This window comes from Abrus precatorius, unplaced genomic scaffold (genome assembly GCF_003935025.1).
Source record: "Abrus precatorius isolate BTA unplaced genomic scaffold, Abrus_2018 Scaffold8, whole genome shotgun sequence".
In the NCBI taxonomy this organism is placed as follows: Eukaryota; Viridiplantae; Streptophyta; class Magnoliopsida; order Fabales; family Fabaceae; genus Abrus; species Abrus precatorius.
Window position 1 is genome coordinate 22286131 of NW_020874428.1, and position 71694 is coordinate 22357824.

At 32.2% G+C, this 71694-nt stretch overlaps 6 protein-coding genes and 5 non-coding genes across 15 annotated transcripts in view; 5 read left to right on the forward strand and 6 right to left on the reverse strand.

Annotated features, from left to right (window-relative positions):
- Positions 1–9022: 9022 nt before the first annotated feature.
- TRNAI-AAU lies at positions 9023–9096 on the reverse strand. Its single transcript has one exon. It is a non-coding gene; the product is annotated as a tRNA-Ile (tRNA).
- A 139-nt stretch (positions 9097–9235) lies between these two features.
- Positions 9236–14409, reverse strand: LOC113845809 (phytoene synthase 2, chloroplastic). Of its 4 annotated transcripts, none has more exons than XM_027473399.1 (7): positions 14128–14409; positions 13102–13780; positions 12940–12990; positions 11813–11985; positions 10977–11212; positions 10123–10315; positions 9236–9659 (listed from the first exon to the last, which is right to left on the reverse strand). In XM_027473399.1, the coding sequence occupies exons 2-7, from the start codon at positions 13571–13573 to the stop codon at positions 9483–9485; spliced, it is 1302 nt and encodes a 433-aa protein (XP_027329200.1). In that variant the 5' UTR covers positions 13574–13780; positions 14128–14409; the 3' UTR covers positions 9236–9482. The 4 variants fall into 4 exon arrangements, with proteins under 4 accessions (XP_027329200.1, XP_027329201.1, XP_027329202.1 ...); XM_027473400.1 differs by having other exon boundaries at positions 9259–9659; positions 13102–13831; positions 14128–14391; XM_027473401.1 differs by having other exon boundaries at positions 9294–9659; positions 14048–14130.
- A 3373-nt stretch (positions 14410–17782) lies between these two features.
- TRNAI-AAU lies at positions 17783–17856 on the forward strand. Its single transcript has one exon. It is a non-coding gene; the product is annotated as a tRNA-Ile (tRNA).
- A 100-nt stretch (positions 17857–17956) lies between these two features.
- Positions 17957–18030, forward strand: TRNAI-AAU. The gene has a single exon. It is a non-coding gene; the product is annotated as a tRNA-Ile (tRNA).
- Positions 18031–18276: 246 nt separating this feature from the next.
- TRNAI-AAU lies at positions 18277–18350 on the forward strand. Its single transcript has one exon. It is a non-coding gene; the product is annotated as a tRNA-Ile (tRNA).
- A 2672-nt stretch (positions 18351–21022) lies between these two features.
- LOC113847220 (protein SET DOMAIN GROUP 40) lies at positions 21023–24776 on the forward strand. Its single transcript, XM_027476183.1, has 6 exons — positions 21023–21222; positions 21465–21612; positions 21922–22053; positions 22180–22320; positions 22746–23039; positions 24042–24776. Exons 1-6 carry the CDS (start codon positions 21071–21073, stop codon positions 24654–24656), a joined length of 1482 nt encoding a protein of 493 aa, XP_027331984.1. The 5' UTR covers positions 21023–21070; the 3' UTR covers positions 24657–24776.
- Positions 24777–25818: 1042 nt separating this feature from the next.
- LOC113848663 lies at positions 25819–25911 on the reverse strand. The gene has a single exon (XR_003501927.1). It is a non-coding gene; the product is annotated as a small nucleolar RNA Z103 (small nucleolar RNA).
- Positions 25912–27445: 1534 nt separating this feature from the next.
- On the forward strand, positions 27446–33138 carry LOC113846477 (sucrose synthase 6-like). Of its 2 annotated transcripts, XM_027474810.1 has the most exons (15): positions 27446–27714; positions 28059–28213; positions 29244–29436; positions 29535–29653; positions 29730–29946; positions 30140–30235; positions 30327–30500; positions 30597–30713; positions 30834–31000; positions 31099–31323; positions 31679–32245; positions 32397–32535; positions 32629–32708; positions 32961–32984; positions 33074–33138. In XM_027474810.1, the coding sequence occupies exons 1-15, from the start codon at positions 27481–27483 to the stop codon at positions 33087–33089; spliced, it is 2523 nt and encodes an 840-aa protein (XP_027330611.1). In that variant the 5' UTR covers positions 27446–27480; the 3' UTR covers positions 33090–33138. The 2 variants fall into 2 exon arrangements, with proteins under 2 accessions (XP_027330611.1, XP_027330612.1); XM_027474811.1 differs by lacking the exon at positions 33074–33138 and having other exon boundaries at positions 32629–32707; positions 32954–32994.
- An 18839-nt stretch (positions 33139–51977) lies between these two features.
- Positions 51978–56376, reverse strand: LOC113874457 (NAC domain-containing protein 86-like). Its single transcript, XM_027512679.1, has 7 exons — positions 56307–56376; positions 55889–56173; positions 54808–55085; positions 54060–54407; positions 53287–53733; positions 52795–52870; positions 51978–52657 (listed from the first exon to the last, which is right to left on the reverse strand). The coding sequence occupies exons 2-7, from the start codon at positions 56043–56045 to the stop codon at positions 51978–51980; spliced, it is 1986 nt and encodes a 661-aa protein (XP_027368480.1). The 5' UTR covers positions 56046–56173; positions 56307–56376.
- A 5330-nt stretch (positions 56377–61706) lies between these two features.
- LOC113848182 (glutathione S-transferase U19-like) lies at positions 61707–63122 on the reverse strand. The gene is made up of 2 exons (XM_027477580.1): positions 62802–63122; positions 61707–62051 (listed from the first exon to the last, which is right to left on the reverse strand). The coding sequence occupies exons 1-2, from the start codon at positions 63120–63122 to the stop codon at positions 61707–61709; spliced, it is 666 nt and encodes a 221-aa protein (XP_027333381.1).
- A 1397-nt stretch (positions 63123–64519) lies between these two features.
- The window catches only part of LOC113847292 (autophagy protein 5), a 9053-nt gene continuing 1878 nt past the window's right edge, over positions 64520–71694 (reverse strand). Inside the window, exons 5-8 of the mRNA XM_027476295.1 lie at positions 70707–70794; positions 68766–68912; positions 68162–68293; positions 64520–64936 (exon numbers count right to left, since the gene is read on the reverse strand). Of these exons, the coding sequence (XP_027332096.1) occupies positions 64629–64936; positions 68162–68293; positions 68766–68912; positions 70707–70794 (675 nt within the window). The 3' untranslated portion in view covers positions 64520–64628. The remainder of the gene's footprint in view (positions 64937–68161; positions 68294–68765; positions 68913–70706; positions 70795–71694) is intronic.

Sequence of the window (71694 nt, forward strand, 5' to 3'; positions counted from 1 at the left end):
TCTTTCATCTTGAAACACTTTTAATGCCAACTCTTCTTGCACATATCCATTCAATCGCTGCTCATGGACAAGTAGGCTGCCATGTAATTCATCGATACTCATCGTGCTTAGATCATTCGATTCCTCAATCGAACACACCACATAGTTGAATCTCGAGGTTAGCGATCTGAGAATTTTGCTCACGATCATGCTCTGCTCCATTGATTCACCATTCACCTTCATCTTGTTCACCACCGTCAAGGTTCTTCCTAGGAAAATGTCGATCTTCTCTCCTTCTTTCATGGTCAGCAATTCGAACTCCCTTCTCAAAGCTTGCAATTGTGCCCTTTTCACCTTTGTAGAGCCTTGATACTTCTTTCTCATGGATTCCCAGATCGCCTTAGAGGTATCTTTGTCAAGAATAGTTTCCAGAATCTCTCTGTCAATGGACTGGAACAAGAAATTCTTGACCTTCAAATCCTTCAACTTCGCCTCTTCTACAGATTTGTTTTGCACCTCACTCGCCTGTGTTGTTCCGATCGCCGGAATCCCATCTTCCACCAGGCTCCACAATTATCTGCTTCTCAGAAAATTCTCCATCGTCATGGACCAGAAATCGTAATGGCCATCAAATTTTGGGATGGCTGGCTGCACGAACTTTTTAGATCTCTCAGACATCTCTCTCGATCACTTTCTCACACAGGTTCAATCTCTGATACCAAATGTGGAATATGAGGTTGAAAGTGATGTTTTATTAAAGAAAACAAAGGCATTATATAGCCTTACAAGAGAAACAAAAAAATAGCAGAAGTAAGCTAAAAACTAGGAAACAGACTCCACTATAGCTAAGAACTAGGAAACAGACTCCACTACGTAATCGTAGATGACTTATTCAACTAAGACAAGTTCAAACTCCAACATTCCCTGAACATGCTGTTCCCCTTCATCTTTCTGTGTTTCTATTTTGTTTTCAGGTATTTTAATTCTTATTCAAATTCGTTCTTTAGCTTTCAAGAAAAGTGTATGTAGTTAATATATTATGTGACTAATGAAATAAAGAAAAAAAATATTCAAATATGAAAATAAAAAAGACTTCACTAGTATGATAAGTCAAAATTAAAAAAAAAGTGTATAAATTTTTTTTCTGGTAATTAAAGAAAGTTAAATTCTACTTTAATTGAACTTTTTATTATATTATTTTTCTTAACAAAAAATATTTAATTGTTTTTATATTATATAAATTTTTTATTTAAAAAAGTGTCCTCCCCCACATTGTTCTGAATAAGTGGGGATTTTTTTTATAAATTTTACTTTCCATTTTTCTTCTTCCCTATTTTATTTTCTCAAATAAATAATGAAAATTTAATATTTCTTGTCTCATCTATTATTTTATTCTCTTTATTTTATTTTTCATTCCTACCAGTTCAAAGGTACAGACAAGAATGTCCTTTCTCTCTTTGATTATGTATGCCCTCTTAATTAGTGTATCCGTATGTTCTTAGAATACTAGTTAAATAATTAATGATAATTTTTTTTATTAAAAATTATAATGGAAGTACAATAAAAATTATGAGAAGAGTACATTAATTAATTTTTTTATTAAACTTTTTATATTTTAAATTATTGTCTTTAAAGGGTAAATTTATTTTAATATTGTAAATAAAAAACAATTGACCAATTTATAGTTTATGAGAAACTATTTCCTACTTTGGGGTTTTTCGGGCTATGTGGCAAGAAGTTTCGCCATATTATTTGGCGAAAATATTTTTTTATTATTATCTTCAATTAAATTTCGCGACTCTCTTGGCAAAATTCTTTTTTTATTATTATCCTTAATTAAATTTTGCGACTCTCCTAGCGAAATTCATAGAAATTTGACATGTGTCGCGAATAGAAGAATTTCACATATTTGATAGTGAAAATATTTTTCTGAATTTAATTTTAAATAAATTTAGCCACAGAATTGACGAAACAAATGAGAACCTGACATGTGTCAACATTTTGCTTAATTTCATGATTTTAGTGACAAAATTGGTACAAAATTTTTGCAAATTATATGGTAAAATTTAAACCTTATATATATTCCATCCCCCTCTCATTTCTTCACAGTTGGCGAGCAAATTAGAAGAAAATCAGGTATATTTATTTTAATAATTTTATTATTTAATTTTTATTATATGAATTTAGTTATTTTTAATTAAAAATTGTGAAATTAATTGATTAATGAGTAGTGTTTTTATTTATTTATGTTAATTATTGTAAAATTTAAATATTAAATAATTGTTGCCATTTATCAGATTTTTCAATTAACAAATCAAATTAACAATAATATATAAATATGCATATTACTATACCTCTTAAACTCATACAAATGCCCTTCACAATGCAAATCAAACTAGATTTTAGCCAAATTTGAGAAGGAAGAATCGTGAACGATCTGAAACACCAAAGAAGGAAAAATGAAAGTGCAAAACAAAAGAGAAGAGGAAGAAGACCGGACTGGTCACTGTTTGGCCGGCCACGTGTCATATTCTGATTGCTTTCGCCAAGAGCAGAGCGAAGCTGTTGGAATGTCGCCACGTGTATAAAATCACCTCAGCCATCCATTTAGATTTTATTTTTATCAATTATTTTTAATTTTACCAACTTTTGCTATTCTGGTGGCAAAACAATGGTCCTGTACAGCCACGTGTCAATATATAATTAGTTACGCTTTGGTTGTGGCAAAATTTGGTGGTTACTTCACCAATTATATTGTGAAACTAGCCTATATTTGACACGTGGTGCAATCTTATTTATTTCGTCTTTTTTTGTGGCAAAATAAATATAAAAAATTAAAAAATAAATTTATTTCGCTAGTCATTATAGTAAAAATTAGATCCACGTGACAAAAAAACCCTAGACAGGAAAATTATTTCAGATTACCTATAAATCAATAAATTATTTTTTATTTACAATATTAAAATAAATTTGCCTCTTTAAAGTATTAATTACCATTTTTCTTATGTCTTAGTGCACATACATAACTATCTTTTTCTCTGTAGTGAATATCATCGATTGACAATTATAGGCATGGGGCATTGTTGTCTCTTGCTTTAACTTGTTAATTATATTGAAAGATAGTATATATTAAACAGCATAAAGTAAGAAAAATATACATTTAAAGATTTTTTTGACAACCTTTTTCCTTATTTTCTTTATATTAAGAGATTTGAGAATGTGTAGGGTGGCATATTCAGGTGAGAAATAATATGAAATGAATTTGTTCGTAAAATATATTTAAAAAAAGTATATATTTATAATTAATTTTACTTAAGAAACATATTAAGTCACTAAAATTGGGCAATAAGTGTATCCTTACTTGTATACTACACAAAAGAATTGGTTTAGTAAATAAAATTTCTTTGGTTTCTAACTGCTTATTTTTCTTTATTATATTGGTCAGAATAATTTATCATGCAATGTTACTTTATCGATGGAAAAAGGTAATAGGAAAATGAGACATCGCTACAATTGTGTCTGTGGAAATTACTTTCTCCCTCGGCAATATCCCACCAAATCAGGAGCAATTAAAAAGCAGCTCAAGGAAAATTCGGAGAACATTTTTATTTTTGTTTGTTAAAATCTATTTTTTTGAATTTAGAGTCTTTTTTTTAATTAAAATGTGTGTTTAACAATTTATTATAATTTTTTTAAACAAGACTAAAAGAATTTCAGTTTTTAAATTAAAAAAAATTAAAATCTATCAATATCATAGGTTGAATTTAGACACTGACATTTTTTAATAATTTCATTTAAAATATAAGATTATTAATTTAATTTTTGAATTTTTTTTATATTATGTTGATAATTATGCATATTAAATTTTTTATAAGTTAAATATTTACAAGCTATTATATAAAATTTAATTTTTAATTATATTTTAAAAACATAAAATCTATTAAAATAAAACAATATAATGAATTATTTATTATTATTTTTACATAAAATTCTATAAAATTGATAAAAAAATTAAAATTAATAGTTATATTAATTAATTTCTTATTTTATTAAGTAGTTTAAGTTTAATATACGATGTCAACAAATTCTAACTCATTCTAAAAAGAGTAACTTTTTAAAAAGATTTATATCACAATTTTCTAAACCTGTCCAAAAACATCATAATCTTAAATTAGTTACACAATAATTTAAGTTTCGTTGACAAAACATGTCACGTGAAAAGACCATTTAAGCTTTGTTTGGTTTAACTTTCACATTGTGTGAAGTATAATGTTAGAAATGATGGAATTTTAATTATATTTAGTTTTTAGGATTAATGTTTTCATTTTGTTAATATATTTTAGATTAGTTATCATATTTTTATTTATTATAATTTATTTATTTTAATTAGATAAAACTATGATTAGTATAATAATGTGTTTATAAGAATTTATAGATATCCTATATAAATACTAAATAGTTTACAATTTTCAAAAACTCATTTCAATTTATGTCAATAAATTGTATAATCAAATTTACATAGTATATATTATTTATGCAATAAAAATTTATTGAATAAATACTTAATTAAATTCCTCTCCATAAACATCATGAATGTGAGTTAGTAGTGTAAGTTTTATAAACATACAGACCATTCCAATACATTATAATATATTTGAATAAAAGTCAATTTCTCTTATCTTTCTTGTTCTCTTTATTATCTAAAACACTTGAATTTTAACATATTATCAGAGTGATACCCTCCAGTGTGACTTATTTTGTCACTATATTGTCGTTAAGCTCCTAAAATATAGAATTTTACGTTATTTTCATTATTATTTTTTTCTTTAAGTCTATTGTTTCTGTTATTGTGTCAATTGTCTTCATCTTGTTATTCTTTTTAACAAGTTCAATCATGGTTTGGTCATGTTCTTCATTTTAGTTGAATATTTCTCTATCTTAGTAATCATTTTGCATTTCTCAATGTGTTTCAAATAGTTTCAACTATTGTCATTGTCGCCTCTCCCACACGATTGTCATCATTCTTGCTAATTTGTCCATCTCAAATTATGCACTGTGATATTAAAAAAACTAGTTTGATTCTATTATCAGTGTGTTAAGTGGCCCCTAATGGTTAAAATAAATTTGGGCTATTGTTCTAAGTTTTATGAATATCCAAGTAATCCTAGTATATTATATTTCAATAAATATCATTTTACTCTTGTTTTTATCCTTTATTGAATCTTTAGAATTCTAAAATTTTGATTCATGAGGATAATTAAATGCATTGTTTAAAACTTGGTCCAAAATTTTAAAGTAAAATGTGTAAATTTAAAATTTTGAAGTAAAATATTTATACTAAAATGGAATTAAAGTTTAATGATTTTAAAACGATCAACATAAAATAAAAATTTTATTTTATTATCGGCAATAAAACATATCATTGCACGAGACACCAAAGCCACTATTCTGTATTTGATGTTATTTTAACTTTGATAAATTATAAAGATTGATTCTAAATAAATTTTTATGTAAAGGTTAAAATAAAAAAAATAATGTTAAATGTTACTATCATATTAAAGCTAAACTTAAAATCAAAATATAAACATAAATATGAAAAAAAAATTACATAATAGAAATCATGTAAGCATAATGCGTGCAGGTTAGTCTAATTCAACACGAAAGTTCATTATTATTATTATTATTATTATTATTATTTTGTAATGTGCAAGTGATGCTGAAAAGTTGGAGATGGTATATATCTTTTTCCCGTACTTCTGCACATTTTCTATTTCGTGTGCCGAAGGAAAACTACTTTCGTAAGGCCATTGGGTACATCCAATCAACGACTCGGATTTATTTTAAAATAAAGGATTTATTTTTTATATAAAAATTATTATAATAAAAATATATATTTAAATCAAAGCGAACAAAATGAATTACCTGGTCCATTTACCGTTGCACGTTAGACAGCAAATTTTAGTGGATGAAACCAAAAAAAAAAAGTTAAATATAATTTAAATTCACAAACATAGTGTAAAAGATTAAGTAAAGTATAATTTGTTTTTTAATATTTTTATAAACTTATCCTGGATTAAGTAATTATCATTAAATTATCGTTATATATGATTTATGTAAATAATCATGTTGATTATTACACTTAACGAACGATAAATATTATATTGGTTTTATGATGTGAATATCCGGTAATAAATGGAGAGTTTACTAATGTTTTTTATAAACAAAGAAACATTATTTGAAGGAGTTTGTGATACTTTGACCGAATTAACCCCAAATATTATATTATTTTATAATATGAACTAATTATTCGATGCCCTGTTTAACAATATATTACGTGAGGGATGTTCTATTATTATAATATATGTTAATTTTAAAAAATAGTTAATATATTTAAACATAAACTAATTTTATCCCGTAGTTCTAATTGCAAAAGAACAACAAAGTCCGTGACACTAACATGCATGCTTCGAAACTTAATAAAATAGCATTAAATTATATTTTAAAATGAAAATAATATTAAAATAAATTCATGTTTGAGTGATTTTGAAATAAAATATAACACGCTTACATTCTTCTTTTGCCTGGTTACGTACTTCTCTTCCTTTGTTCTTCGTGTGCAAGAAAATACGTTAATTTTCTTGGGTATGTCTGGGTGGATTCTTAAATGATATTTTATATTTTTTTAATTTGATAATTATAATTATTTTAACATTTTAAAAATTAAAAATATTTATATTTTTTGAAAATAAATCACAAATTTTAGTATATATTATATATATTTAATATAATATTAACGATTATAATTATTTTAGGTATAAGTAATATATAATACTCTATCAATCTTCAAGACATCATAAAAATTATTATTTTTTTATTAATTACACTATCTTTAATTTTTTTCTATCCAAACTAAAAGGCCTTCCCCCCCCCCCCCAACTCATATCCTTCTTTAACATTTCTTCTCCCTTATCCTTTTCTGAAAAACAGTTGTCTTCATCCACATCAAAGCCATGTTATCGCATGCTTGTGACTTCTTTGATGTACGTGTGTGCTTTGGTCCCTCATTTAACATGGCATTGAAAAAATAGCTGTGCACTCAAGAAATTTTCAAAATAAATTTTTGAAAGACTTTGATTTTTGTCATTCAACGTGGTATTAAAAATCCAATGAATCAATTGCACAAGAAGTTTGACATTACCACAAAAATAGTCATTTTTGACTTCTAATTGCTTCCTCCTACTTGTCTATGTCATTTTCGAAGAGAATTTGTAGTAAGTGATGAGGCAAAGATGAAAGAAAAGGGAATCATGCAAAGAGAAGTAAACTAAACCAAACAACACAGAGAACATAGAACGTGATATGATTTCAATATAAATGCATATATTGTGAAGGAGGACTTTTTTTATTTCGATAAAGGGTATTTTTAAAAATATTAATGAGTGTAAAAAAAAAAAAAAAGGAGTGCAAGAGCAACTCCTCTTTTGGAGTTAGAAGAAAACCAGTCTTACATACAAACATGGGCTTAGATACCAACCTTATTATGGGTTTCAGTAAGCAAAGGCATATGGGTTAAATATATCGATCCAATGGCCTAGTATGTCCCATTTTCGGACTTTACAATAATTAAGGGAATGGATAAATTAAGGGCTGATATTGGATCAAAAAAGGAATGCAACTTTAAAAGCAAATTAAACACAATAAGACAATTTATTTCTTCTTCTTCTTTTTATAATTAAGATTTTAGTTTTTACTTATTTTTAATTTCTTATGTTCATTTACATTCTCTCTTCCTTTCTAATTTTTTATTGCATCCATCATCCATCATATTTCTCATTTTTCTTATCTCCTTCTTCCACTCATTTTACATCTCATGTGAAAAAAAAAAAAAAAGTATAACTAGTTTGACTTTCAAGTTTTCATCATGCAAATTAGAAGTTGGGGAGGGTAATGTTGACCTTTGAAGGCCTAGGATTGGGTCCTTATTTGGCCCAAACCAGAAGTTTCAATAAACACACAAATAAAACAAAATGTAATAATCAACAAAAAGAAAGTAATAATAACCAGAAATAAATTTTGTGTAGTGTGATTGGAGTTAGGAGAGAGGGCAGAGAAGCATCGTGTGAGGGAGTGATAGAATAAACAAAACGATGAGGATCTTTGGCAAACACGTGTTTCCAAGCCAAATTGTACTTTTCGCTTCTGGGTATGTACCTATAATCGTTGTTCGCTTCAATTCAATTCTATTTCTAATCAACTCTGTTAAATGGTTTGTTGTTAACACCGAACACTTTGCAAACAGGCTTTTGTTCTTAGCATCAACAACGTATGATGTTCATAGATCCATCAAGAACAACCAAACACCCCCTTCCCAGGAACAGCTCAAAGCACTTCAAGATTACATCAATTCCGTGCGTCGCTCTCCTTAATCCGCGCCCTATATTCTGCCACGTCATCCTATTTCCATTTCTCAACTCTTCCCCAAACAATTAATCCCCCTTTACTTTTCACATATCTTTGTATATGTATATTAAGCTAGTTGTGCTTAAATAAATTCAATTAATAAATTGTAAAATAAATTTCATGAACAACAGTTTCTGTTTTTTCAGTCTAAGAAAAACCATAGTGGGTACTGTTATGTGTTTGTGAAATCAGGAATTTTTCCTTGTTTTGGTCTACTTGTGGCGTTCTCATTTGCAGATAAATAAAATAATTCAGATTACTGCTATATTTAGGACTCGAATGATAGAACATATAGTAAGTCAAGTATTTTGCATTTAAACTTCTTAATCTAGCAAATAATGTAAAAAGCCTAGTTTTAGAAACATGTTAAAATCTTGAAAAATAAACTGTTAAAAAAATTATGTAAACACAAATTATTAAAAAATTATAACTACTAATATCAAATTAAGCATAGATTTAAGATTGTTTAAAAGTGAAGTTAAACAAACACATACTAATATTAGGAAGAACATTATGTTAGCAAGAAAAATGAAAAAATAAACAAAGAATATTATGTTAGCAAATAGAATAAAAGAATAAAAATTGGCCTATGCAGGTCTCGAACCTACGACCTTCGCGTTATTAGCACGATGCTCTAACCAACTGAGCTAATAGGCCATTTGTTATTAAAATTATTTAATCTAATTTATTTTGTTTTAACTTATTTTTATTTTGTTTTTTAATTATTGAGAGATTGAGATATAGGAAATGTCAATTTTAAATAATTCATTTAAAATCAATTCAGTCAAAGTTACTTAAAATTCACATTTCTTTTCAGTTATAAAGGTAACAATAAATTATCAAAATGTGGCTGTATCCAAATAATTCATAACTCAGATTTCCCAAATTAAAAAGATAAAAAAAAATATGAATACGAAATCCAATATTAACTAAAATTTAGAAAATGAATACAAGCCTTATTTCATCATGTACAAATTGTGCTTTCCCTTTTTTTATGGTCCTCCTTATCCATTTTTTTACATAACTTTTGTATGGCGTTGGATCTATGCCTTCACTATAGGAGATAACTTGCTTGGAGGAACCATAGATTTAGTATAGGCAATTGGCAAAGAAAGTAACTTCTTGGCTTTGCTCACATAAGCCCTCCTGGTGAAATTATTGTAATCATTAGCTTCTATCTCATCCAATATCTGGCGATACAATAGCAATGCTGCCCATACCTGCAACATCCACAAGAACCACAACACCCTTTTATGTTCACATGCGAAAGTTAAATAACGGATAAAAGAATGAAGAACCCCAATCCCTATTTATTGTGAAAAACGTGTGTTCTTACTTCAGCACATAAGAGTGAACCTCAAAAACCAATGGCTTACAAGCACTGAGAAACATTTAAAATTTCTTATTTGACATTCAACATTACATTGTTATTATAATAGCAAATCAAAAAGTAGGTACAATGACGTATCCATTCAACAAATTTTTCCACACCATAAAATCATAAGACAGGTAAGAGAATAACCAATAAATAACTTTTCTTGATACTGACTGCAAAGCCTTATTTCTTGGACAAAAATTCAGATTTTAAATACATGTGCGTGAGAAACCATGATACAAAGATTTGCAAGCTTGTTCATATTAAAATGTAGGTTTTGTATAATGATAAATATTGGCATTTCTTACCGGCCATCTGCTAGCTTCATTAAGCTCCATCACTCCCTTTTCTGCCTTGTCAAAAAACATTCTTGCCCTTTTAATTTGGCTCTTCATGAAGTTTCTCCACTTGTCTGTCACCTTGCCAGCAAATATGTCATCATCAGAAAGCCCTGCTAGAGCCAACTCATCTTGTGGTAGATACACTCTTCCTCTGCTTGCACTGTTGAAAATTGAATATGTTATATGGGTGGAACCAAAATGAAATACAGGCTTATTCTTGAAATCAGTATCAGAAAAAGCGAACATGGATATTTTCAGTCCATTAGAATCTCAGAATAGAGTGAACCAAAACCCAGTACCTAACTGGACTATATATATATATATATATATATATATATAGCATATTCTAATATCAATTCACTGTTATTTTTCATTTTCAGCACCCCATGTTTTCTTTTCTCTAGACAACCAAGTGAGATGTCACAGTTTGGAAATCCCAACAAATAGGGTAGAACCATATTGAAGTTTTATGGAGCTGAGATTGAATAAAGACCTAGCATGAATGGCAGTTAATGTATTAACAATGAAAGAAACTCATTCAAGTTTTGGTTAAGTCCAGAACAAAGTAACTTAACAGATTCACTTAACTTGCACATTAATATGAAGCACTGCTTTTATATACATCTCAAGTTTTTCTTTTTTGGTGAGACAATACAATCCAGGATCCTGGGTCTCAATGAGGAGATACGCTTCTAATATTTTGGAATCAAGTAATGGATATTTCAATTCGATATGACAATACCACAACAGCAATAATGGGAGAAGTAAACTTATTCCGTTATGTACATTAGTAGAAAACTTTTGGACTTGAAGAAACTTACTCCTCTCCAACATCTCTAAGTATGTTGGTAAGCTGATTTGCAATTCCAAGGGCCAAGGCAGCATTGTATACACTCTCTGTTGTGGCCGGTGAATGCGGTGAAATGCCCATGACTGGAACACTCATTAAACCAACAGTCCCAGCAACATAGTAGCAGTAGAGATATAATTCATCAAAGTTTTTGTATCTTGATTTCCAAAGATCCATTCTCATTCCTTCTATCATATCTTTAAATGGCTGTATTGACACAAATAAAAGAATTGAAAAGTAAATCCTCTAACACTGAAGGTGAGTATATTAAATTCACATGCTTATTATAAAGTAACAAAACATAATTGAAGGTTTCACAAAATCATGATATGGGCACAACAAGAACCTTGGCTGGTTTGAAAGATATTTATTAAAAAGGCAAATATTTTTCAGAAAAATTCAGAGAGTGCTTCACACAAAACTAATAATAAATTCAGGGTGTTTTGATCACTCTCTGGCTCTACTTAATAACCACTTGGCTTATTAAATGGATCAGGCATACTGTACAGGTAAAGTGCAACCTATATTAATTCCTTCCCCAAAGATTAGTATCATATAGAGTAAGGAACTCTGATTTGGATGAAAGTATAATGAGAAACTTCAGGACACAATCTGAATGGAAGATAATAATCTAAGGGAGTTGATGTGTATTATAAAAGAACAATTCCTTCACCTCAGGCTGCATTAAAACTTCGACACAATCTAAATTAGATATCAAAAACCATGCACAGTCGTGCACACTTGCACACACATAAATTAATGAATTTCCAGCCAATATCTCATTTGGTCAACAAAATGGACTCATACCTGGATATCAACAGGAAATTTGGAAACTGTATCTGATAAAGAAGCATCAAGCATATCAAACGGACGACCTTGGAAAAGTTCTTCCAATCTCGATTCCCACCTATCCAAAGCAAATGGTGTAATATGGGAAGCATTAGGGCCATCAACAAGTTCATCTGTTCTCCTACACCACACTGAAAAAGCAGGAGCAACATAAGGCATTTGAGATCCAATCAGGTTAATTAGTCTTCCTTGAAACAACATCCTTTCACAATCAGCTAGCCAAAGATATGCAGTACCATGATACAATAAAGCATAAATTAATCAGATTTTCCTCAACCTATGAATCCATAAGCGTCACCACAGCTTACTTTACCTTTCCAACTTCCGATATCAAAATGGTTGTCAGAGATTGTAACAGCTGTAAGTGTCTATCATTTTGAGCAATGGATCAGATTCAGTTTAGAATTATAAAACTTCGTTTTTCCAATTTTATTATACAAAGGTGAAAGATCAAAATTCATTGCTTTGTTTGGAAGTTTTGTAATTCATAATTTAGATAAGATGATTAAGTTCTCATTTACATATTTGGGAAGATACATTTTCCTGAGATGATTTTGGTAATCATTTAGGGAGTAGACATTCCTACAAGTTTCTTTTGAAGCCTAGAGAGAACAATGACATGGATTTCTCAATTTTGGAGGACTCAATAAAACCTTTGTATGCATAAAATCAGACTAGATTTCAATCTAAAACCAAGATTTTCAAGCCTGAAGATCCCTATAGCAAAACTGGTCCACTAGCTGAACTTTTTTGTTTTAACATAAACATGCCTGACAGTTACAAAACAAACAATTTGATTTTAGTCAGTATGCTTTCTAGAAACCAAAATAAGGTCCTTATGCATTTAACTTTGCTGAGTTATATACTACAATTGGATATGGAGTACTATATACTGACCCTAATGAGTAGTCATAAACCATCAGTGTTTATTGTAAAAACAAAACATTCTGTTGTTACATTAGCTCTCAATATATCTTAGTTTTCATTTTGATTATTAATTGAGACATTACTAGGGAAAAAAAAAGGAGAATCTAGACTCTAGAGACAGAGAAAGAGATCCTAACCAAATGAGAATGATCACTCACCATATATTGCCCAGATAGCTCTTCGCCTTTCAGGAGTCATTAGAAGAGTTCCTGGAGGACAAAATACCATGTAAATGGACTCAAATCATGCTACAAACCCAAATGAAATCTAAACTCTAAAGTTAACATCCTCACTTGAAGGAAGGATAAGAGAAAGCTAACCCAGGTAAAATGTTTTGGCGTATTCTGCACAAACTTCTCCACAACGGTCATATGCTTCACTCAACAAGCTCAAATTCCCCGGCAGAGCAATATCTGGCTTTGCATCAAGTTCACCTGCAGAGCTCAGCTTCCTCTTAACCAAAGATGCCTGCTTCAGCACCACATCATAGACCTTCTGCTCTGATGAAACAGCCACTTCTCCTGCAGCAGGGTTTGCAAGCACATTTGACAGCATACGGAAGTTGCTTGTACTTTCTAAGCCAGACTGACCAACACATGCATACTTCATATTTTCACTCAAAGAGCAAAATCTCCATCTCTTTTGCTTATCTTTCTTTGCTCTAATTGGCTCACGGGATACAAACTTTGTAGAATCAAAGAACTTCACATCTCGAATAGAATCAAGTAACCCAGTGGAATGGGAAACCTCAAAGCCCGGGGCGGTAACAACCCACAATAACGTCACAGACATGATTAAACTCTTGGGTTCTTACAACCTGCTTGTTGACCTTATTCCTCAAATATAATCCTTCAGAGAACTATTAAACTCCCTTCAATAAAACAAACCCAGTTGAAAACACAGGCAAATCATGCAAAAAAAGCTGGCTTTTCTCCAATGAATCCTAAGTTCCAGCAGGTGGAAGGGTTGTTCTTAGTTCTTAACTTCTACCAAAGCTATCTGTGATTCAACCAAAACAAGCATCACATTCAGTACCACAGTAACATGAACCTAAAACAAAAAAAGAACCATATCAATCAGATATAACAAGAAACTCACAATGGGCATCGAAATCCAAACAACCCCTCTAAATTAAAAGAACAAAGAGTTGCTTGTAGTTATGACCAGAGAAAGTATGAATTAACAGGTTGTGTTTGCTACGACTTGTCATTCATTCCAGAACCCAATTAGTAAACGGCATTAAACTACAAAGTTAGCTATCCTTACCTAAGTATCTTCCCTAACCTACACGAAAATCCAACCACTAAGATTAATAGCATGTAAGAAAGAAGAAACAAGAAGCACACCTGTTGGCTTGACCCACTCACAAGAGCTTCCCATTAATTGAACATATGCTTCAACGCATCAACATCATGGAGCAAAACACTACGTCCACTGAGAACAATTTCTTTACCTCACACACTGACCCACCAAACTCTCCACTCTTCCAGACCTTAATACTATTTATTATTTTCCTTTGTCTTTTTGTTTAATTTAAATAATGTCCCTTTTTATCACCAAATTCTCTTAGCAGCGTTTACGGGATTTCAGGTCTCTCTCTTGTCACCAATGTCTGGTTCTGAGTTTCACACGCTTGTAGTAGAGTTCAGACTTTGGAGCCTTCTGTCTCATTTCAGTGTTAGCTGCTTCACAATGGATCGGGTTTACCCAACTACATATCCGAATTATTTTATAATGGGGTTGGCATAAAAGAAACTTAATTTAAATAAAATATTTTAATATTATGTTATTCAACTTAATGTTATATCATTAAATTCAAATAAATATTATAGCATCTCATATTTATTTATTTTTATATAAAAATAATGACAGTAAAACGTCTTTAAATTTAAAGAATTCAATATTAATTTTTATTTACATTCTATAATTATTATTAATAAAAAAAATTATATACCATAAAATTTAAACATATAGCTTGATCTTACATATGTGAATATAATGAGATTTGACATTAATTTTTTACTTTAGTTGGATGAATAAAAATTTCTCTCTTAAAATATATAATATAATTATAATTACTGAAACTTAAATTTAAATATTTATTACTTTTAAAAGCATTAAATAGTACAAAAATAAATAAATCAATAAAAAAATATTATTGAGTAAAATGGATAGTGGGTAGAGTTTTGAAACCGGATCCGGAAAAGTGAATGGACAGGACCCAAGAATGACGGCAGGTGCGGAAAGTGCGCATGAAAAAGCGAAATCCAACGCGGACAACACGTGGATCGGATCACCCAATCAGAGGAGGATAACGTTATCGTATGTTACAAAGCGGTGTCGAAACGGTGAGGTGGGGACGGGCACGTGGCGTGCTCTCATTGATCGACCAGGTGATACACTTATTCCACCGGATCATGGGATTGGTTTGGCGTAAGAGTGTGGGACCTACCTGGTTGCCAATTATGGAGTTTTTGCCCTTTTTTAATTCTAAACTGGGCTTGGTGGGCCCAGTGGGCCTTGGTCGGTTTGCATTGCACCCTACACTGAACGTAGTGGAAAGTTGAATGAATATGAATTTATCAAAATGCACAAACGTTGAGTCCAACCCATTATTTGACACGTAGTCAATTTGCACCTTGTGTGGATCTCATCACATCGGATTATTTGACTATTTTACTGAGGAGGTACTTTCTGTTTATAGGTCTGGGTGCAGGTCCCTTGACACCTGGCAATGTGTTAACTGTTAACTATAACTACTTCTGATATTGTATTAGTAGGGTCAATTTTAATATTAAAGAATTTGATATTTTAATATTTTTGTAATTAATTAATCAACCTAATCTTAAGTGTTAGTGGGAAGCGTTTTTTACTCAGATCTCATTACCCATTATTTAATGGGAAAAGGTAGGTAAAAGCTTTGAGTGTTCAGAATTCAGACTCCAGGTTGGTTACTTTGCTAGTCATCATTAATTAAAATAGTCAAAACTCAGCAATTTTTATTTGTATTGGGGAGAGAGAGAGAGAGAGGGAAAAGGGTACGTCAAAACAGGTCTAAATTCCAATAAAGAAATGCAGTGGGGGACGTTTGTTAGGTTAGCATGCTGATTTTTTCTTATGTTTTTAATTCATTGGTTCTTTGTCAAAATACTGTTATGTTGATGAGATTGGCATCTCTTTTCAATTGTTTTTTGGGTTGGTACGTCAATTAAATTAGATTAATCTTCAAAACAAGTTTATCAAATCGATTTAATTTTATTGTTTTTTATTTATCCTGTACAACTAGTTTAGTTTAAAATTTAGATTTATTTAGTTCAATTCAATATAAAGAAACTTGAATTGGGTTAATTTTTTCAGTTTTATATAATAATAAATCTTAAAATATACAATAAACATTTTAAAAATTAATTTGTGTACACTAAGGTTTTTCAAAGTTTTTTTTTTTTTTTCACACACCCCTTCAAGAATTGATTTCCTACCATAAAAAATTCAGCAATCTACGGTGTTGAGTTTTGTTGATAATTTATTAAGGATATTTTACCTACTTTATTCCTTAAAACTTAATTGATTCCATTTTATCTCCTATGTATTTCGTTTCAGTTTATAAGAATTATTAGTCCTATTGTATTCATTTCCTATTTATGTCTAATCTTGGGATTTTGAACTTTATTTCTTTTGGTTAGCTATATTTGATTAATGCATGAACGTTAACGAGAGAGGAAGCAAGCAAATGGAATTAATTATGATAATACAGGGATACATGCAATTTATGGGGAATTCAATTAATGACAAGTTAACGTGTACATACTCTACCAAGCGTGTCTACACCCAAACCAACATAGAAACATTATCAATTCTTCTCACTGTGTATTATATACGTAAGAAGGTTAGCATTCATACTATGCCTAAAATTCACGTATCCATGTCTAAACTTATCAACACGGTGGCTTTTGGCTTTTCTTTTTGGCAAGAATTACGAGAAAACCGTAAGTTCTCTAATGTTGGAGTTGAATCCTGGGGGAGGTAAGATTTTATATCTTCAAATCATTCCACAAGCTATAGGATGCATACCCTACATCTTTGGCTTTAGATGAACAGTACTATGTTGCCAAAAAAGCAAAAATATATGTCCATTAAATATAAAAAAATAAAAAACAAAATAACAAGAATCAAACTTAAAAAAATATATGATGACATTGAGGTACAGAGTGTGACATTTATGTGACTATCATTTAAAACAAGTGATGCTTGTGTAGGTTCCTGGGTTTAGGTGGATTATTTATTTAACTCTAGTATCGAAAATTTTTTTTAAAAAATTACAGAAAAAGATTATAAATAAAAAGATTATTTTATGTTTATTTTTTATAACACACTTCTTTGAGTTTGTTAAAAAAATTGGGTAAATGTGTACTAAGAACAAATTTATAATTTTTGTTGTTTAAAAATTATAAAGATGAAAGTTTATAATTTTATCTGTATAAAAGTTATAGGTGACAGAATTTAAAATTTTATCTTGTAAAAAATTATTAGTCTAATGTATATTTTAATGTGAGTTATGAATTATTCGGAGTTAGCCAAATTTTCTTCATTTATTGTTACTATTTTAATTGAAAATAAATATAAATTCTACGTGACTTATTTGACGGAGTCAATTTTAAGTGAGATCAATTGACTAGGGCATTAATAAAATATAGTTTTAAATTTAAATTTTTTAGACAAAAATGTCTATTAGCTTAGTTAGTTAGAACATCTTATTAATAATACAAAGGTCGTAGGTTTAAAACTTGTATGGGCTAATTTTTTAATTTTTTTAAACAAGTTCAATTGATTAGGGCAGTAGTAAATTGTAGTTTTAACTTTAAATTTTTTAAATATAAATGGCCTATTAATTCAATTGGTTAGAGTGTTGTGTTAATAACATGAAAGTCACTTTGAAACAAGTTCAATTGATTAAGGCATCCATAAACTATAGTTCTAAATTTAAATTTTATAGACACAAATGGCCTATTAGCTCAGTTGGTTAGAGCGTCGTGCTAATAACGCGAAAGTCGCAGGTTCGAGACCTGCATGGGCCAATATTTATATTTTGTTTTATTTTTAATTTTTTTAAATAAGTTTAATTGATTAAGGCATCAATAAACTATAGTTCCAAATTTAAATTTTATAAACATAAATGGCCTATCAGCTCAGTTGGTTAGAGCGTCGTGCTAATAACGCGAAGGTCGCAGGTTCGAGACCTGCATGGGCCAATATTTATATTTTGTTTTATTTTTAATTTTTTTAAATAAGTTTAATTGATTAAGACATCAATAAACTATAGTTCTGAATTTAAATTTTATAGACACAAATGGCCTATTAGCTCAGTTGTTTACAGGTTCGAGACCTGCATGGGCCAATATTTATATTTTGTTTTATTTTTAAGTTTTTTAAATAAGTTCAATTGATTAAGGCATCAATAAACTATAGTTCTAAATTTAAATTTTATAGACGCAAATGGCCTATTAGCTCAGTTGGTTAGAGCGTCGTGCTAATAACGCGAAGGTCGCAGGTTCGAGACCTGCATGGGCCAATATTTATATTTTGTTTTATTTTTAATTTTTTTAAATAAGTTTAATTGATTAAGGCATCAATAAACTATAGTTCTGAATTTAAATTTTATAGACACAAATGGCCTATTAGCTCAGTTGGTTACAGGTTCGAGACCTGCATGGGCCAATATTTATATTTTGTTTTATTTTTAAGTTTTTTAAATAAGTTCAATTGATTAAGGCATTAATAAACTATAGTTCTGAATTTAAATTTTATAGATGCAAATGGCCTATTAGCTCAGTTGGTTAGAGCGTCGTGCTAATAACGCGAAAGTTGTAGCTTCGAGATCTGCATAGGCCAATGTTTTGTTTTATTTTTAATTTTATCATTTTTAAATGATTGTTAATGTAATGTGTTTAGATACATGTTTAAAAGGATATTTTTTTAAAATTAAAATAAATGACTAAATTCTCATCTTAATTCTTGAGATAACTAGCGTCCAGCATTTTAATCCTTAAAATATTTAAAATATCAAGTTAGTCTCTGACTTCCAGATTTGTTAGGCCTTTTAGTCTCTAATCTCAAACACTTTTGATAAACAGCAATAGAATGTTAAATTGTCACGTTAAGTATCATGTTAAAAGTTTAGTTGACAAAAATGACTTCGTTTTAAATGAATGATGAAGTGAATGTGACCAAACAGTTGGTAGAAACGATATTGTTGCAAGATATTGTAAAGTATCCTAATTGCCCAAACATATCAACACATCTCTCCTTTTCTGTTTGAGAAGAATCCTAAATTTTTTTGCAAAATTCAACGAAATTGGTCTTCATAGTTGTGTTTGATACTGTAAAATTTGAAATTAAAGTTTGTTATATTGGAAAGAAGAATAATCACATAGAGGAATTGATAACTATCTTCTTCTAAATTCATTTTGAGTCATTTTCTATTACTTAGATGAGTAACATAACCCTAAATTTTGTGCAATATCAGTAGAAATCCCACAAAAGCAAAACTCATTATATCAAAGTAATGCTGCCACATGTTCATAAGACCACTGTGACTACAAGTAGAGAGTAATCTTGTAAAGGTAATCTCATCAAGATAGAGCCTACTAGCTTGTATCTTCTCAACATCTTAATAGTTTATTTATTCTTCAAAACCTTGCAGAGCAAGTACTCTAATAATAAGATTCCATGACACTATATTCTTCTCAAGCATCCCAAAGAATATGTCCATGACACCGTCCTTCTTGAACATGACACCAAATTATTGAATTCCAAGAAACCACATTCTTCATTGTCATTTGATTAAAAATTTCTAGAGCATTATTAATAAGCTCATGATTAACGTACGCATTAACTATACAAATCCAATAAATAACATTTTTATCATGCATTCGATCAAAAACACTTTTAGCATATTGCAAATACCCACACTTTGCATATATATCTATGAGGGCATTCATCATGATCGAATCAATTTCAATCCTAGTAACAGTAAAAAGAAGAACCCTAACAGTAGAAGGACTAGAGCCGCACAATTTATAACATATGCTGAAATGTTTAAGCAATTAGGGCACATTTTAAATTTTTTAGAATGACATTGACTGTTTGCCTACGTTCACTTGCTTACTCACTTAAAATGACATCATTTTTGTCAATTAAGCTTCTGACATGACACTTAATGTGAAAGTTTAACATTCTGTTACTGTTTGTTAACAACATCTAAGATTAGAGACTAAAAAGTCTGATGAAATAGAAAATTAGGAATTAACATAACATTTTAAATATCTTAAAGACTAAAATGCTAAATGCTAACTATCTCATGAACTAAAATGAATAATTTAATAATAAAAAAATTAAAATAAACAAAATAATTTTAAAAGATTAAAATTAAATTTAATCATAATCATATATTTAAATCGTTTTAAATAATTAATACTACACCTAATTGGCTATAAAAAAGAGTAACATAATTGAAATGCATTCTCAACTTATCCACATTTTCATAGCGTTGCAAAATGTTAAAACCATTTTCTTTCTAAATTTTCACCTCCCAAATTTCTACCTATTCATTTTCAACTTAAAAACTTTGGGATGAGTGAGATGAGTTTTGATGGATGTAGTCTTCACTGAAAACTTCCAAGGGATCACCACTCATTAAGACAACTATATTCAGCTTAGCCTTTCATCGTATTTTTGTATGCTCAAAGGCATGGTTCTCTTGTGCTTGTTTTCATATGACTTTGTCGTAATATTACTCTTATGCATAAAAACAAAAGTCCATTTATGAGCTAACAATAGTGAGCCCACTATGTATTCAACTGTCTTATGTGCCAGAGCCCATCTGAAGGAAATCATACATGGACTGTTCTTTTGCGAAGAGGTTTAGATAGGCCCAAAAGCCTAAAAAAACAAAACTTGCAAAGCAGAGAGTACTAATTAAAAATTAAAAAAAGATATTAAAAAACATAAAATATACATTAATATTATTTTAAATTTTTATTATTTAATTAGTTCAAAATGAGTTATTGTAATATAATCAATTATGAAAAATATTACATGATAAAAAAGTTACTAGAAAACGGGTTACAAGAAAACATTTTATTATTTTAGTGTTAATAATGTTGATTATTGAGTTTGGGCCCGGACAGTAAAAATAAAGTGAAAAACAGGGATCGCATGGAAGTTACAACCTTGAACATTTTTAGCTTCAAGGTTCTGGAAGAACTAGGTTAACGATTTTGTCAGAAGAAGATGGAGCAGGAACAACAAAGACTTGAAAGCTTCTTAACATGGGCAGCACAGCTTGGAATATCAGACTCATCAACCACTAGCCAACATCGACACTCTCTTTCCTCCTGTTTGGGTTCTTCTCTATCTGTCTCTCATTTTCCTCACTCTGGAGGGTACTCACAACTCTTTCAATGTTTCTTCTCCATCATAGCTAATAAAATGTTTGCATTTAATTTATTTTCTTTGTTATTCTAATCACAATTTTGTTACACTGTGACTATTCCCCCTTGCCCATCACGTGTTTTCCTGGGTAATCAATCAAACTTATGATAGTATTGTAAATATTCATGCTTTTTACGTGTTTCTGTTAATACGTTCTAACCCATTTTCGTGTATTATTTGGAGAATGCTGTAGGAGAGGTTTGGGTGCTGTGAGAGGACTTAAGAGGGGAGAAATTATTCTGAGAGTTCCAAAATCTGCTTTAATGACAAGGGAGAATGTTATGGAAGATAAAAAGCTCTGTGTTGCTGTGAATAGGCACTCTTCTCTGTCCTCAGCTCAGGTTTATTTCTTAACTGTATTGCTTAAGTGTGATAGTTATGTTGCTAGTTTTCTTTACATTGCTAAATTGAAACTGTTTTTCCTGTAATTTAATTTGTGAAAATGTGCTAAAGATGTTAGTTTTATTATCTTTAGTTGGTTATTGAACCAAGCCTAATCATTTTTGAGAAAATTATTGTATGCGTGGTTGAACTAGGCTCTGAAGACAGCTGTTTGGATAGGGTTTCATCATTGTTGTTGTGTTATTCATGTATATTTTTCCTTTTAATTGATTCTTTTATACTTACTTCTAAGCTTGTGTGTAATGCAGATATTGATTGTTTGCTTGTTGTATGAAATGGGTAAAGGAAAAACTTCGAGGTGGCATCCCTACCTAGTGCATTTGCCGAACACTTATGACATACTAGCCACATTTGGTGAATTTGAGAAGCGTGCTCTGCAAGTTCAGTTTCTATTAGAAATTTTATTTTATCTTGTTAGGTTAGATTATAGCATCCCAGCTAATGATATTTATCAGTGTTTCATTAGTACTTTATGCAATAAATCATATGTATGTTTTGCTTAGCAGGTGGATGAGGCTCTATGGGTCACAGAGAAAGCTATAATAAAAGCCAAATCAGAGTGGAAAGAAGCTCATCCTTTGATGGAAGATCTCATGTTTAAGCCCCAGCTTTTAACATTTAAGGCTTGGGTTTGGGCTGCTGCAACGGTTAGTTGATTAGAAACCTGGCCTTTAGTTTGGGGTGGGGAAGCTATGCATGCTAAAACTATTTTATCTACAAATATTCAATTTGCTTTTCCTACACAGTATCATACATGGACAAACATCTTTCATTTTATTTATTTAATTTAATTAAAATAATAGAAACCAAACGTTTGCTTGTCTGAACTTGTATTTACGTCAATGAAATTGCAGCAGATTTATTTTGACTAATCTATTTTAAGTTGTGCTACTTTTTATTAAATTATTTAAACAATAAGAAAAACCAGCAAGTTTTACTGAATATTGATTAATATTTATTGATTGATACATCAGCTTCTGCCTTCATGTATTACACGGCATATGCATTTTAGTTGTCGGGTAAATCACAGCTCACTTTATCATATAGTCTCATTTAAACTTTAAAAAATTAGATATCTTCTCGGACGTTGCATATACCATGGGATGAAGCTGGGTGTTTATGCCCTGTGGGTGACTTGTTTAATTATGATGCCCCTGGAGCAGAGCCATCTGGTATTGAGGGTGTAGAGCATTTGCTATCTAACTCTTCCATCCATGATACTGTCATATCAAATGAAGACGAGAATATAGCAATAGATGCAGAACAACTTGATTCTCATTCTCAGAGATTAACAGATGGCGGGTTTGAGGAAGATGTCAATGCATATTGCTTTTATGCCAGGGCACATTACAAGAAAGGAGATCAGGTATTACACAATTGTGTCTGTTTGCTTTCTGCCTTTGTTTTATGTACTTAAAATTTATCTTTATTTTCCATCTTTTCATTTTTTTTACTTAAACTTTTTTTTAAGTCTAATAACTTTTTTGAATGACATTATTTGCATTAGTTTCCAAGTGTGATCAAACGTGAATTAATATTTAATCTGATTGACTGTATTCTAGGCTGTACTGTAGCAGGTAGAGTAAGAGTCATTTTTCTTTATCTTGTTTGGATTGCTTGTCCTTGGGTCAAATTTATTCTGTGGACGTAAAATGTGATGTTTGTATCTATTTGGTTAGGATAGCGTTTTGAAGCAGTGATGCTTGATGGCATCTTTTCTTGGTGAAGAAAAGTTTATGGGGAGGGCAGGCTACCTTATTCCAAGGTTTGGGTATGTCATGAGTGACAACTCTTGGCAGAGACTTATAAATTACTCTTGGCTAACTGCTCTTTTACCATGGCAGGGTGCAAGTCAGGTTATAGCTGGTATTGTCTACAAAGCCTTTTGCCTGAGGAAGGCCTTGAGCCAAATAATTGATGATTTCCCACTAGGCTGAGTAACTAGTTTAACGTAATACACAAGGCCCCTTCACAAGATAGTAGCTCCATATTTTAAAGACATGCTTATATATAGGATATGGAGCAGTAAATATAACAGATGTTTGATATTCATATCCAAATATGGAAGTGAATGTTACTGATTTCTTTTTCCAATTAATATAATTTATCTTAAATCTCACCTCGTACTAAAATTCTAGAAACAAAGCATTAATTGTTGCTGGTCTCCTGAATGTAGATTATCAAATTTTGCAGGGACTGATATTTTCTACTTCCTACTTCATAAAGCCTCCTTTTTTTTTTCATTTGAATGATTTTTTATTTCCTACTTCATAAAACTTCGAGGTGGCATCCCTACCATGGCCGTTTTCACTATCTTCATTCCATTGTTTAGAAAATACGGGATTACAAGTTTCCATGTTTACACCAGGTTCTACTATGCTATGGAACTTACACAAATTTGGAGCTTCTTGAGCACTATGGGTTTCTCTTACAAGAAAATCCAAATGACAAAATTTTTATCCCTTTGGACCCTGCTATATATTCTTCCACTTCATGGTCTAAGGAATCACTCTACATTCATCATGATGGGAAGCCTTCCTTTGCACTACTAGCTGCGTTGCGGTTGTGGGCAACCCCTCAAAATAAGAGGAGGTATGTAGGACATCTTGCATATTCTGGTTCTCAACTGTCTGCAGACAATGAAATTTTTATTGTGAAATGGTTATCAAAAACTTGTGATGCTGTCTTAAAGAATCTGCCAACATCTGTCGATGAAGACACTATGCTCCTGAATGCAATGGTTTATAGTCAAGATTCCATGGACATCACAAAACTAATGTCTTTCAGGGATGAGATTTATAGCTTCTTAGAAGCTCATAATATGAAGGATGCGCATAGTTTTAATGATATATTTTTTTCTAGAAAAGCAAGAAGGTCCATGAACAGGTGGAAATTAGCTGTCCAATGGAGGCTCAGATACAAGAGAGTCCTTGCCGATTGTATCTCTTATTGCAATGAAACACTCAATTCTTTCATGACATAATGCCTTGAAGGACTGGTTGCAGTATAGTTAGAATTTTTCTTTTATGTTATCTTTATTCAGATAATAGATTCTTATTGATTGAAAGAAGGAAACGAAGGAATACTAGTTTACTAGACATGACTGAAACAGGAATGTAAGTTTGATAAGAACGTTGATCAAAGACACAATTAGAATTGTCCGTTGTAGTTGAAAATTTTAAGACTAAATATCGTACGAAAATTTTCATATTTTTTATGCAAGACTAAAATTCCATATATTGTAATTGAATCCTAAACAGTGCACACCTTGATTCTAATATTTTATAATAGATTTGTTTGCATTCAAGTCCTATTTTTTTTATCAATGGATAGTTTCCCCAATTTATAAAGTTCATTACGCATTCTATAAACCAAATGAATTGCTTTAATACTTCTCCATTAAACCTCCAGCAGCTGGAAATCTTCTACTAGAACTTGGAAGAGTGTCTTGAAAACTAATCATTTTGCCTTTCGTGTATTTAATCTATTATTCATCCAGGTTCTGGTCACGTTCAATTCTAAATATACTTTTTTTTATCGGTTTTTTTTATAATTGATATATAATTTAGATTTTCAATAATATTTTATTTGTATTAAATTTATCGTTTTGGTATTTAGTATTCTTGAATTCTCTTTTTAAAAAAAAAATAAAAAATCAAAATTTACACAAATCCATTCTCAAATCCCCGAAAATAAACCTCAATAGAAACGACTCAAACTGAATATAAATGTCATATTTTACGTAATACATAAAACTGTCATTCACATTTAAAAATGAGAATCTTATTAAAAGATAAGAACAAGCAAATTAATAAATATAATTATTTAAAAAAGTTAAGACAGAATTCGAATAAATAATTAAGAAACTAAAATTATACCAAATCGTAATAAAATTCTCAATAAGAGTAGGAGAATTCATAAAAACGAACACAGTCACCACCGACGCTAAACGTTATGAATTGAAAAGTAATTTGCAACCCTTTTAGCCCAAATTTTGTTTTAAAATTTAAAAATCAATTCTTTTATTTTTCTAATAAAAAAAAATGATATACTTGCACGAGCACCGGCGAAATATTTAGTATAATCGGAATCGCATACTTGCAAGGGACAAGAAATAATTGGCAATGTTGTTAACATATGGAGAGATGGATCAGACTTATTGGCTTGGTTTCTCAAAAGAGAAAAATCGCACAGTATGTTCAGCGTCGATCATCTGGGGAAAAAATCATCACTTCCATCTCAAAACATCAACATGCACAATGTGATTCCAATGCTTAATCGTCACTAACTTAATTTCAGTTTTTAAAAAAATCAAAGCTCTACCTTGAAACTTCAAGGCCCTCAAGTAAAACAAAAGAAAATCGGGGTATTTAAAACTTAGTTGAAACATTCTCACATGCAAATTTCATACACTAAAAGAAAATTCAAATGAATAAAAATTTCAAACAGAGAGACACGAAAAGCAAATTAGACTCAGAAAATCAACGAACAGAGCATATTGATATGCAGCAGAGTGTCCGCTAGGTGTTTCGAACGGCTAATTCTGACAAAAAAGAGAAAATGCGATAACAATAGAAAAGAGGACGAAACCCTAAGTTGAGGTTAGGAGAGAACACAAGGTTGTTACGATTGTGGAGAAGGTGAAGCTGTTTATATATAGAGGAAGAAACCCTAATTTGAGTTTGGGAGAAACTTGTTCTAGTTGTAGATACAGGAGGAGGCGGAGAATATATTTTTGGTCATAATTGGGCCCACCAAAGACTGAGCCCAAAGATTCTGGCATACAGTTAAAGGCCCATACTAGAGATACAACAAACTTAATGGCCCTTTGTTGCAGTTCATTTTGCATTGATAGGCCCAATCAGTTGAATCCTAAATCAGGTAGTAATTGGGTGATCTAAGTAGGTAATTTTTTACGGGGCCTGTAAATTAACTGACATTTTATACTAACAATTATTACCATTAAATTTATATTAAATATTAAGGTTAATAATTTATTTTAAAATATAATATATTTTTAATTTTTAAAATATTAAAAAGATTACAATTATCAATTTAAAGAGCATATAAAATATCTTTTCAAATTTATAAATACCAAGTACTTTAATAATATACCATCATGAATCGAATTTCGATGTTGACAAAATTTTCCAAAAAACATATTTATTATATTTTCAATTATTAATATTGGTAGCATATGTCAAACTATTATAATTTAGTTCTTTCCTTTGGTCAAATTTTTTAATTAAAATTATTATTATAAATCATATGTCTTATGAGATGAACTAAAAGGAGTCCAACATTATAGACGCCTGTGAAGAAAGTGGTTAAAAATAATTTAATTAAAAATAGTTAAAAATTGAAGAAATTCAAAGTTGGAAATTTATATATAGATATAAATATAGCTTAGTTGATCCACTTGAGTAAACAGTGTTTCTTGACATTTATAGCATGTGGACTCGCTGGGAAAGCAAGAAGAAAGAAAATGGCGTGAATATTACAGTTTTTGATATTCTTTTTGTGTTGATGATCGATCACATGGTAGCCCCAGACAAAGAGAAGAAAAGAATGATACTTATAATTCCGTGACAGAAATAACATTCACACCATCCTTTACTTTTTAAAACATCAAATCTCTTCTCAAAACATGAAAATTCTTTTCCTTTTCTTCCCTCAGCAAATATTCCTTCTCCAACTCTTATGCATAGATATCTATGCATATAAATTGTGGCATGTCCCATTTGACTGGCAATCAAGACCATCAGATTTCACAAGCTTAATTAACCTTTTACTTTGTCTTTGTTGAAATGGCTTCAGCACCATCCTTAAAGCGCACAAATTCTGTAGTGGATAATATGCCGGAAGCATTGAGGCAGAGTCGGTATCATATGAAGAGGTGCTTTGCTAAGTACATTGAGAAGGGGAGAAGGATTATGAAACTTCATCATTTGATGGAAGAAATGGACCAAGTAATAGAGGACAAAAGTGAAAGAAACCAAGTTTTGGAGGGCATTCTTGGATTCATATTGAGCTCTACACAGGTTCTTTGATACTTCCTCATCTTTTTTCACAAGTCACTGTTTAAAAAGTTTTAGTATTTTTAATTATAAAGTATTTTATAATTAAAAATGAAAAGGATAAATATTAATTGTGAGATTAAGATCAATTATATCTAACGGAATAAAATTAATATTTTATGATACTTTTTTTTATAAAAGTAAAACTAATTAACCTTAATTGTTTTTATTGATCTATATTATTAATATAATTAAAGACACTTCAGAAAAGAATTTATAAAAAGGGTTATTCTTCACCTTATATACATGCATACATGATACAAATGCTGGCTTTAGATTTGAATGGTGTGCACACATGCAACTTGTAGGAAGCTGTTGTAGATCCACCATATGTTGCCTTTGCAATAAGGCCTAATCCAGGAGTTTGGGAATTTGTAAGAGTGAGTTCTGAGGACCTCTCTGTTGAGACTATCACTCCCACTGACTACCTCAAATTCAAGGAAAGGGTATATGACGAAAATTGGTACGTCATTTCTATTCATTTTCCCCTTACTAAGCTTGTCTTTGATTTTTCCAAGTAACTTTCTAATCAACAACTTTCCTGAGTTATCAACTTTCTAAGTAACATTTTCTTTTGTTACATTAATGGACCAAAAAAGAACTCAGCTATTATTCTTCTTTTACAATGAGCACTAGCAATTTCTTAAAATATCTCTTTTAACCCGCAGAAAAATTTTATTTAGGTTTCCAGAACTATTTGAATTCATTTTTTCACGAGATTTTGTTCAATAATAATTTTTTTTTAAAATAATAACAAAAGATATATTAATATATTTTTCTTCCAACTACATAACATTTCTTCCAACTATAGAATACCACCACTCCGTGTAAAGGAAAGAAAGAAAATGATAGCAGTAACCATTAGCCAACTAAATCAGCTGAATTTTCATAAAAATTGTCATTAAAGGTATGATTCGCTAAAATGCAAGTTATATTTTAGAATGTATAAATTTTAATGAAAAATAAAGAACAATATTAGCAATACGTTCTTTTTTATTCAATAAAAATTGTATCAAAATGTGTTGCTAGTATTTTTAAAAAACAAACAGTCTAAACTTTTACGAAGTTCAAGCAATTCTACTTAATTTGTAATTTTTCTTTTTGCATTTAATTAATAATTATCCAATTGCATTTTATTTGGCGTCGAGTTATTTGGCACAAAAGATGTCTAAAGTTAAGTGTCTGCAGAACGATACATTGGTTAGTATGCAAATTGAAAATGATTCTATTACACCTTTTTTGGATTTCATGGAGATTCATTATTTTTATTAATTTAGGTCCTACGAACGAATAGATGTCCATGTAACTGATGTAAGAAACGAGTTGTAAAAAAAGAGAGATAAAAAAATATATCATAAAAATGTTCAAACTTTGAAGTTTGTACCATACCATATGAAAATCTGTTGCATTTTCTATTCCTACAATACAAAAAAAAAAAAAAAAAAATTCACTTTGACTTCAGTTTTGATGCATAACTTGGCTCTATATTGCAGGGCGACCGATGAAAACTCATTTGAAGCAGACTTTGGAGCATTTGATTTTCAAATTCCTCAATTAACTCTCTCATCTTCAATTGGAAATGGACTCCAATTTGTTTCTAAATTCTTAACTTCAAAGTTAACTGGGAAATTGCAGAAAACACAGGCTATCGTAGACTACTTGGTAACATTAAACCATCAGGGCGAAGTAAGGAGAAGCACATGAAATTAATTCATAAACATTATAGCTACCCACAATTTACATATTTCAATATTTATATTTCATTTTTTCATGTACACTGGCAGAGCCTAATGATAAATGACACCCTCAAGTCTGCTGCAAAGCTTCAAATGGCATTGGTAGTGGCTGATGTATTACTCTCATCACTTCCCAAAGACACTGCATATCAGAATTTTGAGCCAAGGTAAAGAGTTCATATTTTTCTATTAGAGAGGTTGAATATGTTGTAAGTTGTAACCCAATACCAATTTCATTGATAGGTTGAAGGAGTGGGGGTTTGAGAGAGGATGGGGAGATACTGCAGGAAGAGTGAAAGAAACAATGCTAACTCTATCTGAAGTACTTCAAGCACCAGACCCAACAAACTTGGAGAAATTTTTCAGTAGGATTCCAATAATATTCAATGTAGTTATCTTCTCAGTTCATGGTTATTTTGGACAAGCAGATGTCCTTGGCTTGCCAGACACTGGTGGCCAGGTAAAATTCTCACCATTTGGAACAATTAATTTAATGTAAAGGATGGATGTTACAAAGAAATTTCATTGTATGGTATGTTCAATTTAGCTTTTTAATATCATTTTAAGTACACATTTCTATTAAAAAAACTAATGTTTGTTAAGTTATGGCTCAACAAGGCTTTCATTTGTAACATCCTTTGCCTAAACAATAGGTGGTTTACATATTGGACCAAGTCAAGGCTCTGGAAGCAGAGTTGCTACTTAGAATCAAGCAACAAGGGCTAAATTTTAAACCTCAAATTGTTGTGGTGAGTTTCTTGCAAAGGAATGATGAATGGTCTCTTTCTACATATATCTAAACTTACTGGAATTATGTGAGTCTATTCTTGACCTTCACAGGTAACAAGGTTGATACCTGATGCTAGGGGAACCAAGTGCCATCAGGAGTTGGAACCAATCAATGATACCAAACACTCCCACATTCTACGCGTGCCTTTTTATACAGATAAAGGAATCCTACGTCAATGGGTTTCTCGCTTTGACATTTACCCTTATCTTGAGAGGTTTACTCAGGTTTGTATACTAGCTTCAAGATTTTTTTACTAGGTATCTACTTTTTCCTCTCTTGTGAACTTTCCTTATGACAAACACTTTGGTTCATATTATTAGGATGCAACAGCCAAGATTTTAGACTTCATGGAAGGGAAACCAGATCTTGTTATTGGAAATTACACAGATGGAAATCTGGTAGCATCACTCATGGCTAAAAAACTTGGAGTAACTCTGGTCTGTGGTTACTATCCCTTTCTCTATTTAAGTTTTTCTTTCAACAGTTTATGTGGTTGCATACTTGCATGGATGTTTCTTTGCCACATGTACTAATTCCATAAGGTGATTGAAAACCAGGGAACTATAGCACATGCTTTAGAGAAGACTAAGTATGAGGACTCAGATGTGAAGTGGAAAGATTTGGACCCCAAGTATCATTTCTCATGTCAATTCATGGCTGATACAGTGGCAATGAATGCAGCTGATTTCATCATAACCAGCACATATCAGGAAGTTGCAGGAAGGTTTGTTCAAATAGCCTTATATACACATAAACATGAGAATATGAGATTAAAACAATACCCAAAAATGAAAACTGAATTTTGAAGGTTCACTTTGGCAGCAAAGATAGACCTGGGCAATATGAAAGCCATGCTGCATTTACACTCCCAGGGCTATGTAGAGTTGTTTCAGGGATAAATGTCTTTGACCCGAAGTTCAACATAGCTGCACCAGGTGCTGATCAGTCCGTTTATTTCCCCTACACAGAGAAAGAAAAAAGACTCTCTCAATTTCACCCTGTCATTGAAGACCTTCTCTTTAGTAAAGTGGATAACATTGAGCATATGTAAGTAACTTAGTTGCAGTCTTGCATAGTAACATTTTCGCCAAGTTTGAATAAAATTTTAGGTACGTACTTGTCAGAGAAAGAAATTAATATGAAAAATGAATAAAATTTCTCTCACAAGTTAAAAGTAACTTATACTCTTCAAGTTTTTGAGAAGTTAAATGACAAAGTTTCTAAATAGATAAATATAAGTTGATTTTATCTTATAAGAGGAGTTTAATTCATTTTACTACTTACTATTGGTCTCCATCCAATAGGTACTTGTTGAGAAGTTTATCCAAACCGAGTCTTAGTTATGAAATACTAAATTTTTCTAAATGAATGATTTTCACTTTTGAAACTTTGATGAAAACAGTGGATATCTAGCAGAGAGGAGGAAGCCAATCATTTTCTCAATGGCAAGGCTTGATGTTGTGAAGAACTTAACCGGGTTAGTTGAATGGTATGCAAAGAACAAGAGACTAAGAAACTTGGTGAACCTTGTCATAGTAGGAGGCTTCTTTGACCCTTCAAAATCGAAAGATAGGGAGGAAATGTCAGAAATTAAAAAGATGCATGACTTAGTTGATAAGTACCAACTTAAGGGTCAATTCAGATGGATTGCTGCACAAACTAATAGATATCGCAATGGAGAACTATACCGTTGTATTGCTGACACAAGGGGAGCATTTGTTCAACCTGCTTTGTATGAAGCATTTGGATTAACTGTTATTGAAGCAATGAACTGTGGCTTGCCCACTTTTGCTACCAACCAAGGAGGTCCAGCTGAAATTATTGTTGATGGGGTCTCTGGCTTCCACATTGATCCCCTCAATGGAGATGAATCAAGCACCAAAATTGCTGATTTCTTTGAAAAATGCAAAGTGGATCCATCATATTGGAATGTGATTTCTACAGCTGGATTGCAGCGCATAAATGAATGGTAACCAAAATATCATATTACTGCATTAGTTCTAGCTAGTACTGTTATTTCTCAACATATATGTTACACATTTGTTTCATTACAAAATTTCCTTTTATTATGTGTCAGTTGGAAGTTAAATTTCAAACTTGTTTATGTATTTGTCTTATAGCTATACCTGGAAGATTTATGCAAATAAGTTGGTAAATATGGGGAACATTTATACCTTTTGGAGACAAGTGAATACGGAGCAAAAAGAGGCAAAGCAGAGATACATTCATATGTTCTATAATCTTATATTAAAAAATTTGGTATGTTAATATTTGGTTTACTATACAAATGAACCAATTGTTGTATTATGTGTTTTTGAAATGGTTAACACTTCTGATATGTGAATGTCTCAGGTTAAGACTGTACCTCTTCCAAGTGATGAACCTCAACAACCTGTCAGCAAGCCAGCGAGTTTCAGACAACATAGCTCGAAGTATGTCCCTCAACCAATAAATAATTTTTCATCTTTGTGATGGGAAAAAAAATATTGAAGATAATTAAAATGTTGGATTAGTGTCTTTACCCTTAAGGGATTTAATTGGTAACTATGAGATGCTTTTAAATTTGCCAAATTTCTACTTTCATATTTCTAGGTTAGCATGCACTTTTGTGCATTTAAGAAAATGGTTTGCCACTTGATCCATGCTAACATATTTTTCCTTATCTTCTTGGTTTGTTGTACCAGACGTTCACAGTCCAGATTGCAAAGGTTAGGTTAATTATATATATAGTCTTGAATTAGATCATGATCCTAAGTTGTGTATAATGTATACTTAAAAAGTACTTACTTCCTTTCAGGTTATTTGGATCTTAATGTCTCAACCACAAAGCAGGTCAACTACTAGGATGCATCTTGTCCTACTGGATATTGTTATATTTGCTTTTTATTTTTTTGTTATTCATTAAATGAAGGAGCTATGCAACTGTTGCAAAATAACAAGTGTTTTATATGATCAATAAAATGTTGTGTGAGGAAATTTAAAATGAAGATCAAGCAACATTTAGTTCACAGTAACTTCTACTTGTGAAATGTGTACTGGACGGGGATTACTAATTGCTCTTGGTGTGAAAAATAACGAGTAAATGCATCTTCCATTAATTGAGAAGTATCATAAGAATATATATATTCATTACTTTTAGCTTTTGAAGGGACTGGTGATCCTAACAATACAATAGTATAAAGGTCTAACTTGATCATGTTGACCTGAATAGATTCATAAAATTAACTCGATATCAATTTATTAATATAAAAAAAAGGTTGACAAACTCAGTTATATAATTAATGATTTTTTTTCAAAATTATTCCTAAAAAATGTAAGTTAATTAGTCCATTAAAATTTAAGTTGTGTGTACTTGCTTCTTAACTATATATATATATATATATATATAGAGAGAGAGAGAGAGAGATTTCTATTTTAGATTTAGTTAACATGATCAAAATAAAATAAAATAAAAATAAAAGATAAGCTGAAACAAATATATTAAAGATTGTTTAAGAAGGAAGATTTTAAAGAGAAGGACAAAATTTATATTTTAAATTAATATATTTAAAATTAATATTTTTAAAAAAATTAAAAATATAAATTAATATGTTAACATAAATTTAATATATTAATAATATATTTGTCATCATAAATAATATATAATTCTTTTAATTTAAAATTAAAAAACATGTCATCTTTTCTCTTTTCTTCTAATAACTCTTCCCCAAACATATCTACGCCAAAAATGAACTTTTGCAGGCGGTTAGTGAAAACCGCTTTGTGTAAGAGACAAAAAGAGCGGTTAGCACTCAACCGCTCTCCAATTTAAACCATTGAGAGCGGTTCAGGATGAACCGCTCTATAATGTACTATTTTGAGAGCTGTTGTAAAGGAACCGCTCTCTAAAATACAATTATCAGAGCGGTTCAAATTTAACCGCTTTCTTAAGTTATCTTGGAGAGCGGCCACTTAGTAACCGCTTTCAGAAGATCCATATTTCAGAGGGCGATTAACACGTGGAACCGTGCTTATAAAGATTACAGAGCGGTTGGCGCATTAACCGCTTTAAGAAGGGGTATATTAGAGAGTGGTTAACAATTAATCGCTCTCTAAAGTTGAATTTCAAACTCAACCCTAACCCCCAAATTCCGTCTTCATTGTCCTCGCGCTTACTCTGTATTTCCAAATTTCTTTGTTTGTTGAGGCTTTTGCATTGGAGAACAACCACCGTTGACTGCACATTGGCACTGAGAAGGTATTTTCTTCATCGTTTATGTCTTAATCGCTTTCGTTTAGAATTTTGGTTCTCTGTGTTGACTAGAGGGCATTTTATTTTTAGGTTAATAGTTACAAAAACGTCTCGTCCGCCATTTCTGGTTCTCTGTGTTTTCGTTTATCATTTTGGTTCTCTCCAACATAACTGCAACCCAACGTAATTTCAAGGTTAGTGAGATTATTTTTTTTTTTTTTTTGTGTTTTTTGAATATTGATGCCTTACATAGTGGGCTTGAAATTTGTTTTTTAGTCAGTAAAAGTGTAGTTTAAGCCATGTGGAACTTTAGAGAATATTTGTTATGCATAATGGAGTAGAGGACGAGAACTGGCCCAAAAAAGAAAAAATAAAGAGTAAAGAAGAAGAAAATGAGATAGAAAATTGATATTTACAACAAAATCAACATCAACAAAATGAGATAATTTGATTTTGGAATAGGAGTAGAATTGGTCTAGTGAATAAACCTGGCCTTACATAATTTTATAATGCAGTTTAGTGGTATAGTGGTCTTACATAATTTTAGTGGTCTAGTGAATAAACATTATCGTATTTAATGGTCCTACATAATTTTATAATGCAGTTTTAGACCTCGAATAAATTCATGAAACCTGGCCTCAAATTGCATACCAGACTTGGAATATAGCAAGTGAAATGCCATGCTTTGTTTGAGTGATGAAATAAGATTGTTTCTTTTTTTAATGTTATGGCTAATGAAATGTTCTGAATGCATGATTATTGTTGATGTTATGTTGTTAGAAATTATGCTTTGAAATCTGAAATTGAGTGAAACTTTAGTTTCCCGTTTGAGGTTCAAAATAATGATTGAAAAAATCATTATTTTCAATCTTAAATTGTCCAAGTTGGACAGTTTATGAACAAAGTTATTCATTCAGTGGTTAGCAAATGCTGTTTTATAATGTTATATTTAATTCTTAACAAAAGTTTGGTACAATGCATTTGTCATTGTCTCTTGGTGCGTGCTTGATTGAGGTAAATCATCTCAATTAAAGTTGTGTACTAAGAGACTAATGCGAAATGTTGCCAAAATTTTGTCAAATATAAAATAACACATTTAAGCAACAATTGTTAATTAAGGTATGAAAAACTTTGTTTCCAAATGGGATAGGACCCTACTATGTGAGACTTAATAAGACAATCACATTTGCTTTGGGTCACCCATAGTTAGAGCAAATATGGACCAAAGTTGGATGGTTGCTGATCATTTGAGTGAAGAATATGAAGATGGAGTGAAGGATTTTCTTAGATTTGCGATTAAGCATGCAACTGATGTCAACCTTATTCCATGCCCTTGTTGGTGTTGTTTGAATATGATGCAAGTAAATGCAAAAGAATTAGAAGAACATTTAATGTGCAATGGGATTGATGAAAAATATACCTGTTGGACAAAGCACGGTAAGATACAAGGTGAAAGTACATCACATCACATGGAATCAAGTCTCTATTACTCAGAGACATGAAAAACATATGAATTTGATAATGTTGAAGACATTCCAAATGTTGTTGAAGAAGAACTTAGAGATTGTCCAAAGATGTTTGAGAGGCTAAAAGATGATGCGGAAAAACCGTTGTACAATGGATGCAGAAAGTTCACGAGATTAAGTTCTGTGTTAAAGCTTTATAATCTCAAAGCAATGAATGGATGGACTTATAAAGCTTCACAGAATTACTAACTTTATTAAATAAGATGCTACCTACGAGAACATATGATGCTAAACAAGTACTTGCTTCCATTGGATTGACTCATAAGAAGATACATGCTTGTCCTAATGATTGCATTTTGTTTTGAAAAGAGTATGCATCACTAAGCCAATGTCCAAAGTATAATGAGTCACGTTACATAAAGAAAAAAACTACACCTGCAAAGGTCATGTGGTATTTCCTAGTAATTCCCAGATTAAGGTGCTTATTTTGCAGTGCAAAAAGTGCAAAGCAGATGACTTGGCATGCTAAAGGCAGGATTAGAGATGGGAAGCTTAGGCATCCAGCAGATTCTCTACAGTGAAAAAAATTTAATGATGAATATGAAGACTTTGCAGCATAAACAAGGAATATACGCTTTGCTTTGGCAACTGATGGAATGAACCCTCATGGCATGCAAAGTAGTACTTATAGTACATGGCCTGTGATCTTATTAATATATAACTTGCCTCCATGGTATTGCATAAAAGGGAAATATATGATGCTTTCTTTGTTAATCTCTGGTCCTAAATAACCTAGAAATGACATTGATGTCTACTTGTCTCCTCTAATTGAAGATTTGAAGCGGTTGTGGGAAATCGGCATTGAAGTATATGATGGGTTTAGATATGAATCTTTCATCCTTAAGGCAATGTTGTATGGTACAATTAATGATTTTCCTGCTTATGAAAATCTTTCTGGTTATAGCATAAAGGGTCAATATGCATGTCCAATATGTTTTGAAAATACAGATTATATCAGACTTGAACACTGTCACAAGAATGTCTTCATGGGGCATCATAGGTGTTGCCACGAAATCATCCTTTCAGAAAAATGAAGAAAGCCTTTAATGGAAGTTGTGATGAACGACAATGTCCATATTCAAAAAGTGGAGAACAAATTTTTGAAGAGGTTAAAGACATCAAAACAACTTTTGGGAAATCATTTGCCAAAGACATTTCTACTAGAGGTTGGAAGAAGATGTCAATTTTCTTTGAATTACCCTATTGAAAATCGTTACACGTAAGACACTTTGTTGATGTTATGCATGTTGAGAAAAATGTATGTGAAAGTCTTGTCAATATGTTGTTGAAAATTGAAGGAAAAAAAAAGATGGTATGAATGCAAGGCTTGACTTGGTAAAGATGAGAATTAGATATGATTTGGCACCAGTGAAGAAGGAAAAATGCACATTTTTACCACCAACAACATGCACCATTTTTAGAATTGAGAAACGTGGATTTTGTTAGGCTCTTTATTCAGTTAAGGTTCCTGAGGGGTATTCATCAAACATCAAAAGTCTCGTTTCTTTGAGGGACCTCATGTTAAAAGGGTTGAAGTCTCATGATTGTCACATCTTGATGGAGAATTTGATTTCTATTGCTATACGGTCTATTTTACTAAAAAAGGTTCACGTTGCAATAACCAAGCTGTGCTTTTTCTTCAAGGCAATATGTAGCAAAGTGATTGATCCTGCCAGATTACCAGCATTACAAAACCATATCTCTGAAACTTTATGTGAGCTTGAAATGTATTTCCTACCTTCATTCTTTGATATCATGGTTCATTTGACCATTCACTTGGTTGAAGAGACAAAATTGTGTGGTCCAGCATATATGCGATGGATGTATCCCGTTGAACGATATATGAAGATTTTAAAATGGTATGTAAAGAATAGAAGCCAACTAGAGGGTGCATTGCTGAACGATATTTAGTTGAAGAAGCTGTTGAATTTTGCAATGAATACATGTCAAATATAGAATCAATTGATCTTCCAAAATGCCGTCACACAGGAAAGATGGATGGAAAAGGTAGCAGTGGTTCTCAACAAATAGAGGTTCCAAGAGTACAACGAGACCAAGCACACTTATATGTCTTACAAAACACCCCTGAAATTGAATCTTTTATTTTAATGCACAAAGAAATTTTGAAGGGTGCGAATCCAAACAGAGGTGAGAATTGGATTACAAAAGAACATAACCAGAGATTCATTCCATAGCTACAAGAGTATGTTTATGAGCACGTCTTTGAGAATAACAATTCTGCTATAGAAAAGATTCGATGATTATCAAAAGGTCCTTGTGTTGATGCTTTTTTATATACTTCTTACTCGGTGAACGAGTTTACCTTTTATACAAAAGAGAATGACGAGGAGAGTACTATGCAAAATAATGAAGTCACACTTGTTGCTGAATTACTTCATATATCAAGTGCAAAGGATAGAAACCCCATATATGTCAACATGTCATACTTTGGGGTAATTGAACACATATGGGAATTAGATTGCACAAAGTTTCAAGTAGCAGTGTTTGGATGCAGGTAGGTTGACAACAACAGTGGGGTTGACATTGACAATTTAGGATTTATAAGAGTCAATTTTAAAAGGTTGGGATATCAAAATGACTCGTTTATCCTTGTATCACAGGCACAACAAGTGTTCTATATCCCTGATCCTATTGACAAGTCATGGAGTATTGTATTGTTGTCTAATAAGTTTAATTCTTTAACCGATGGTGAACTAATGGATGAAGAAGTTAATGTGGAGGATAAACCATTAAGAAGTGTACAACAAATGTCAATGAGGGATATAATAATAGATGATGGAGACCTTTATGCAAGACATGATCATGAAGAGGGTATTTGGTTAAATCTATCATTTCATTCCATTAAAGGCCATAAGAAAAGAAAAATGTTATATAACATTTCGATTTAAACATACACTTTAAAACTATTTATTTTGCAAGTTTACTATTCTTTGAGTGGTTTATACTAACATGTTGAATCCATTATGCAGAGATGACATCTTCTGATAACATTAAAGGAGATTCTCCTTCTAAGACCCAACAATTAAAGAGGAAGAACACTCAAGGAATAACAAAATTGAAGGGAATTAGCAAATCAAAGAAGTTAGGACAAAAGTTACAGGTATTTGTTGAATTCACAATCGCTTTATGTGTCTTTTAAGTTTATATTATTAATTTCAATAAGTGTCATCACTTTAATTACATTTTGCAGGTTGGATGGAATTGTAAAGTGTAATGCCCCGAATTTTTGTAATATTAATTATTGATAATTATATAAATCTAAATGTATATTCATGTGTGTATTTTTAGATATATGTTGTGAATATGTATGTGTGTATGTGTATATATATATATATGTGTGTGTGTGTGTGTGTATGCATGACTGGTTGGGTTGAAATGGACTAAGTGTCTAAGTATAGGGCGAAATACTGGGTTGTTCTCGCTGTAGCGAGAGGGCCTTGGGAGGAAAGACTAGAACTGTCACCTTCTCGATGTAGTGAGAGACGTCTCGCTGTAGCAACAGTTTGGGGTGCAATTCTAAGTGCAGTCTCACTGTAGTGAGAGGATCTCGCTGTAGCGAGATTCTACAGAAACCAGAGTGCAGTTTTATCTGGTTTTTTTTGTTGTAGCGAGAGGGCGTGTCGCTGCAGCGAGGTCTCCTCGAAATTAAAGGGGGTCGCGACCAGAAAATGATTTAAAGGGGGTTAGGGTTCGGGGAGAGTTATTTCTCCCTCTTCCTTCAAAATTCTTTTGATCCTCTCGTTCCCAAAGTCCTATTTCACCGATTAATTGCCTCCAAAGCTGTTTGGGAGCTTGATTGAAGGTTGAATCCGTGTAGGGAACGCTTGGAGGTAAGTTTTAATGGTTAGGGTTTTGGTTCTCATCCCCTTTTCTCTATTTCTGGATTTCCTTGGGTTCTCATGGAGTTCTTCTATGTGTTTTAGGCTGCAATCTGTGTAGGGAGCATGCCCGTGGTTAAATCCGAGTGTGGTTCTTCAATCCAAGGTAAGGGGGGACTCTACCCTATCTCAATGTATTGTAGTTCTTGTGTGTTTTGATGATTAATGCAATGTGTCTGAGATAGAAAATAGAAATTGTGTGTTTGATGGAAATTGATAGGCAATGTGATGTGTGATAGAATAATTGGACCCCGTGAGGATGATTGTGTGTGATGGAATGTCATTGATTAGTGAATTAATGATATTGTGAATAAATGTGGGCCTAATGCCGTGTATTTGAGTGTCATGTGGGTTGTATGCTGTGTATAAGCATGACTATTGCATGCGTGAATGAAATATGTGTGAATGGGCATGTTAGCGTCATTGTAATGTGCTGTGAATGGTTCAGCGATACACTGAAGATGTGGGAGATGAGGACGGTAGAAATACCTTGGGAAAGAAGGAGTGGTGGTAACACCGACTGTGGAACGGGTGCACCACGGGCCACACACTCTCTTCCTGACTAGACCTCTTACTACTATCTTTATTGAGCGACCCGTGACTGTCCACGTGGTATCCGTGAGGCGGGGGTAACCGGCGACCATTCATGGTATAAATCTGTGATCACAGTACTATAGTGAGTGTAGCTGGTATGTGTATGCATGGATTTGTGTTTTATACTTATGAATGTGAATTGCTGCCTGTAATTGTGTTTATTGAATGTATTGGGAAGGTTCTGGAGGTGAGACTCTATGTTAAATGTGTGTTTTGGGTAGTGTAGAGTACTCACCCTTACATTCATTTTTCAGGTAATCAAGACGATCAGCACCGGACTCAGTAAAGGGACGAGTGGACTGCTATAAAACTTAGATTTTATTTTGAAATTGTTGTAATTAAGCTAGCTCTGTAGCAGTTATTTGATATTAATTTGTAACTCTTCACTTATTTTGAAATCTTTTATGAAAAATTTGGTTATCCAATTTGCGAAATTATTATTTAATTGAAATTAAATTTAAGGTGTTACATAAAGGGCAACCCATTGACCCTAATAGATCTAAATTCTCCTATTTTATTGGATTTGTAACTAGAAGTACAGTGCCAATTAGTATATGTGATTGGACAAATGTGCCTACTAATCTGAAGGACCATATTTGGAAGCATATAAAGGTAAACATACATTTGACCATTCTCTAAGTGTAGTAATGTATATCATATATGTTGGATTTATATGATGTGCAAATTTGGCTTTCATTGTAGCAAACCTTTGAAGTGGAAGAAATGCACAAAGACTTTGTACTTGCATTAGCTGGATAGGATCTTCGTGCATTTCATACACGGATGAGGAAGCATATCTTTGATAAAGACGGTAATTGTCTCCCCCCACCTCCTGAGAAGTATCAGAGATTCATTACTGTCACTTATCATTGGAACGAGGTTGTAAACTAAAGCTGCACAGAAGAGTTTAAGGTAATAATAATACACTTTTATTATTATATACAATTATTATCTGTGTTTGACTTGGTAATCTCTCCTGATTTGTTTTTCTTTTCTTTTTCAAAAACAAATTATAGAAAGAAAGTGAGTCAATGCTGCTAGGGCAAAATGAATATCGTATAGATATAGGTGGTCAGCTAAGGGATATGCTAAGTTGGAGTAGGATTTAGTACTATCTCTATTTTAGGATATGAAGTTATCAATACGTTTTTGTCTGAATCTAATTGGTGGTTAAGTAGAGTTATAATTAATGTTCGTCTTTGTGCAGATTGCTTCCTCTGGGTCTAATGTGACCTCTGTACCTCGGCATGTCTTATGGAAGGCTGCTAGGCTTAATAAACAAGATGATATTGATGATGAAGGAGTTCAAAAGACGGTTGCTGAATTTGTAAGTAGAAATAACTTATTAATATACACTTTCGGTACTTGTCTCTCCATTTGAACATTGCAAAATTATACTGATACAAATGTTGTTTTGTTTGTTATAGGAAACCCTTTCGCAGGTGGGTATGGAGGCTGAGTCTGAATCAACGGCCAGAAATAACATATTGGGTCAAGCTCTTGGTGTAAGAGAGCATCTTGGTCATGTAAGAGCTGCAGGTTTTGGAGTAACCCAAAAGGCTGCATTCAGCCCAACAGCTTGACACCCACAGCCATCTACTGAGTAGCAGAACATGAAGCATTGGGTAGCGCATTTTGTAATACCTAATTTCTACCAAAATCCCATCTTATTATATTACAATTAAAGACTTCTATGAGACGGTGCACCCAAAATAAACACGTAAAGGAACTCATTCGAACCAATATTATAGTGAACCTACTAGCTAATTGCAATTCCTTCACAGGGGAATAAATTTCATCTTTCAGTACTCATGGTTCATTCAAAGGCACATCCCTGGATAATCACAAAATGATTCCTTCTCATACTATTCAGCATTGACTGCTTCAACCTACAGTATTCCCAATCCAACGAAAATTCAATTTATCACAACAACTCAAGTTAATTTAAAGAGATAATAAACACAACAGCGCACTTGCATCGAGCTCATCCATCACAAAATCATATATTTTAATTAGTCCAGTATTTTAACAACATGCAAATCATTTTCGCTAATCACTTTAGATATTTGAAGGATAATTTTATAACAATAATAGAGGTAAGCGCTTAGCATCTTATATTGTTCGAAATAAAATTCTGAAAAATAGAACGAGGAGCACGTAGATAAAAGAAAATGTATATAAACCATTCAGCCAAAATGTCCAAGGTAGAACTAAGGTAAAACAAAACCCCAAAGTTTAGTATTTCAAAAGTAGTAAAACTAACCCTAAACCTATGAGCAGTATTCATCCATGACACAAACAAAATAATTAACTACAAATAAAACTCTAACGGAAGGGAATCCTCACTAGGGTCGGATTCCATTCCATCAGAGTCAGGCGAATCATCCACTGGTTGAGGGTGAGGAGTCAGGAGAGGGCGGCAAGTCATCCGGGTCACTGTCGATCCAACCGATGGTGGGTGGGGGTGAACGAGAGGTAGGTGGTGGTGAAGGGCGTCGGGTGGAAGGTCTAGCTTCATCAGAAGAAGGTGCATGAATTTGTAGTGAGTGGCGGGGTGCTGGCCTAATAGAAGTCTCGACAACTTTGATGTCCTTCCATTCAGGTGCAGAAGAAGGGCTGGGAGAGGGGGTAGGCTCAGGATCAAGATCGATGATGGTCTTACCTTTGTCTACAAAAGTTTTGAGTCGCTTGGCTGGGGTTCTTGTGGTGGTGGAGAAGAAGGGGTGAGTGAATAATGATACTCTATTCGGGTGGTAGGGGTACGGAGATATCAGCAAAAAGGTAGTCTCTTCAATTGGGCTTCCATCCATCTTCAGTGAGAGGTCCCATGGTCATGGAGATCATCCCTTGGTACGTGAGGCGGTGCGTTGCTGGATCGTACGTCCATCCCTCTTTCCCTCCGGAGTCCTCTCCCCAGATTATCGCTCGCTGTGGGTCCATCTGTCACACATTCATGCAATACATACAAAGACACAATATCAGGACAAGAACAGAAAGGGTGAGCTCCAATACAATTATACATTAGTAATTGAATAAGCAAGGTAATTAAAATAACATAAAAATATTTACGAAATCAGATTCCAGTAAGCACATAGTCTCAAATTGATATTCGTTAGACAGCCACAAAGCACAAGCAGAATCACAGAAATTCATCAACAATATGGTTCAAACAAATGCAACTTAGGACATCTCTACTTCCTCAATTTTCCATCATTCTTCCAGTCAAGGTGATCGGAGATCCTCATTCCCTACAAGCACACATTGAACATAATCCACCGGAATATTTTCTCGTATTACCATTTCGGTTCCTCAAGAATGAGTTCTGCCACGATCCTCGGTAATGCTTGCTCGCATCAGGATTAGTAGAGGTTTTGATGGAGGCGTGTCCCGGCCGCAGTGAGCTATTCCGCGCCATTGGGGCAAACCCCCTACACTACCCCCAAGGTTCTCCCCTCGAACCTGAACACTCACATTCCCCAGCTATGCCAAACTGTGATCTTGACTCTCCATCCCCCACATCGTGTATGTGAATACCTGCACAATAATAATGATAATGTGAAATCAAAGCATACTCAAACGAATTCACGCATTTAGAAAGAGGAGTTTGCACATACACTCGGGCAAAAGCAAGAGAAAATAAAGGAAGATGGAGATAAATGTAACAACTTCAACAAGATATCAAAATCCAAAAGTGCATTGTCTGAACAACCATTACGAAAATTTATAAAATAACCGTGGCTCAACCCCACATGCAAACTTAGATTTTTAAGTTAGAAACCAATAACATCCATGGTTTAACAGTGAAACAAATTTTATTTACAACTGAAAGAGAGTTCCTTGGCTCTCGGCTAGATGAAAGTCAACAAAAGGTAGGTTCTTTTCTCTCTTCATATGCATGTTCTATTAAAAAAAAACGTAGATGGGGAGAAAAGAATGATTTTATGATAAAAGATTTCAGAAATAAGATGGACAACAAGAACCGAGAAAGGATAAAATGCTTTATCAAGAAAAATTCATCATGCAAGAACAAAACCATCTAAAGTCAACATTTTTATTCGATAACCAGTATGAACAAGCAAGGATCATGCAAGGCTTTTGGCATCAATAACATGCAAACAATATTTTCACTTATCCACACCCATTCGAGTTACAACGTACTATTTTTAGGTATTGTTCGGATAAAGAAGTTAGGAGATGAAAAGGAAATCATTTGCATGCAACCTTTAACAACATTGGAGAATTAGGCGAGGAAGAAGAAAATACATCACACTCAACCACACACATTTAATCATGCATACTCATTCACACGCAGTCAAGAACTCCCCTAACTTTGTTCAGTTTGAGAATGAGAGAGAGTGGAAAACTTGGCCTTGGCGCAGGCGATGTTGAAAGCTCTTTGGTGTTCGTTGTCTCCTTGAGAGGGTGGTGGTGGAGTGTGTTGCTCACGAAAGAAAGAGAGTAGAAGGTTTAGTGTGAGTGTGAAAAGACGTCGAGAAAGAGAAGTAGTGATGAGGTTGAGAGCGTTTTTGGAATGAAAGGGAGGGAAAAAGGGCGCGTGAGAATAAGAAGAGTCCTTATATAGTGTAAGTATAGGGCCTCTGTCCATTCATCTCCCAAGGGCTGGCGGTCAAGAGCTGCACAAGGAAGGTTTTAGGGTTAGGTTAAGTGAAGTGACACAACCTTTTGCCTTCCCCTTGGAACGGTCATGCCCCCCCCCCCTGGTGCTCTGGTGTGGGTGAAAAATACCATTAAGAGCATTAAATGCACAAAGTGCAAAAGAAGTAAACAATCAATGCTCCACACGTTTCCACATTTAATCATCATGGTGGAGTAACCGAGTGGTGGGTTGGCCTAGGCAAGAGCGAGCAATTAATGTAGGTTGGCGGCTAGGGTTTACTTGTGGAGGGAAATGGGTTCAACTCTTCGTGTCCCACGAATTTGAAAGGGTTGTGTCCTTTGAGTGGCTAGTGAACGAGTGGTACCCTCAACATAACCGTGTAAGTGAAAAACCTCCTCAAGGAGTGAAGATTACAACAATTAAATGGAACTTTAATGGTGGCACAGTTTCAGGAGGAGTAATTGCTCCAGGGGTAGCGTTTTATTGTTGATTGACACGCTCATTAAATGTAGGCTGCGGTTTGAGTTGTTGGAAGGGAGAATGGGCATGCAAAACGTCTCACTGAATTGCTCATGAAGGGTGGCGCCTCCTTAGGGGCAGTGTGCGCACATAAATCTCATAATAAATAGCAATGAATGTAATGCAATTAAGGAAGGAATATACATTCAATATCATGCACAGTTTTAGGGTTTTAAATGCACTAAATGGTGACTTCCCACATTGACTCGTAACTCCCTAAATGCGGCTGGCGGTTCCAATCATTTGGGGGAGGGAATTGGAGCGTGAGTTTATTCATTTTCTCAAGAAGTTGAAAATAAGTGGGAGGCAATTAAGGCAATTATGATGTCTCTAACAGTTAAGTGAAGGGTCTTTTGGGGAAGTGATTAAGCATGAGAATTTTCCTCAATAAATGGTCATGGGAATGAATGCTAAACTTTAATTAAGGGCATGAGCATAGGAAGAGTTTTATACTTTGGGAAAGGATTAGGACTCCAAATTTTTCTGATTCTCGATTGCACCATCAATGAGGGAATCTCAAATGATTATCATGCAAGGTGTAACGGTTCATGGGGGGAAAACAGCCACATTTAATTAGGGTAACTAGGAAATTGATAATTGCATTAAGTGCAATTACTTTAGGATTAGAATCTAGGCCATTATGGTCGGTTTTCTCCCTCTCCCCCATGTGCATTTAATGAAATTCAGCCACCAAGCTTAAAGGAAGGAAGATTTGTAAAGTGTCTCTTGGGTTCCTTGTGTTGCATGTGGAATCTAGGGCAAGGGATGGTGGCTTTCATTAATTAACTATCTCTTAGTGTGCTTACCAATGACTAGAGAGATAGAAAGTCACATGTGTAACTCTCTTGAATTTAAGAGAATATATTACATCTGAATAAAATGAATTAAAAAGATAATATAAATATTAATAAAAATCATGAAATAAAATAGGGTCCACCTATTTGACCAAAAGACAACCTTGTCCTAGGGTTAATCTTACTAACCTAGGGTTGATTAAGGCATTTTCATCACATGATCACTAAAACACCTATACGCATATATATAAAAATGCATCAAACATTATTGCATAAAATAATTGTTCTGTTGTGCAACAGGGGCCCTAACAACTCAGACAATCACTTCAAAATAAAAAATAAAAAATAATAATAACAAATGAAGTAATTAAACGCTAATTAACTTAGACAACCCTAATATATAGACCAAAATTGGGGATGTTACACATTTGACAAGTGTTGTGGCACAATTGACAGGGGGTCAAGGACTGTCCCCTTTCATGTCTGGTCAAGTGTCGTTCAACCCTACAACCACTCCATCACCATTTATGCCTAGTTGCATGCCACTACAAATGGGTATTCCTACTCAAATGCATCAAGTGGTGAGGGAGGTTGATAAGTCTGTAATTAGGCCCTCTTTTATAGCCCATATATTCATATTCAATCTTTATTTTATTTGGATTTTACACTAGTTTATTTGTTAATTGTGCAGTTTTGTATAAAGAGGCTGCAAGTATATTTTGGACGCATTTTGGGTCCAAATTGATAGAAGATTAGAGCTTTGCAGCAGTCAGCATGCCCAGCCCCTTTAAATAAGCACGGGGTGCTTCAAGCTCATGCACGGTCGTGCTTAAGGCCTTGCACGACCGTGCTCATATGCAGGAAGCCCAATAATGAAGAGTTTTTAGGGTTTTCAAACCCTATTAAAGGAAGACCGAATGCACCATTGAAGATATCTTTTACACACCGTTTTTTATCTAGTCTTTGGCTCTGGGATACATCCCATTTTGTCTCTCTTGCACGGGATCTTTGGCACACTCTTGGCGGGACTTAGAGCTTCCAGCGATCGTACTTGAAGACCGGGAACACATTTCACATTCTAGTTTTATATTTCTTTTCTTTATGGCCTTGTTCATGATTGTTTTAGTTCTTTTCTTTAGCATGAGTAACTAAGTCCATAGCTAGGGCTATGAGAACTATTATTTATGAATTTATGGGATTTTGATGTTTGAATCTTAATTTGATTTCCGCTATGTGATTAGCTTTTATCCTATTGCGCTTTTTTCTTAATCTTAATTAATTATATCGTCAAGCGACCGTACCTCGATTAATTAATAGATCTATATGGTAAAACGAGACAAAGGATTAGGTGGACCAAACTAATCTTTCTCTTCTAATCATTATTAAATTAACACGTTCATAGGCTCCTTAGGTTTTCTTTAATTGATGTCTTGCATGACCATTAGGGATGTTAATTTAGAGAAAAGAATATTAATATTGCATGACCAATGGATATTAATAGTTTTAGTATGAATGATTAGTAATTACCAGGAAATTAGATTTAGATCTAAATAGAAAAATAACATAAAAGATTGAATGAGAACACTCATATACCCTAGGTTCCTCTCTGATAAGTTTAACCAAGACGTGCATTGTATTCCTTGCTCTTAGTTTTATAATTGATTTTTATAAATTCTTGGTTTTAAATTAATTTTGTAGCCTTGAAGCTCAAACAATTGAATTAGGAAATTCTTAATAATTAAAAATCAATCCTTGTGGGACGATATTTCGAGAACTTAATTTAAGAACCCTTTATTACTTCTTGATGAGTACACTTGCCCTCCGAACAGAGGTCACCATCTGCAGTCAGAACTACCATGTAACAGCCAAAGAGGCAGTTGTACACCAGTTGCATCTGTAGAAATTCCAGAGATACAGTTGGATTACAAAATTTGTTGACTTTTAATTTTATTGTTAATGACGTACGATTAAATTTTTATGTTATTATTTATTAATGTATGTATTATAAGGTGATCATGACTGCATCTTGTATTTGAGCACCCCATATCGCGTGGTTGCAAGAGGGAGAGTTTCACATACAGTGGTTGGGGACTCCTTACACAATGCTGCTCTTCCTCCGAACCATTATAAGGTCTCAATAAAGATAGTGCAAAGACATGAAGAAGAGACTGCATTGCCTGTTCCTAATGAAGAAGCAAACCTCAATTGCCTGAAAGATGCAATTGGAACATATGTTGCTTGGCCATTCTCCCTAATCACTTTACGACCCAAGGTAGGTAACCATAATTTTCTTTGCAGCATTCCAGTATATGCATTTAATTATTCATTCCATAATGAAACATTGATGTTATTTCAGGTTGCCCCATCATCTAGTAGAGGGTTAGGGAAAGGGACAGGTCACACAAAAGAATCCATTGCTGGTCCAAGCAATAAAGGTGTTGTTTCTATTTCATCTGACCTTTCTGAGTTGGCACAGGCTTAAGGTGCTGCGTGCTTCGATATGATGAAGCTCTATATAAGAAGTGATTCAACCATTGATAATGTAACAATTCATATGACAAGCTAGCATTGGGGAAAAGAATTTAATGACATAGTGGGAAAAGAAAACATACAAGAGGTCATACGTCGCCATTGGTTAAGCGTCTCCAGCATTAACCTTTACATTAGGTAACTCTTTAATTTATGCCAATTGTATAATTATAGAAATCCATAGGAAACTTGATGTTAACTACCTTATTTAATGTATCTTCATTCTTCTTTTCAACTACAAGATATTTGTATGAAGCTTACTTGGAAGGGACCAATATGGCAAGTAGGTTCTCATTTATATCTCCTTATGAAATGGATGCAAACCTCAATCAGACCCCACATCAACATATAGCTGACATGTTAAAGCGTCATATCGGTGAAGATCACTTGGTATTCGCACCTTACAATGTTGGGTAAGTTAATCTTATGACCATGCATATTTGTAATATAATATGGATCCCCTCCGCAAATAGTTGAAGAGTAGACCACATATGCTAAACATAGTTAATAAGTATACATGGTTTTCCCTGTTAGCTGGTTTATCATATATGAATGTGGTTTAATTGTAAATTTTTTATTTCATTTTATTGTTATTGCTCTTGTCAGATATCGAGTAGAAAGAGAAGTGCAGCCTTCTAGGTCAAAGATGCATCGAACAAAATGGGTCACTGTACAGGTATATACCATTTGACAAAAACTCCTTTTACTTATTTTATAAGACTGCATAGTTTATAGTCAATATTGTTCAATTATTAATCATGCTTTTTATGTGTTTTTCCTCCACGTATAGTGTTCTAAGCAATCAAATAATGATGACTGTGCATATTATTTGTGTCTCTTTATTAAAGGTGCTTTGCACCATAGACAAACTACAATCCCACTTAATGTAAAAGGAGTGCATATCTGAAATCTTGATATATCATTTCAATTTCTTCTACGATAGTGTTTGGCCATTTGAATTATATCTAATATAACTAAGATTTGTAATTTGTTTTCCTTTTAGTATTTTTCAGAGTTCCAATTACCAACCTTTCCTGACAACAGAATTCACCAAGTTCAAAGGGAGTGGTGTGCATATCTGTACCATAGATATTTAAAGGACACATTAAGCACAATTGATTCTTAGTATTTTGTTTATAAGACTTAGTCATATTTGTAAAATCATTAGGCAAAAGTGTATAAATTGCTGAGCCTTTTTAATTATGGTTCTTTTGTAATTGTATCTGTACATATTCATCATTTGTTTTACGCAGTAATGTTCTGATACTTTTGAATGATAGATATTCGTATGGTGCAAAATTAATTTGATTTCTGATTGATAAAATGTAATGTGGTTGGCTTAACTTTATGGTATATCAGGTTGTTGTAATCTGTTTCCACTGTTTTTGAATAATATGGTTTATTAGGTATATAAAAAATTGGAATAATGTCAATTGGAATAATATGGTTTACTAGGCAAAATAATTTTAAACTTAAGAGAGCAGTTCAACAGGAACCGCACTCAAAATTACACTTAAGAAAAAGCGGTTACACAAGAACCGCTAAAAGATCTTCACTTTAGAGAGCAGTTCACAGATGAACCGCCGCTCTAACAATTAGACGTTAGAGAGCGGTTTGTAAAAGACTGCTCTAAGAAAATGACTTTGGAGTGCGGTTATTGGAACCGCTCTCAGAAAGCTTGATATCAGAGAGCGGTTGGCTGATTAACCGCTCTCCAAAATTAAATTTTAGAGAGCAGTTAGGCGACGAACCACTCTCCAAAGTTAACATTTAGAGAGCGTTTAGGCAGGGAATCACTCTCCAATCTATTCAAGTCTAAGAGCGGTTCCCCGCCTAACCGCTCTCTTAAGTACCATTTAGAGAGCGGTTGAGGTCGGAACCACTCTCCAAGGGTTAACATATGAGAGTAGTTAAATAACCGCTCTCGTAAATGCAAGGACATTGGATAGCACGCGATTTGAGAGTACCAATAACCGCTCTCTTAATTCAGGCGGAACCGCTCTTAGATCTCATTATTGGCGTAGAAGCAAAAGTAAAATAAAAAATTAAACTGAAACACAAAATAAAATCATAAAATTAAACCAAAATAAACTATAAATTTTTAGAAATAAAAAAAAATTATATAGTTTTCTATTAGTAGTATGGATTTGGTTATGAAATGAATGAATAATATCATGGTATAATTCTTTTTTATTGACTCAAATAAATGACCACCAATGTTAAATAATGACTTCCTCGTTTTTGTTCTTTTTCTCCCCCATCTTTTGGGTCTTAAGTAAAGTTGATTACAACCAACCATAAACTCTAAATAGTTTCAACCCCACCACAACCTAGTCTCTTCCAAGTTTGTTCTATTCCTCCAACCTCTGAACATTCTTTATAAGAGCAACTATAGAAGTTCAATGGCGTCTGAACGTTTCTCGGAAAAATGGTGGTTTTGTCGATTCCCGGCCAAATAAATTTATTAACATGAATTAGTTTAAGGAATACAAGGTACACTTTTATATTTCATATAAAAGATAATATGGTCTCGATAAACTTGGACCAATTCAATTAGGTTAGTCACATATTTTGTTTTACGCTTGTTAAAATTAAACCATTTAATGAAAGATGTATTATAAGAATCTCATCACTTCCAATATATATAATTTGTTAATGAAATGACAAAAAAATGCATGCTAAGTCAGATTATTGATTGTACGATAATATTAATATTTGTTGTAAATATTAAAAATTTTCAAGTGACTGCATGCATGAAACGCTTATTTATATCTGATTTGAATAATAAATTTACGAGAGAAAACTAAGGTGAGCATTCTATTCGTAATTAAGGATGAATATAAATCAACACTAAATCAAATAACAAGATTTAAAATAAAATATAACAAGTATAGGTATTCATCAACCTCCCACTTATCTTGGGGAAGCACAATTTGAGCCCTCTCAAACTACTTCCTTAAGTTAGAGACAAAAATTAAATGAATTAGGAGATCAAGGGTTAACTATAATGTGGTTAGCCCACATGGTACAAAGAGCCAAAGATATGGTGAGGAAAATGCCTATTTTCTTCAAGACTGTACTAAATCCTTTCTCACTTTTGACACCAAAAAACCAAACCTCTTTTGACTCATTCCATTCGATTATCTCAGATGATTGACTCATTCTCTTCATGTTACAAGCACTACCACCACATGTATCATTCCAAATTTCCATTTCTTCCTTCAAATAAACACAATGCATCAACATAAGTGCACAGACAAAAGCAATAGCACTTGCTATTGTCTGTGATGGCTTTATTAGCTTCCCCATCACATAGGCCTTAAATTTTGCTGCGAAAGAAGACCCTTTGTTCTCCAATATCATCATCATTGCCTCTGCATTCTCTATAGAAAGATTGTTTGCTATAACTGGATTGAGGTGAACTTGGACGGTTTGTGAAGGAACTATTTGGTGAAAGAATGTCTCGGCTACTTGACGAGTCGAAACAAACATTCCATGATTAACCTTTATTTCCTCAACGACCTCAAAACTAGGAGAACTGGAATAATCATCCATGTTGCCATCTTCTGTAAAGTTCTCATTATTAGGATCGTCATCATTAATGAAGTCCAATGAGAAATCGTTGATGTCACTATCATTGTGTTCCTTGTTACTATTGTGTTGCTCGGATTCTGATACAAATAAATTATTTATTTATTAATTTTGTTCAGGTATACAAAAAGAAAAGATTAGAAGTTTAAATGAACTTGACCATTTACCAAAACATCTTAAAAAATAGGGCGGTCATATAGTGTGGGATTTTTATTACCTTGCACCTCATTTTCTTCCCTGTTAATTTGGAAGTTTGAAATGTCCTCAATTGGAACAATCTTTTGTTCTTCCATCTGCAAATTAATATAAACTTAAATGATTATAAATTTGCTCAAATATTTTAAGCATCTTTCGTAATCAAGGAATCAAATACTAGTAATATTTTTTTTCTTCTGTTAAAATATAACATTTCCGTAAAATCGAAACTGTATATAGAGAAAGAATGATGAAATAGAAAAATGATTTTAATTATCTATCATTTTCTTAATTGAATGACATAGAAAGAGCGACAAAATGAAACGGTGATTTCAATCCCAGTAGTAATAAGTATTCTCAATCAATCTATATGATAAGTATTCAATTTTTCATTAAGACATAAAATCCACTTTTGGTCATAGCCTAAAGCTAATTTAATTTTGACAGTGAAATAAAACATTGAAGAGTTACTATTTAGGTACTAATGAAACTTGGAGAAGAAAAACCACCATACCTTTTCTAGATCTTTTTTAGACATTCCAACCCATCTTAAATTCTCCACCGTCCTCTCTGCCTTAAATTCTTCATCCATTCCTCCAATCTCTATACACCTTGGGTTTGCATCTCCCCATGTTTTGTCAACATATCTCATTGAGCTCATATCGTTTATATGATTGTAATTAGTGCCAACCATGAAAGTAAAATCATCTTCACGAGGAGCATAAGTATCATTGCCACCCCATTCTTGTGAGTAGTTGGATTGACTTATCAATTCCTGAGAAGCATGAGCAACTGAAAGAATCTCTTGCAAGATATCCGTTTCATTTGTGCTTGCGTGCATTGAACTAGAGCCTTGTGTCATCTTCAGTTCTGAGATTCCAACTTGAGGGAAGTCCTCCACCTCCAGAGGAGGCATAGCAAACCTATGCTGCATCCTTGCACACTCTAGTGCAATATCCACCTGCTAATCAAATCACATGTAAGAGAAAAGATAACAATTAAATTATCTTAAATATATTTTTGGTTTCTATTTTTAAAAAAACTGTAGTTCATACCAAAATTTGAATAATTTCAATATTTATAATCAATAAAAATAATGAAATTTTAATCCTTTATCAATAATTAAACCCCCGTATCTTTGTAATTTTTAAAAACAAAAAAAATGAATAAAATATAAATAAAACCAATTTAAGAATATACATCTTCTTGTAATAAATATACTAAGTCACGTTTAAATTACAGTTCTTTGTTTATATTCAAATGTTTGTACAAATAATAAGTACGTACCTTGGATGGAGGGTATGTTATAGCTCCATAATTAGCAAATGAAAAAGTTGGAAGACTAAATAATGGGTCTTCTGATGAGAAGTGTGACAATTTCTCATGATTCCTGCTCTCATCATTAATATTGAAACCAGTTTGATCATTTCTCATGTTGTGGAGTGAGCCAATATCCATCGGCATCAAATAATTTGAGCTGTCTAAATCTTCACCCCTTCCTTCAGAGTATAGTTCAATGCTTGATGATTGATCGCTAATCTGGTTGGCATGACTGGTAGCATTAACATAGTGCCCCCCAACTTTTGGAGTAATCACTGTAGTCTTCTTGAACACACGGCAAAGAGCATATGCATCCTGAAATTATAGAATTTTTTTTCAACAAATAAGAAGAGCGCCATCAGCGTGTAGAATTCGAAAATAAAAAATCTCTGGCAGTCTTGTTAATTAGTAGTATACAGCAAGAAAAGTATATGCCTATAAACTAAGCATCTAATTGATTTGGTACGTAGAAATTATTACTTTAACTAAATCACAACGAAATAATTCTTTAGGTTTTTTTTAGAATATACTGTAAAAATTATAACTATCATCTATCATGCTTGATACGATATTACATATATATTATAAAAAGATATAATAGTCGATGAGTTAAAATACATACATAAACGAGTTTTGCCAATTAAATCTATAGCTTATTATTTGAAAAGAAAAAGAACTCCAGCAGGATTATCTAAAAGTGAAAATGAAATTAGACCTGCAAGCCTGAAGCAGTTTCACATTCTCTCTCATCAAGACGATATTCATGCATGACCCAATTGGTGCGACAGCCATGGGGTGCTCTTCCTCGATAATAAACTAGGGTTTTCTTCATACCCACAGATCGAGCCAAGGAATTCACTTTCCGATCCTTCCCTGTGGCCTTCCAATATCCAGATTTGGTTGCACGGTTCGTTCTTGATCCATTTGGGTACTTTCTATCACGAGGGCTAAAGAAATACCACTCTAAATCTTTCCCCGGTAACAATGACTTCCCTGTAATTTAAAAAAGGATTTCAAATTGGTTATATATATGTTTCTTATCTTCAAAATAAATTAAGTATTTTCACAATTTTCTATTTAGTTTTTCCCATATATATTCCGTCGTTTTCACGTCAAACTCATAAGACGATAAAGTAGATAGCACTGGGAGAATAAGAAACGCAAAGTAAATTGCATGGGAGTTGTGTATAACTGTATTATTATATCGTGTAGACAATGTAATCCTTTTCTTTAATTTACGCTTTTTGACTTGGGAATCTACTGTTGTCTCATTACTAATCTTGACAGTCACAATAGGAACCCTAAAGGTGAGGGACCATCCTCTTTAGAAATCGTAAGTACAATCTTTTCCACCATGTAAAGATTAACCTAAATCACATGAGATATTTTATGTTAAAGTAGGAAAATATACTTGACCAAGAAAGCAAGTATGTGTTTCATCATCACTGAATATAGATCAGAAGTAAATCGCGTCTATAGAGCGCGTATTCAATTTTTTAAGACACAGTTATTGGGTTCTATTTGAGCTTTACAAACTCATTAAGGAATTATGATTTACAAGTAAAGGAGGAATTAATAAAAAGAAAATTTTGGTATCTTACGTTAAAACTCCTCTTCGTGATATATATTAAGATTGTGTCATGGGATTTTCTTCTCATCAATAAAAATATATGCAACTCAATTTTATTTATCCGAGAAATAAAAATCACGAACCTGAACTTATAATAAATAGTACGAGTTATATATATATATCTCTATGCATGACATAGTGGAAAAAATGTTGTGTGTGAGATTACCTGGCAAGTCCCACGGTTCACACTTATAGAGATCAACTTCAGGTATGATCTCCAACTCAATCTTTCGACCATTGATCTTTCTTTTGAGGTAATAAGCAACGAGTTCTTCATCTGTAGGGTGGAACCTGAAACCGGGAGGCAATGAAACAGGTGCCATATACTTTGGACCTCCTTCTTCCTCCTAATTATCTGAACAACTTGGAAATAGAGAGTAAATAGAGATATCAATGAGTGCGCTAAAACCTCAATTCCAAGTGATGATCACCAAATTATGCAAATCAAACCCTGCCATGCATAAAAAAAGAACCATATTAATAACAAATTAAACAAGTATAATTTTTTTATACATTCATATATATATATATATATATGATAAGCATATATAGTTATAATAGAGAGAGGAAGAAAGAGAAAAGACCTTAGGGAAGAAGAAGATCCAAAGGCAGAAAGTGGGAGAGACAAACACAGGGATGAGATGAGAGGCAAAGAGGAGAAGGGGGTGGAATGTGGGGCTTGCTTGGGGTTTTGATAAAGAGGACAAAAAGAGAAGAAGAGAGAGAGAGAGAGAATATTAGGAGGAGGAAAAAATAAAAGTTTGATGGTGGGCTGTGTCTCCCCTAGATCTCTTTTTCTCTTTGAAGTACTTTTCATTTGTTTTTATGATCAAATGGATTGATTCCTGTTTTCTTTGCTATCAAGCTTGAATTAGTGCCTATTACCAATTAATTAATATTATGTTGTGACTATCTTCTCTTCTGCACCCATTGATCCTATGCTTCTTAGTTGTTCTTTCTTGGATTCTGGGCTCATCCACGTGGCAACATGAGTAGCTGCATCTCGCCCTAGTCATTATTATTCCAAAGAAGGATCTAACATTAACCGACATTAACGTGAGGAAACTATATAACAATAAACAAAGTATGGCGGGTGTTCATAACAGAACAAACGGTCCTTTCACATTTGTTGCTAATCATTCTTTATGCTTTTTTTAATCGTTCATGTGGATAGTTGATTATTTATGATAAGTTTATTTTGAATGTTTCGAGCTTCATCGTTTATTTACTTTCGAATCAATATAATTCCGATCAAGAACCTTTTTAACAACTACAAGAGCTTTGAATGTGCATGAACATTAATCTTCGTGCTTGTACCTGCATACTCATCTTGTACTTATTACTCACGCTTGTTTAAAAAAAATATTTATAAAAAAAATATATTTATATAACTTCACATAAGTAGCGTAATAATATAAAAATTCAATATGTAGTTGACGAATAAGGTATAAATATAAATAAAAAATAAATATTTAAATATCACAAGTACTAAACTTATCTTAATACAATAATTTTTTAAACTAAAATTCTTAGAAACAATAAGTGAAACTAAACACATAAGTTATTTGTCAGCGATGACCTTATCTTATGTGAGATTCGATCGATCAGTAACATCAGAACGACAACAAAATAGATCTACACAATGAGTGGCCTTTCATGTGGGATTACTTGTAACCTCTTGTAGCGGTATTGACAACTAACTCTAATGAATAACGTTTTATAGTTATGTTTTAATGAAACATAGAGTAGAATTAGAGCAGAGAAGTTTAAGTACTAACAATGAAAAGTAAATACATAAATTTTTTTTTTTAACTTTTGAATTTGAAATTATAAGAAAAATAATAAATTTAATTAAAATAATATAATATAATTAATATATATATATATATATATATATATTAATACTAGTATTTTTAACTCATGTACTATATGAAAGTATTTTGTCAAAAATATAAATTTTTAAAAATTATTTTAATGAATTAAATATTTATAATGTATATAAATTTTAAAAAAAGAATTTGAATAAAAGATAAATGGTCACAATAAAATTTTATAATAAAGAAATATATGTGTATATAAAAAGATTATACTTTTTTATCTGAAGAAAAAATTAACAAATAAGAATTAATAATAATTTTTTATATTTTATATCTTTTCAAAAACTTCTTTAAATGTAGATAAATAGTAAGAATAATATTATTTAGATTCAATAGATTATAGTTGTGCTTGTAATGTACATGTTGCACAGGAAAATATTATTTTAAATTAAAATATAAAAAATAAAATTTAAATATTATTAATAAATAATAAGTTTACAGTAATAGTAGATGATTGTAAAATTTATAAAATATTTACAATATGTTTATTATTTATCATTTACTTTATAATTTAAATATCAATATAATTTTATTAACAAAAATATTTGTGTAATAATAATTTTATGTGTGTCATATATAAATAATATTTTAAAAAAAATCAATCTCATATCAATCATGTAATAATTAAATTTTATTAGCATAATTAAACAATATAAAATAGTAAATAAATTTTTCTATTAAAAATATAAATTAAAATAAATTTTTTGGTTTACTTTATTATTAAATATATTTTTATATTAATCTAATATAATTTCACATAAGTAGTATAATAATAAAAAAATTTAATTCATAGTTGTAGAACAAAGTCAAAACATATATATATATATATATATATATATATATGTGTGTGTGTGTGGGGGGGGTATAGGGCGTGGTGGATACTTAGATACTCATACCCGCACCCATCTCCAATAAAATTTGTGAGTTTTTACCCACACTCATACTCGTACCCATATAACGGGTAAATACCATACCCATTGTGGGTAAATTTTGGAGATGCTCATCAAGTACTTTACCCATTGTCATCACTAATGTCCGTGTGTGTGCATGCTCAAAGAAACTAACAGTTTTGAGCAGTTGCAATTTTTATTTTTTTTAAATATAAATTTTAAAATAAAATTGTAATAGTTTTTTATTTAATTTTAATATATTTTGTCTCAATTTTTAAAAGAAAAATAGTTTTAATTTTTAGTGGTAAACAATTCATTCAACCCTTTTGTCTCTTCAAAGATATTTTCAATAGCTTTTACATATTTAAATGGGTATAAAATCTGGTGGAAACTCATGAAAAATACTCTTAACAATATATTTTTTATTTAAAATAAATGGTATTGTAATTTATATAATATTAAAAAATTAATACTTTGATATTGAAAATTTATAGCGTATTTATATTTTTATTACTTATTATAATTTTGCATTGTATTTGATAATTTTTTTATTAATTTATAAAAAAGTATAAAAATCACTATGAGAACGGATTTGAGTAATATTATATATATATATATATATATATATATATATATGAAAACTATAATATCATTTCTAAACTATATCTATTATCATACATAATACATGCATATGACAATTAATATAGTTTTAATGGATATAATTCATTTGAAAAATTAAGGAAATAGTTTAGAAATGAAATTATAAATTGATAACAATTACTATATTAATAATAATTTTATTCTAAATTAAAACAGAAATTTAAACAAAAAATCATGAGTGTAAAATTTCACTTAAATCAATAATAAACAAAATCAAAAATATTTATAAGCTCGCCACAGTACGTTTGTATCCTGATAATCTATAACTTAAAATTAATTATTGATGATTCTTATTTTTCATAACTAATTAACATCATCGCTGATATTTGTGAAAAAATTATACCAATGAAAAAGAAAAAAGAATGAAAGGAAAAGAAGAAACTAGGGTTCATATGTTTTAGTTTTAGCTTAGCCTACCGATATATGGCACATGGACAGCGAATTAACTAATTTAGTCCAAAGCGGGACCCATGTGGGGCCAACTTTTGCCACGTGAACCAATTAATTTATCCACGTGGCATGGCAGGATCACTTGTAAGCTTCTCTAATGCTTTTCTCATCTATGCCAAAGTTTCTCTCTCACACACACTCTCTCATGCTTTCCCTTTCATGAATCCATCTTTTGGTGCTTTTCTCCTTTATGAGTTTATGCTTCCTTTGCTTTTTTTTCTCCCTAGTTTCCTCATCCAATGTTAACCAGCTTCTTTATATTATATATATATATATATATATATATATATATATATATATATATATAATCATTGATTGTAGGTTATGTATGTAAAGCAGTATAAAACATAGGAGTGAACTTCACTTCACCAGCTAGCCCCCTAAAAAATTGACAATCTCTTGAAAAATGCACTAAGCACTTAATTAATGAACCTCTTAATTATGAATATATGTCTCTTGGCTAGAGCCATTTCTACAAAAATAAAACTGAACCCACCTTGAAATTCTAACTAATTAATTAGATATTTCAAACTATGATGATTCTATAAAGTAGATTCTTCTTAAGATGCGTTGATTGTGAAAGGAGTATGAGAATGAAATTTTAAGTCATTATGTGTTTTTTATTTAAACAGCTAAAAACAGATAATATAAAGAGGTTACAAGAGCTATACCAAGTCAATTTGAATATGTAACACGCATAAAATAACTTTTTATAGATCGTCATCAGTTGTGTTTTGTTCTATCATATTCTAATAGATGTGAATATTGCTGGATGATAAAATTTCTGTTCGACTAAGAACAAATTTAAACACTCCTTGTTTGAGCTTTATCAGTGGGATACACAATTAGTTAGAAATAATTTAATTTAAAAAAAAAAAAACATCGCGTTTACCTTGTGCTATAAGAGAGCATTTGGGGTTCCAAAACAACCAATTTAGGAGGTCAAAATTATATTATTAGTGCCCCATGCATGCAGTGCAAAGCTTAATTTGAAATTAACTCACTCAAACGTATTTTTATCGGAGCCTAAATTTAAATATGTAATAATCTTATTAGAGACTCCATCCAAACTATACTCCAATGAAAGTTCTAGAGCACTTATCATACCCAAATTGAGAAATACAAAATGATTAAAAAATAGAACAAGTATAAACAAATTGAAATTGGTCATGAAAAGTAGGCAATGATTAATGGTTTTTAGTGATCATAAAAGGGAAGTCGGTTTGTTCTGCCCCACAATGAGAAAGCAATACCCATTTGAACTCACATATATAATGCTTAATTGGGTTGTTTGGCTTCTTTCTATTGAATATTATCATATTCTCAATGAGAAAAAAAAATTATATTTACTTCCATTTTTTTTTCGAATAACCTGTGCATGTATGTAAAGTATATTGTTGCCGAAAGGAAACTAATCATGCATATCTTTTGCAGCCTGAAATCTGAAATTCTGAATGATCAAAAATACCTGCGCATAGTGAGGGCCCCACACGGATCAAAAGCTTAGAGTGCAAAATAACGCTAAAGTAATAATTGTATAATTTGATTTGTATGGCTTGAGAAAAATTTGAGAAAGAGTAAAGCTCTAACCTAATTTTGATAAGCAACAGTATTTCTTTTCAACTTTTTCTTCAAAAGAATGTGAGTGCTTCTTCTATAGTTCAGTCGATTCTTACCAATTGAAATAGTTGAGTAATTAGCGAAATAAATTACACACATATATATACATGCACATTAATAAGTTGATGCTGTTGAAAGATCAACAATCCAATGCAGAATACTGGAACCAAAATAATTCTGTCGTACTTTTGATTAAATAGTGCGACAATTGTTGACGCGCGTTTAGTTATAAAGAGAGAAGGATTAAGGAACAATATTACATAAATAACGCCAAAAGATGGTTGATTTGTTATCAAACCCTGTCTATGATATATGTACGAAGTTTAAAGGCAATAAAAATCCCAAAGGTTATTATTATTTCATATTTTCCCTTATTTTAACTTCATGCTCCCACGTGAGAGAGAGCTGAAGTCCAAAGCAGAAAGCAACAACACCATTGACTGTTACAAGGAAAATTGAAGCATGCTTAAATATTTGATGCCATTCATTAATCAAGTCCTTCCATCTTCCTGAAATGAAGGATAAACTGGTAAACCTTTTCTGGGTCAGGAAGAACTTTCGCAACAGATTGCCTTTGCAAACACCTCTTAATCCAAGCTGAGATTTTTGGAGAATGGTTTTCAACTTTGAAGCCCCCAAGCCTTTCATAAGCCAAAAACCATGCAGAATGACCGATGGCTATGATGTCCACATACCCAAAGGAATCGCCACCAAAGTACTTCTTCTCCCCAAGAGCTTCTTCTAGATGCTTTAAAACTTCAATGAAATCCCTTGTCGCCACTTCTCTCTCTTCTCCATTGCTCCCCCATATATTCCTGCCCGTGTCAAATACCTTTCAAGTATAAAAGTATCAACCATCCATCATCTTATATATCATCTTATATGGTTACCTCAAGACATCTGAAGAAGAATATTAGCAATAATTTCTTTTAATTATTAGTGAAAATTTATTAAAAATTGAAAAAATAAAAATCTAAGAAAAAATATTAATTTAAAAATAAGAAAATTAAAATTTATTATTTTTATAATTTTTAATAAATTTTAACTAATATTAAAAGTGTTTTAAAAGAATATTTTGATAATATTACTAATTTGTAATTTTCGCTTAATTAGGGTAAAGATTTCATTTGGATAATAGACATTTTTCTTTTTGTCATTCCAATCTAACCCTAAACTAAAACAACTTAGGATCAAATTTGACGGCACCAAACATGGGTTTAGATTTTGAAGTTTGCATTTTAGAGTAAAACTTGTTGATCATCAATTATGTAAAAATCAATTTTGTTTGGTTTAAAGATGAACAAAATTAATTTTAAGGTAAGGAATGTAATTGAAATAAATGCAAAAATTAATTTTCAACTGATTCTAAACAAGCAATTTATAAAATGGATCTTATTAATTAATATTTTAAAGACACTAAAATTAATAAAAAAAAATTATTGTAAATCATATTAAGATACATAAAAAAATCACTTGTTAATAATTTATATTTCGTATGTTATAATCAACAACTTTAGGACCCTAATTTAGCATTTATCTAATAAAATATAAGCATTTGTTGTGAGTTGTTATTCAGACAAACCTTTTTGTCAATGTAATCGGCCCAGAATCTGGCTTGGGCACGATCATATGCACAAGTTGGGAGGAGTGAGTTGGAAGGCCAGACCTCATCAATGTAGGAAACGATGATAGCAGATTCAGCGACAGGTTTGTGATTGTGCAAGAGCACAGGAACTCTTTGATGAATAGGATTTGACTTCAGCAGAAGCTCACTCTTGCCACCAAACAAATCCTCTTCACTATCCACGTGGCTCACCCCTTTCTCTTCCAAAGCAATTTTCACTCTAGCACAAAATGGGCTTGCCCAAAAGTCCAAAACCTTAACCGTGTCACCCTTTGACATATTATCCTTGATAGGTTGATATATTATTGCCTGTTATTCTTTCTACGATGGGAGAAAATTTGAAACAAGTGTTGAAATTTATAGAGAGCAGTTTACTTAAAACGAAATCTTATCTTCGAAATATACGGTGCCTTCAAGGTGTACAATGTTTCGTACCTCACAATGTTAGTACAATCTTGTAAGTGTCAATTTGTGTTTTGGTTTCACAGCCTTATAGTTATGTGCTTCCACTTAAGTTTGGCGTGGGGTGGGGATGGACATTTTATCCAATGGCCGGCCAAAGGGAAAGTAATCATCTATTCTTTATTATTCACAATGATCATGAATCCAAATTATAGTTTATCCTCAACCAACAGCTTTTCTTCATTCTTTAGAATTAATGGAAATTGGTTAGAATTTTGTACAAGTAGCTTCTGGTTTAATATTAAAATGTCCATGCATTGACATAAATTGTGCGTCTTCTTAAAAATAAAAATGGTTAGGCGAATGCTATTGGGAAATATTACACCATCAAATTCCACCCTTTCTATTACCATCAATCAAATCGTGCTGTTAAACCAAACAGCATATACGCTTGCTTCAAGTTTGCCCACGTCAAATTCACATGACTCATAGGGAATCGTCTAATAAAAATAAAAAGGCGAGAAAAAGAAAAGATAAATGGATAGTATTGTTGCAAATTATGTGAATTATATTGAAAAACTTTTTATATGTAACGTTACTGAAAGAAGACGAGTCACTTTGTATATTGCAGAATTCATAACCATTCTCGTTAAAACATTTCCAGATAATTCATGCACCTAGGTAATATTTGACATGGCTTGCCTCTAAAGGATAATGCTTACCTAAAACATTGGAGGAGCATTCTAAGCCGAAGTGTTGTTTTAGTCTCACATATATCTTCAAATATAGACATCTTTTTTGTCATTATAGACATGACATGAGTCATAAACTTTCACTTATCACGGTTCATTACTCTAGTATTCTCTTTCCCTTTTTGTCACAGAAATCATTAGTCCATTTTGTGTCTATTTCCCGAATTGCAGAACCGTGTCAAACTAGCTTTTCCTTAGCTAAATTGGATATCTCTAAGTGAATTTGCTTAACTTGTAATTATAATTTTAAATGACAAACGATAGTATCAAACTTGCAACTAGGTATAATTGGGTTAACTAATTGACTAGCACTTCAAAATTAAAGACACCTCTGGCCTAATTAGGGACAGCCAATATTTTGTGAAGACAGCCAGACGCCCTTCAACCAACTCGGTGACGAAAAGGAAAATTCAGAATTGAAACATTAGCCGCATTTTGAGGGGGAAAGTGTACCCTTGATTGGATTTAAAAAATAATCATCTGTTAACATTTATTACACTTTGCAGTGGAAAATCGCAATCGAATTATGAAATGAATATAATTTGAAACCGTTCTGTACATTTATATACAAAAGAATTGCATCTTCCGAGTTTTCCAGTGAATGGGGATGCTCAAGTAATTGAATTTTTTCCTATTGCACAGTATTGACCTTTGAAACTTTCAAGCAAACACACATATGAAGAAAATACTCAGGATTCATTAAGTTGTTAACCACCCAAGAAAAAGGTATCTCCAAAATTGGTTCTATCCCTTGAATGCGTACAAGCTTGATTTCAGCAACCTCATGTGGGTGGCAACATGACTCGGGATCAGATGAACTTTCTCCCTCTTCTCCAGCACTTTGGTTGATGATTGCATCTCCTTCAGTTACAACGGAACTTTCCGGGAAAAACTCGGGCAATATTCTTTTAACCGCATCATTTAAGCTAAAGAATTTACCTGCATGCAACAGATATAAAACTTATCAGGTAAATTGTAAACTGTAAAGATGATGCTAACAATAAAATAATAATATCTGTTAATTGCAAACAATTTAAGCAGAAACAAAGGAAGCATGGACACTTCAAGATAATAGTTGTACCCATGTCGGAGACCCTGAATACTCCTTGCTTGCATTTTACAATTCTTTTACATATAGTTTAGATACCACTAATCCAATAAACATGGAAATATCACAATAATTAGAGAAACAACATCATTTTATTATGACTTAAATGATTCATGTTAACTTTTTATCTATTAACTCTTTTATGTAGGTTTAATTACACTTTGTTCCTCTATTATAACCAATATGCATTTTTGTCCCCCAAGAATTTGCTACTCGAATTTAGTCTTCTATTTTTTATTTAAAAAAATTGCTACAATCAATTCCTTTTGTCAATTATCCTCTTCCTATAACTCTTGCTAAATCATTTTAAACACTATTTTACTAAAACCACCAACAAGAACATCATATCAACCAATACGAGAAGATCTCAATTTTCTGGCTTTTTGAAATCCTATCCTCACATTCGACAAAAACCCTTCAAATTTCATCAATTTTATAATTTTTGGATATGTGAAATCATTTGAGGTCCCACATTCCTTCTAAACCCTAAACTATTTAAGTAACAAAAATGTGAGTTTTATACATAAAAAAATTAAGAAAAGGACTGATTGTAACAATTAAGAAAAATGGTGGAGTTAAAATTATTAGAAAACGTAAATTGCACATTGGTCTAAATATAGGAATTAAAAATACAATGAAACTTTTGATCTATGATTTGTGTTCTTATGATAATTGCATACAAAAAATATTATATTTGTATTATAATCATCTGATCTCCTATAATTTAAAAATTTGTCACATTTCTATGCCATATCGTATTCATGGTCTCTAAACAGTGCATGTTTACCACTAGGTGTGCATGAAGTTTAAGTTTATTTAAACCCCCCACTGACCTCACTCCCACCCAAAACCCAAAAATAAATATGGAAGAAAGAAAGAGATCGTTTATCAATAATATATGTAAGTCATGTAGAAAAAATGAAAATGACAACAATCATGGCAGATGCATTAATGTTGATAAACAGGCTTAAATACATTTCTCTTCCCTCTAAATATCATGAATTTTAACTTAGTTCCTCACTTTTAAAAAATAATAATTTAGTCTTAATAAAATTTCTTTCCCATGTAATCCCTCTATTAGTCTTCCGTTTTACCCGTTAAGTGAAATTTTTCTTACCCGTTTAATCTCTCTAAATAACACGATTTTTATGTTTAATCTCCCTGTATATCACAAATTTCTCATTTGATCCACCATTTTCACGAGACATGTAAATACTTAATGCACAAAAACAAACAAAAGAAATATATGAGAAAGGAAAATAATTTACAAAGAATTATAATTTTTTAAATAAAATGAGAAATCAAACAAAAATGGTAATATTTATAAATTAAAAACATACTAAAGCCTTAATTAGATTATAAGAATTGGATGTGATGACGTGCAGCATTGCACTAGAGGACCGTGTATTTTCAAGTTAATGAGCCAGGGAAGGGATCACAGTTTCATTTCAAATGAAGACTTAACTGCGCACACATCTTTCCACTCGTAATAGAAGTAGGGTTAGCTCCTCTGACAATACCTCCAAGTATGCACCAAATTTAGAGCCAATGCTCGTAATAACACAAACTGTTCGTAATGTATTTTCAAAATGAGCAATTTTTCAAATAATAATTCACGTTAAAAATGCAGGCCTATGTTATATTTCCTTTATGTAGAAACTGGAGCACAACACGATGTCATGCACTTCAGAGATTTATTTGCCCCTAATAACTCACTGAGTCAGTGACCGCGATAGGTGTTTTACAACTCCTGCTGCTACTTGGGCAGTTGGAAATAATTGTAAGATTTTAATAAATCATGAAACATTTTGGTAGTAAATAAAAAGAAGTTTGGGTTTGTGTGGAGGTATGTTGATATGTTCGCAGCAGCTTGATTAAACTGAATAAGGTCAAATACGTAAAATATAAACAAGAGGTTTCTTCACATCATCGCGACATAAGATAGGTTGCTATTAGAGGATTTATTGGATTCGTAATCAAGGAAACAAGGCACTTCTTATTTATGTTTTTCACCTTCTCTTTGCTTTCTGTTTTATATGTTATCTTTTAAGAGGATATAATCTTTGTTTAATTTATGAGATATTCAGCTCTCTTCAAATAATAAAGTTGTCAAATTCAATTGTAGATGAAAAATAATGTCACAGAAAAAAAAAACAGAAAATTGAGAATTATATTTATGTGGTCAAGATACATAGCAGAACTTGATCGAAATAGAAAGCACAAAATAATATGAACAGAGACGTGGTATGAGCACAATGACCACACAATATAAATATGTTGCAAATGGCAGCCACCAAGACGTGACCAAAACCGCATGGCATGCCACAGCACGTCTTGGTGCTACCACCAGGTATGGCGAGTTGCTCATGCCTCACAGTATGCCTATTATTCATCTTACTATTCCTCTTAGTATACTTATTGTATACTTCCTTTTTTTACCATGTTTTATCTGTGCCTTTACAATACAGTATATCCTGTATTCTTTTTGTTTCAGCTAATTACTCTCCTACCTAACTCATTTTTGTCAGATCTGTATTTGTAGTTTTTTATTTTCCTAAATTCTCATGGATACAGCAAGTAGGCTGATCTCAGTTGTTGTTCGTTTGTTGAGATTACACGTCGACTAAAGATATAGCCAAATTAAATATAAAGGCTTAGGCAATCCTCCCATCACAAGCTAGCTTTTGAAATTGAATTAGAACTAATCCAAATTCAAGAGTGCCTTTTTGGCACTGTTGTTAAATTGACCTTAATGACTAGTTATTTTTCTTCTAAAGAAAAACATTTTTTATGTGCACTATTCTTGATATAAAATACCAGGTATTTTAGTTAGTTTCTACGGTTTTTTTATCTAACATGGACTGTCTTTCTTTACCCCATTGCCTAAACCTCCATGCTTCATGAAACTACAGTTGATTGTTAACCTGCCACCATTGGCCATCTTACATCATTTGACAACATGATGACAATCCTCTTTGTCCTATGCAACTAGACAATCATGGAAGATGATCAATTTATAAGTTACAACTAAGGATTCTCTACAGGACATGACTTACCGTCTTCTTTATGAATCTCGACAGGTCGATTGATATACAAGACTTTGTCCCAGTTATCAATTTGAGGAGCATCTTCAAAGTCATCAAACTCCTCATTGACAGTCCACATATATAAACGAACAGGAATCCTACCTAACAAAAGATAGTAAATGTTGGCAATGAAAAAAATGAACTTATTGTGAATGGAAAAGGTGTCAACAATTCAAGTCAACAATCCCAAATTGCAGTTCTATGTTCGAAGGAAAAATATTGTTTGTGTGATGAGTAATGCATTTGAATATCTATAAATGACAGTAATAGCTCTCACCCTTTACACATAAAAAGACACACAATACAAATATCCTTTTTAAATGGGCCTGCTGAGAGCCTACAAGTCACTCAAAATAGGTTTAATATGCTTGTAAATGTTTGGGAGATCCTTGAGAAGGAAAGAACCTCCTTGCCTATGCTAGGAATTTTGGATTACACCTAATAAGAATTATATTTACAGATAATTGAAGAAAAGGTTGCCAAAAATAAAGGTGGGGAGGATACGAAACACTATATAAAAGAAGAGGAAAAATACAGCAAGCCAAATTAGCACACAAACTAGCATATTGCTTACCAGTCTTCACTTGCCCTTGTCCAGCAGCATCATTATCCCCAGTACTCTCTTGAGATTTAGAGACTGAACTAACATTTTCTGTATATTCATCTTCAAAAGTTACAAGTTTAAGCTTAGATGACACCCGTCGATAAGATTCCAAATTACCTGTTATGCAAATGAGTGTTGACATAAGTCCAATATAAGAGAGAATCAAATAAATCCTCCATAAATTACCAATTGCAGATGTAACCATTGTTTTTCTGGATTTTATTGTTGAACTACATTTTGACTATCTTGTCTTTTGTGAATCTTATGGTCAAATAATGTTCATTAAAATTTGAGATTGGTTTTATATTGTGCAACTTGTGCTTGGAAGTGCATGTTCAACTGTGACTGTAAATAATTTATGGGGTAAATAGAGATAGATATATTAAAGCGAAATCAATCCATAAATTATTTGGTTAAGGCAAACAATTGTTTCTATTATGGGATTGGTCCTGTATGGCCATATGTCTCTCCTTAAATCCATTGACAGCAAAAAACCAAACTTCTGCATTTGTAATCTTATGATTGTTTGTCTTGTGTTTGGCCAGTTTGCAAGTCAAGCCAAGCTAGACTGATACACCAAGCTTAAGCTTGATGATTGATAACTCATGGTTCAATTTTAATCTAATTCAGATTATATTCATGACCCTATCCTAATTCCTGAATAATACAGAGCCCCTAATTCACATGCCTCAAAAAAGACAAAGGGAATAAGTATGTATCCAACCATATATTACTAAGGCAAGGCAATATACAATAACCAGTATTGCTTCATAAATCATAATTACTATTTATGGAACAAATATGAAGCTTTCTCTCAGCAAACAAACTACGTAATAGAAATTTATTAACATCCTTGCTAACATCACATCAACTCCCAACCATAATAATTATGGGCCCTTTTAATTGGAAATACTGGTAGACAAACATGACTTACTGATTTCAAGCATCATCAAAAGGTCAGAATCGTCATTCCATTTTAGAAATAATTGCTTTATGTCTATGATAGGAACTGGACCAAGAAAATAAAGAAACATATAAAGAACTGGAAATTGTATTGATAGTTTTTCTTATATCAGGTCTGAATCAAAGTGATTGCAGAGCCTAGATTATTGTTTCAATGAGAACTACAAAGGAAGAATCTTGCTCAATTTCAGGAACTAGAACTTTGCCCCATTCCATCCATACAATCTGTTGTACCCTAGAATTCCTCTCCCAACACTTTTATTCTGCCCCTCCTTCTAACCATCAGAGACTCCCACCAATTAACTATCAATAACAGAAGCTGATTCAGGCACAACTCTGCTGATTTTGCTTAACATTCACCTCAGTAACCAACACTTTATTTGGATGACAGATGAAATAGGGAGGAAAGAAAAAGAAATGTGAGAAATAAAGTGATAAGGGTGTGTTGTTGGAATGAGTTAAAATAGGAGAAAAAGAAGTGGAGATAGTTCTCTACACTTGTTTGGATGAATAGAAGAGAAAATGAAAATAAATGAGTAGGTTATATAAAAAAGAAATAATAATAAAAAATTATTTAATCAAAATAATTTAAAAGTTCTACTATAACATTGTTTAAAATAAAAATATAACATTATATTAATATAATTAATTTTAAAGTTTTTAAAACCAAAAAGCCCTCCCTCTTTCCCCATTTCCGCTCACTTTTGGTAGAATTTTTTATGTGGGACCCACTCCCTCACTTCCCTTCCCTCCATCCATCCAACAGAGGGTTTGCTAACAATCTACTTGATTGAAATCAACTGAAAATCCTATCCTCCTCCTCCTCTTCCCCCTGGATGAGGGCTTTTTGCTGGTAAAATTTAAAATTGCTTAAAGGCATTGCAGAGAGAAACAAAATAAAAACCTTACAAAGTATTAGATTTAATATCAAACAATTAGCAACCATACCATTTAAAACAGAGCCCCAAAGATCCACCTGATCAGGTTGAGACATGTTCATGACATTCTTGCAATTACCATTTATTACATAGGCAGCCTGCAGTAAAATCAAAATTCAGTTAAGGACAGTGAAGTAGTGAAAATAAGAACATTTAACATTTTCCATGTATTGATTTCCATTGGGATAAAAACACCACAGAAGTTAATTCTGAAAACCAGGGGGCATGGAGCAGGAGCATAAAATAGAATGCAAAATCCCCCTTCCCTACAGAGGTCTGGCCTCGACCACCTAATTTGGCTGGAATACCCATTGCTCTGTAAGTTAGTTAGTGGACTGACTGCCACTTTTACTTTGGATTACAGTCTAATTTAAAAATTCAGGTTTGGGAGCAAAACATGGCCAGTGACTCTAAAAATATTAACATGTGATGATGTGAAATTAGCAGAATGGCTACTGGCCAAGTACTAGTAGACAAGGTGGTATATAGATCCAGTGCAGCAGTGACCTATAGGCATTCTCTCACGTGTGTGAAAAATATGCTGCCCAATTGTGTATTAGTGAATAGTGAATCCATCTAGTGCTTGCATATATCAGCTGTCTGATTAATTAGAAAAGGATGATATTGGGAAAAAAATTGTTTCAATTTTATTTACCAAATGCAAACTGTTTCCATCATTTCATCATATATATTCATTAGAACAATTTTATTGATTAATATTATTATGACATGAAGTTATAGTATTAAGTCATAAACATCTGTTAAATTATATAACAATAAACCAAGCCTATTCCTGCTAAGAAGAGTCAGCTACATGGATTACACAGTGCCACAATGTTCTACTGTAACTAATATCTACAAACAAACGATTAACTTCCAAACCCTTCTTGATGATTTTGCCTTTAGTTTTTCATTTTTGTTGCCCTCTACCTCTAGTCACAGGGCTACCCTCTATCCAATCTACTCTCCTCACATGGGCATGTAGAAGTTTTCTCTGC

Bases quoted from the DNA above. Each gene is read 5' to 3' on its own strand.
- LOC113845809 (XM_027473399.1), bottom strand. From the start codon at position 13,573: ATGTCTGTGACGTTATTGTGGGTTGTTACCGCCCCGGGCTTTGAGGTT. The intron at 11,213-11,812 runs GTATGAGTCCAT...GTGTCAATACAG, and splicing joins AATTTCCTGTTGATATCCAG to CCATTTAAAGATATGATAGA. The intron at 9,660-10,122 runs GTAAGAAATGCC...TGGATGTTGCAG, and splicing joins ATGAAGCTAGCAGATGGCCG to GTATGGGCAGCATTGCTATT.
- LOC113847220 (XM_027476183.1), top strand. From the start codon at position 21,071: ATGGAGCAGGAACAACAAAGACTTGAAAGCTTCTTAACATGGGCAGCA. The intron at 22,054-22,179 runs GTTCAGTTTCTA...TTTGCTTAGCAG, and splicing joins TTGAGAAGCGTGCTCTGCAA to GTGGATGAGGCTCTATGGGT. The intron at 23,040-24,041 runs GTATTACACAAT...TGTTTACACCAG, and splicing joins ATTACAAGAAAGGAGATCAG to GTTCTACTATGCTATGGAAC.
- LOC113846477 (XM_027474810.1), top strand. From the start codon at position 27,481: ATGGCTTCAGCACCATCCTTAAAGCGCACAAATTCTGTAGTGGATAAT. The intron at 29,947-30,139 runs GTAAAATTCTCA...CCTAAACAATAG, and splicing joins TGCCAGACACTGGTGGCCAG to GTGGTTTACATATTGGACCA. The intron at 31,001-31,098 runs GTTTGTTCAAAT...TCACTTTGGCAG, and splicing joins TATCAGGAAGTTGCAGGAAG to CAAAGATAGACCTGGGCAAT.
- LOC113874457 (XM_027512679.1), bottom strand. From the start codon at position 56,045: ATGGCACCTGTTTCATTGCCTCCCGGTTTCAGGTTCCACCCTACAGAT. The intron at 54,408-54,807 runs GTCTAATTTCAT...CTATAATTTCAG, and splicing joins AAACTGCTTCAGGCTTGCAG to GATGCATATGCTCTTTGCCG. The intron at 52,658-52,794 runs GTAATAAAAATC...TATTTGTATCAG, and splicing joins GGAAGAAAATGAGGTGCAAG to AATCCGAGCAACACAATAGT.
- LOC113848182 (XM_027477580.1), bottom strand. From the start codon at position 63,122: ATGTCAAAGGGTGACACGGTTAAGGTTTTGGACTTTTGGGCAAGCCCA. The intron at 62,052-62,801 runs GTTTGTCTGAAT...TATACTTGAAAG, and splicing joins CCGATTACATTGACAAAAAG to GTATTTGACACGGGCAGGAA.